The 72,089-nt window shown below is 25.9% G+C and overlaps 4 protein-coding genes across 4 annotated transcripts; 1 reads left to right on the top strand and 3 right to left on the bottom strand.

Moving 5' to 3' along the window:
• Positions 1-7,347: 7,347 nt before the first annotated feature.
• LOC145834538 (nuclear receptor subfamily 2 group F member 5-like) lies at positions 7,348-22,999 on the top strand. The gene is made up of 14 exons (XM_082941985.1): positions 7,348-7,442; positions 7,621-7,752; positions 11,273-11,373; positions 11,517-11,634; positions 12,603-12,782; positions 15,823-15,895; positions 17,063-17,090; positions 17,258-17,352; positions 17,640-17,733; positions 19,611-19,762; positions 20,153-20,310; positions 21,328-21,468; positions 21,537-21,627; positions 21,875-22,999. Exons 1-14 carry the CDS (start codon positions 7,409-7,411, stop codon positions 22,083-22,085), a joined length of 1,608 nt encoding a protein of 535 aa, XP_082798111.1. The 5' UTR covers positions 7,348-7,408; the 3' UTR covers positions 22,086-22,999.
• Positions 23,000-32,010: 9,011 nt separating this feature from the next.
• LOC145835088 (uncharacterized) lies at positions 32,011-33,873 on the bottom strand. The gene is made up of 5 exons (XM_082942632.1): positions 33,823-33,873; positions 33,511-33,619; positions 33,086-33,351; positions 32,574-32,837; positions 32,011-32,309 (listed from the first exon to the last, which is right to left on the bottom strand). The coding sequence occupies exons 2-5, from the start codon at positions 33,560-33,562 to the stop codon at positions 32,190-32,192; spliced, it is 702 nt and encodes a 233-aa protein (XP_082798758.1). The 5' UTR covers positions 33,563-33,619; positions 33,823-33,873; the 3' UTR covers positions 32,011-32,189.
• A 3,158-nt stretch (positions 33,874-37,031) lies between these two features.
• Positions 37,032-41,058, bottom strand: LOC145833258 (uncharacterized). Its single transcript, XM_082940451.1, has 6 exons — positions 40,834-41,058; positions 40,126-40,232; positions 39,849-40,017; positions 38,827-39,787; positions 37,597-37,813; positions 37,032-37,189 (listed from the first exon to the last, which is right to left on the bottom strand). Exons 2-6 carry the CDS (start codon positions 40,193-40,195, stop codon positions 37,032-37,034), a joined length of 1,575 nt encoding a protein of 524 aa, XP_082796577.1. The 5' UTR covers positions 40,196-40,232; positions 40,834-41,058.
• Positions 41,059-48,431: 7,373 nt separating this feature from the next.
• On the bottom strand, positions 48,432-56,398 carry LOC145834700 (uncharacterized). Its single transcript, XM_082942196.1, has 3 exons — positions 56,317-56,398; positions 53,046-53,113; positions 48,432-49,939 (listed from the first exon to the last, which is right to left on the bottom strand). Exons 1-3 carry the CDS (start codon positions 56,365-56,367, stop codon positions 48,571-48,573), a joined length of 1,488 nt encoding a protein of 495 aa, XP_082798322.1. The 5' UTR covers positions 56,368-56,398; the 3' UTR covers positions 48,432-48,570.
• Positions 56,399-72,089: the final 15,691 nt, after the last annotated feature.

Raw genomic sequence — 72,089 nt, forward strand, 5'->3', positions numbered from 1 at the left:
CTAACCATTATCTCTTATTTTAAAAATTTACTTTGTTTCTTGTTTTAAAAAGCTAAGCAATAGTTAATATCTACTAATTATATCTACAAAAGTAATAAATGTAAGTTTTTTAAACTATTTACTTCTTGTCTCTTTTCTAACTTGGGTTTTTTTTCTCAAAGTAACAACCAACAATTTTTTTACTTAAAATATCTGCTAAGCAAGTAACCGAAAAAGACTAGACACACCTGAATAGCGTACTGCTTTGCTGAAGATTTCTATCAATAAACTCCAAGAAAGTCATACAAATATTATTTACTGATTGGGAAAATGGCAGGTTAAAATTTAGTTTCATTTAACTGGTTTCTTTTCTTAATAAGTAGATAGTTTTTTATCTTTGTTGGATTTTAGCGTCTATTTAGAGTTGAAAGTAATGTCAGATTTAGTTTTTGCGGTACAGTTTATTTTCGTTGTTTAGTATACATTTAGTTTAGCAAACTTGTTTATATTGACACTAATTTCGACAAAATTAGTTTTTAGCGTGTTAAAGCATTTTTTTTATTTTGTAGCTTGTTTTAAATAATAAAAAAAAGGTAAAGTAACTTTGTTTATAAACTGAGTAATTAAAATTTATACTTATATTATAAAAAAAAAAGATGTATACCCGCCGATAAGTAAGACGTAAGTAACCAAAAAAAAAAAAAAAGTAAATGACCCGTCCCCGTGTTAATAATTTTTAAGGATAACTATTATTTAAAATTTCCCTCTTACTTTTGAAAAATACTCATATCATGTTTGAGTTAAAGTTTTTGTCAGTTTAATACATTTAGTGTAACAAAAGTAAAACAACAAAGACATTAGTTGCAAAAGAAACAGCTATTGATTTATCAACATGTTAATTTTTACTTAGTTTTTATACAATATTCTTTTAATTCAATAAGTTTTTTTAGAGTTAATTTTTAAAAACCTTAAATTTTTAAGTAGTAGTTTTCAGAAATTTACAATAAGTATATAAAAGTTTTTATGTTGTTTTATAACAACCAGTTTTACTAAACTTTTCTGATTTGGAATTAAACTACTAGTAATGTTTGATATATATTTACTTTACTTTTTTTTTTACATGCTTAGTTTTTTTTCTGCAAAAATTTTTTAAAATGCTTTTGTTAATTTTATTAGAAACTTCTTCTGGTATAGTTTTTTCAAAGTTGTATATTTTCATTCCTTATTATTATCAATTAAACAACATTATCATGATAGATGTCAGAGTTACATTTACCAGTAAACTCTATTTATTCGTTATACTCTTTATAGTAATGGTTTTATATATTTATAATACATTACAATTCATCAAATTACACTCTCAAAGAATGCAAAAAAAAAAAACTGTAAACTATAGACTAAAACTAAAATTTCACGATGCTAAAGATTTTTAAAGAAAAAGTTTCCCTAAGGTAATTAGTAAAAAACATTATCCATTGTAGTTTTAACCATTTAGTAACATAAATGCATGTCAAATCATAATCCCACAACCACTTCTCATTTTACTCACAAATCCTATGGAAAGTTTTAAAAAGTCTAACACAGACAACCTTTTTTATTCATTATTATGCAATTAGTTATTTTATTGTTGTAACCAACAATCACAAAGTGTTAAACTCTATCCAAGTGGTGTAGACTTAATAACCAAGAGGTTTTTCATACACCAGGTCCTAGGATAAATTTTTTGAAGCAAGTTATTCTGTGGTTCAATAATACAACTATTGTTAAGTTGTAGTCGTTGTGTAGAGATTTTTTTTAGTTAATATAATGATAATTTTTTTTTCTTCTTTTGGTCATAAATTTTTTATTTTTTTTTAATCCTTAGAATAATTTCATTTATTGCAAGGTACATTCCCTAAAAATTTGAGGTCAAAGCTTAAAAAATGTAGGACAAAACAGATTTTTATTGAATTTTTCAAAACTCTAAGAAAATCGATATTGAAAATTTTTAATTCCATATGTTTATATTAGAAGTTTTACAGACCTGGTTATTATAATACAGTTAAAAGTTGATTGAATTTTTCTGTTCTATTAAGAGTATCTTTAGTATATATTATAATCTTTCTAATTAGAGCTAATGTTAATTTTTGTAAAAAAAAAACACACTTGACGCCTATGCCCTTGAATTTAAAAAAACTTTAATAATAAAAAATGGTAAGGACTCTTTTTGGTAATTTCCTAGGATGATTTCGCACCAATATCAAAGCAAAAATATTTTACACTTTCTAATTTTATATTCTGATAAGACAAGTATAAAATTGAAATATAGGGAACATGATTACTCAATTTTGGACAATAAACTTTTGTTGAATAGTTTTTATCAGTTGTTTTTTTTAATTATCACTGTTACCCTTAACCCTTACTCCTGATTGGTAGCTTTTTTTTTAAATTTATTTTTCAATTTTCTTTTTTTATAATATTTTTTATTAGTTTATTATATTACTATCATTGCTACCCCTAACCCTTATTTTTGATCGGTAGTTTGTTTTGATTTTTAATTAATTTACCTTTCAGTTTTATTTTTTAAAATACTTTCTATTAGTTATTTTTATCTTTACTATCACTGTTACCCCTTACCCTCGATCGGTAGCTTTTTTAATCAAAAATTCATTTTATTTACCTTAAGGTCTCATTGATTAAGGTATAGTTTAGATTTAGAGCTTTTCAACTCTATACTTGTCTTATCAGAATGTAAAATTAGAAAGTGTAAAATATTTTTGCTTTGATATTGGTGGGAAATCATCCTAGGAAATTACCCTCTTTTCAACCTATTTCTGTCAATACACAGAAGATTGACAGGTACGAATATATTTTTTTGACTAAAAATTTAAATTAAGAGATATAATTATTTGTTTACAGCTGGGTTTTTTTCTTTCAAAGCCATATTTTTTTGTTGTTAAGTATTTTAAAAGTTTTGTAAGCAATTGATGTCAAAATAAAGGTTTGCAACAACTACACAAAATACTTTTATATAGCTATTTTTTACCATTTTTATTTTATGTGATTCCTTTGATATGTTTCTACTAGAAAATAACAAAAAATATTGAAAAGTTGAAAATGTTTCAATATATTTTTTTATGCAACTCAAGGGTGCTTTTGAAAAAGTTAAACAGTTTATTCAAGGTCATATAGCTCAAAAGTCCTGAAGTAAACTTTTGTTTGAGTCTCTTCCCCTTTTTTTTGAATGAATAATTTGAAAGGAAAAAAAATACTACAGAAAAATTTGTTTCATATATTGAATATTTTAAACACTAATTAGGTTTAAAAAATAACAGTAAAAAGTATTCTAACTTTTTGAGCTTTTGAAAAACTTTTTTATTTTCTAGTAAAAACTATTCCAGATGAACAAAATGGTAAAAAAGTATTCATAAACAGGCATTGATTATCTTCTGATGAAAAGGCAGTTTTGGTTGAAAACAAAAAGTTTTGTTAGGCAAAGTTACTTGCATGTATACTAAAAAACTTGTATGCCTATTTCTGAAGACCTAAATAAATATAAATTTTAATTTCAAGTTAGATTGTTGCTTAATACAAAAATTCAGAACTGTATTCTGAAATTAAAACTATGCATTTTAAGTAATTTTGCAAATTATTATTTGATATTTTCAATATGTTTTTTCAAATAGCTTTTGAACTGGAAAATAGAAATAACAGGTTGCATTTAAACTTACTGAATTATGAAATGCTGGAAGCAGAAAAGAAACAAAACAAGTTTTGTTATAAAAAGATCCAGTTTTATTCCTATATTTTTAACACTAGGTTTGATTTTCTAAAATAATTCTCTAAAAAGTATATCACTGTCTGACCACCCCAATTCAGCTAACTGTGCAATATTGACAATAAAAAACACAGTTCACTATGGGTAACACACCATTACACCCCTCAGAAAGAAATGATTATGGTTTCTACCAGATAAACTACAAGAAAGTCAACAAACAACTTAATAGTTTAATAAGAATAAATGGTACTTATAAGTTAGCTAAAAAATATAAATTTACACATAGTAACTTTTTATTATTTTCATAAGAATAATAAAAAGTTTATGTCTTTTTAGAAATGACTATAGAAATTGTAAATTGCTAAATTTTTACAAACTTTCTATAAAAGCTTTGAAAAACAAAATAAAATGAAAAGTAGTGAACTGATGGTATATAGTTTTTTATCATGAAAACTTAACACTAAAGTATTACTAACAGTGTGTTTTATCACTAACTTAAACAATTGTTTAGTTAATGTGTCCATTTTAAAACAAAATTAATACATACTTAGAAATTTTACTCTCATCTACTGGAATATTAACAAAAACTACCACATACTCAGGACACTCAGGATATTTTGAAATTTTAAAAATCTCAGGACAGCTCAATATATTTTAAACTTTATTTTTAAACTCAGGCTACTCAAGAAATATTTTTTTTCAATAAAGAACTTAAGATAGTTTTAAGATTTTTGAAATATCTTAGGACAGATATATATTATTTCAAATAAGTTTTAGATGGTTTTGTTTAGATATTTTTATTTATTTTGTAACGGTTAAAAAGCTAGATTTTGATTAATTTTTAGAATTTAAAATATTTTTGTACTTAATAGGAATCCACATTTTAATTTCTAACAAATTATGCATATTCAAAAAAGAATATGGTATTTGTTTAAGTTATTGACTAAATATAACATTTCAATTGTGTTTAAATTGACTATTTGTTGTACTTAGTTAATGTCTAGTACAAGCAATTTCAACAGTTTTAACAATTAGTTTTAATTGTATAAGCAAGTTGTTGTTTTTAACAATTTTTTACACCTTACTAATAAGTTTGAACTGAAAGTTAAGTATGATAAAAATTAAATAGCTATTTTTTTTGTTTTTTATTAAATTTCCTAAAAATGTCTAAAAATGTATTTTTGATCTTACACAGTTAAATGTGATGCTTTTTGGATACGTTTCTTTCAACAAATATTATTTGTGATTTTTTAGTCATTTGTTTTTTTTTTTACAAATTTTTCAAGTTAAAGCCTCCTTTAATCCCATTTAAGTACATAACTTACTACAAACATACATTTAAAAATTAAAGGTTACTTTGTTTTGTGTACCTTGCTTTAATTTAAATTTAAAGAAGAGTGCTTTTGAAAAAACACTTGAAAATAAAATAATTTTTTTTTATCATTCTTATTAGTTCAACTAGAAGAAAAACAATTGTTTTGAATGTCTTATGATTCTTTAAGGTCAAGACAGTGCACTAAACTGTAAAAGAGTTGAAAAAACAAACATATTTTGATTTAACCATATTGTTAGAAGCAGCTTAAAAGCTTTGAAATAAATTATAAGTGTACATGATCAAGTTTTAATTACCACAAAAAAACTCATGATATTTCTGGAAAATTTCAGTTAAAAACACCTCATAACAAAGTAAAAATAACCAGTTATATCAATCTTTAATATTTAACTAATGACATACCTTTTTTAATTATATATTCAGATGTATGTAAAGCATATAGTTTGTAATAAATATAAACACACACTATTTTCAAAGTTATTTTTAATGATTTTTTTTTTAATTTTTTAAAGAGCTATTTAAATAGGTTATGAGCATATATATTTAAAAGTGTACAACATGCCACTTTAGAAGAATATAAGAATAGATTTAACGTATTATAATTTTGTGCAGGAAAACTAATTGAAGTATTTATTATATGATTTTAAATAATCTTGGAAAATGTTCTACCTGTATCATATTTGTTAAAAATAAGTAACAAAAGAATCATAATTTAACATTATAAGTAGTTTTTTCAAAAATGTTATTATTTTTTTAATTTGTAACACTACTACTTATGTAACACAATCCTTGAACTATTGAATTAGTCACTGAAAAAAAAAGTTGCATGACAACTTCATTGTTTGTCTAGAGAGTCATGATAATCTTTACTACAAACTTAAAAATTCAAACTGGTAATATTAACGTAGTAGTCAATAATAAAAAAAAAAATTTGTTTAAATTGTGTTTCAACTGTGAATAAAGAATTTGTATAAACTTTTCTGTAAAATTTTCAAAAAACTTTACTTTTAGTTCTACTTTTTCAAAATTAACTCTTTGAGTTCAATAAATTCCTTATGAGAGGTTAAAAATAAATGGAAAAAAGTTAAGTTAATCTTCTTCATTATTAAAACTATGTTTTAAAAATTTATACAGTTAGTTTGTTACTGTGTTAGATAATTTTACTTAGTTTTTATTTTTTGAAAACCACGCTTATTTTTTGTTTAAGAGTTCTTAAACTATAATTGACTATAAAAGTCTGTAGCTAGATAATAGTGAAGTGCTCAATCAAGCGTGAGCGATTATAGAGTTCTTAAACATAGTATATCAAGTAATTTACTAATTGTAGTTAAAATTATTGTAAAATTAAGATTGGAAACTTATAATTCCAAAAGTTTAAAAATTAAAATCATTTGGGACGTTTTTGATAGAAAGTTACACAGTGATTAGGTAATGTATATAAACATAATTTAGTACATATAGAAAAACATAAACAAATTGAAATAGTTTTTTTTGTAAAAAGAAATACAAACACAAGTTTTTTTTACAACCTGGGCATGTTCTGTATATTCAAAACTAAGCTCACAGTAGCTTTTTAGCATTTTTAGAAATTCAAAAAAGTAGTTGAAGTATAACTAGTCAAAGTTTAAGGGTTAAATACAGGGTTGCCACTTTACCTAGAAAAACCTGGAATTTGACAATTTAGACAAAAACAAATGGAAAACCTGGAATTAAAAAAAAAACATGTAAAGTAGATTTTTTTTATTATAAAACACATTTGAAATAGCTTTGCAGTATTTTTTCAATATTTTTATACTATTTAACAGTTTTTTTTACGTTAGACTTAAGTTTAAACTAAAAGGAGACCCAAAAACAAGTACTTTAAAAAATCTGGAAGAAATTTTGAAAACCTAGAGAAAATTTGCCAAAATTCAGTGACAACCCTGTAAATAGTTTGGTCAAAGAAAGTTAAGATTAAATGATAACTAAACATTACTTTTTGCTGTATTTTATTAATTAATGAATTTATCAATAGCTAAATTTAAAAAAATCTACAATTAAAAATATTGTATGCATATAAATAGAGTATTTAAAGTCCTGTTTACCTTTTAGTTATTAAGTTTATAAATTTAATACTTGTTTCATTGATAAACATTTAAATATGCCTAATGAAGTTATTAATCTTTTATTACTCATTTTATTTTTTTATAATAGTTTGACTAAGCCATTAGTTGCCTAAACTTTACTTCAAACTGTTAGTATTAGTTTTACATAACAGTTAACCTTTTTTAATTTTTCAGTTTTACATATTTTAAAAGGCTTTGATAGTATTATCAAATTGTCATTGCAAAATTTTTTCAATGGAGTTTTTAAGTTCTGAAAGTAATAATGGAGGTTAGTGCTTGTTTTGTTACTTAAAAGATCATTTAATACACAACAAAAAATTTACCAGCTTAAAAAGTGTTTTTTTTTTAATGTTTACTTTTCAAGGAATTTACAACATAATTTCAAAAACATATTTTTATCAAGTAAGGAGTTTAGTGTACTATAAATGATAGTTATGTTGTTTCAGCCCCAATTAACAAAAGACAAAGGATGTCTCCTGAAAAAGTTGAGTGTACAACTTCAAGAAATGTAGTTGTTATAGATCAACAATCAGCATCTGAAAGTGAAAATGACAAGCAAATCAACAACAACAACAATGGTTTATTTATTTGGAATTTTTAGACTAGATTTTTTTCTTGATCAACAAAATGTCTCAACATTTTATTGTTAAGTTGTAACAGTTTAACAATCAATCAACATCATAAAATAAAGCAAATACTTAGGTTTTGAAATTTTTATTGCAAGTATAATCATTTTTAAATTGTACTATAAAACAGAAAAAAACTTGTTATTAAATCTAAATAAATGTTTAAACACCATACTAAGTAATGTGTTTAATGTGAAAAATCTTTTTAAAAGCTCAAGGCTAAGGGAGCTTTAAATTTTTTGTTTAAAAGTTATTTAAATTTGAGAATTAAACATAAAACATTTTTGCCTATAAGAAAATAAAAGCTCTTAATTTTTTTTTACTTTTTGGTAATTATCAAAATAGTTTACTTAAAAATTCATATTTATACAAATGCATAGTTGCCAACTTGCATTCAAATAGGTGCCTACTGCAACTTTGTTTTAGAATGATATTTTCTTTTTAATGAGGCTTTTTGAAACCTAGTATAAATATTATTTAAGTTTTTGAACTTTAACTGTGATGTTTGACGCAGATTTGCACACTCTAACTAACTCAGGTCAGTTTGAAATTTGAAAAAATCAAAACTAACTTGACCAATTTGAGCATTTTTGATTCTTCTGAAAAAAAAACAGACTAATTTAGAGTAAATTTTAAAGTTTACAAGTTTAATCTTGCACTAATTTTTGTTGAAACTTTAATGAAGTTGGGTTGACTCCGTTATAAATTTTTTTTTTGAATAGCTTATTTCATTCTTAAATCTTATATTATTTTGTTGATTTTAAATTATAATAGATAACATTTTTAGCCTTGCTGCTAGCTTTATTTCGGTTTAACTTTTTTTTTTCAAGTAATGCAACTAAGAATATGTTAATAAAATTGGTTACAAATATAGCTTACTGAAATATAATTTAAAAAATATTAAAATAAGTCAATTAAGAAATAATTTATTCCACACTTAATTTGCAATATATAATTGTGCTGTAAAGTTGAGTATTTTGGTTTGATAGATTAGTTTAAAGGTTTGATAAACTAAGTGTAAAATTTAATACTGCTGTTCAAAAATATAAAATCAACATGCCTACTTCTAATTCTAAAAATGATTTTTTAAATCTCAACTTTTTAAAACTTTAAAGGTTTTAAGCCTTTAAAAAGGTATATTTTAAAGCATTTTGTAAATACAAGTGTTTAAGTATACATTACAGTCATGCTTTTTGTGGTTTTAGAATAAAACAAAGTAATATAGAATTTGAGCCTAAAAAAATTGCACTGAAATTCAGAATAAAGTTTTTCAAATATAGATTTGGCTAGTTTTTTTTGTTTAAAAGTAATAAACCAAGTTGAAAAAAGTATATTTTATATAACTACTAAATTTCGAAAACTTAATTTTTTGTAAATGTTGACAGAGGTTTTCCTGGACATAAAATAAACCTTTTATGGCTTTTGTTTTGTATGATAAAAATCAAGTTAATTTAGATCATTTTTAGACTAAAACGTTTTTGTAATGTTAGTTTTCTAGTTTTGAAAAATAAATAGGATTATTAATTTATTTAAAACAGAATAAATAGTAAGTCTGTTTTTGTAGCATTAGTTTTTTTGACAATTATTCATTTCAGTTTACCTTTCTACAATTATAAAATACTTATTGCCCGAACTGAAGCAAACCAGTTAGATTAAGAACAGGGTTCGTGCGCGTCAGGCTAAGTCAGGCTAAATCAGGCTAAATCAGTTTTTTTGAAAAAAGTTGAAAAACGTCAGGCTAAATCAGTTTTTGTGTTTAAAAATTTGAGAATCTCAGTTTTTGTCAGTTCAAATGTATGAAATTTTTTTAATTAAGATCAAATTGAGATGTGAATTTATTTCTAAATAAAGATTTAGTTATTAAAGACAAAATCAGTCAGTATTTGTAAAAATAAGCGCTTAAAACCTTTTGTTGAATCTCTAAAATAATTTTAAGAATCTTCATTATTTTGTTTTTAGTAGATTATATATGTCGTAATTATAAAAATTCATAAAAAAGTACAGTTTAAACATTACAGTTTAGTTCAACAACTTGACTGTTTGTTTGAATTTGTTTACATGAGCTTTGTTTTTCAGAGCTTATTTGGTTAAACTGTTTTAATTTCTAATATAAAGGCTTTATACCAAATACTTTATAGATTAATACTCTTAGCAGTTTGTTCATATATTTTATTATCTGTTTATTCAAAGTTATTAGAGATATTCACAAGACTAAAAAATTACTTGTGTAATATCATGGTTATTTTAATTAGTTATTTTAAAAATTAAGATGCTTTAATGATAACATAAAGTTTTTGAGAGATGTGTTTAATTACATTTTGTTTTTCTTTTACAGACTTATTCACATTTCTGTTTTAATTAATAAAAGCTTTTGGTCCAGTCATGTAACTTATAATTGACGAATTCAAGTACTAATTGACACGAACCTTGTATATGGGTGATAAGTGGTGGATGTAACTAAGCCCCAAAATTTAATAAAGGTATGAATTCATTGAAGCAGAAATTATAATGACCATTTAAAAATATTCAAGTTGCTGGGTGAGGGATTGATAGATGTTGAAAAATAATTCATTTATATTTTTATTTTCTTCAAAAGTAGTTTTGTGAATACTTTTATTGTGTTAATTTGCTATTTAAGACCCCCCGATACCCAAAATGCCTTCTGAAAGTGATTTTTTCTACTTTGAAAAAATGTCAGGCTAAATAGGTCTCTGTCAGGCTAAATGAAAAGGAATTTCGCGCACGAACCCTGTAAGAACCAGTTAGAACTTTAATACTAGGTGCATGAAAATAAATAATAATTGGAATAAAATAATATTATAATAAGCAAATGTTTAATAAAAATCAAAGAACTTTTAAGTAATTTTTTGTGACATAAGTATTGGTAAAAAAAGTTTGGATTATATTTAAACTTAAGTGATATATACACTGGATTTTAGTACTTTGAAAGAAATAGTTTTTGATAATTTAACAAAAAATATTTTTATGCGAAGTTTAAAATAGTTTGGTAAATTTTCTTTAAATAAGTTATAATTTTTAAAGAAACACAGATAAAGAAGATTTTAAATGACTGCTGATTTAGGGAATAAATATTTTCCCACACTTCTCCTAGTATTTATTATGTTCTAGAAAAATTGAATTTAAGATTAATATAATTGGGACTAAACATGTTTTGTTTATTCAATATTAAATGTTATTTAAATAATAAAATATTTTAAATATTTTTTTTACAAAAAATGTACAACTAATTGTTTTATAGCTATAACAATTTGAAAATTTAAACATATGCTAAACTAATTACATATACCAACCATATTTACTTAAATAAGTTGCTCTAGGCTAAATAGGATGTAATAAAAAGTTAGCATTTATACTAAACCAAAAGATCTCCAGCAAAATTAGTTTATTATGGCTAAAATTAGATCTTAGTAAAGCGATGTGATAAACAGCTAAACCATCCTCTGCAATTTAGATACCGTTGATGAAGTAAACAAAAGAAAAACAGCACAGATGATATCTTTAAGAACTCTTTTAAGTACAACCTTTCCGCAGGGTATCAACAACAAAAGTGCGGTAAGCTGTCAATAGTTTCTTGATAGTGAACAGTAAGCTTAATTTGTATGTTTCAAAAAGTTATTTTGAAACATTTTATTTAACCTGATTAAATGTTTTTTTATTTACTATAATTTTTTAAATCTTTTTACAAACTCATGCAGACATTGAACGGGGGAAATTCATCAACTTTCCAGTTTAACATCTCGCCCCCTCTTGATAAAAGCAACAATTTGAAAGTTGATGAGGAGTTGTGCGTCGTGTGCGGCGATAAATCGAGTGGTGTGTTTTCATTAACTGTTTTCCAATTACCTTCTTTTGTCTGGACATTTTAGTTTGAAACTATAATGTTTATTGCTGCCTTCAATTTAATTTTGTTATATGTAATTTTTAATCAAAACTAAAAACACTAGAAATTAGTATTATGTAGGTTTTAACAAAAGCTTTAAATAAAAATAATACTGAGTCATAAAATAGATCAAAGCAATACAACGAATTTTTGTTATCCGAAGCAATGTGAATTTCAATTAAAACTATCGCTAATAATACTTTATTGTTACTATTTTTTAGAGGATCATATCAAAAAAGTATTTTGTAAACTTTAAAGACCTCAAAAACTTTTTTAAATTACTAAGTTTGATCCCTTAGAATCTCAACAATTGCTTTGAATTTTTACAAGTTTTAAAAGGCATCTACTGATTACAAGTAATTTTTAAGTCTAGAAAACAAGATTTGTTGAAAAAAACTAAATATTAACCATTTTAAAACTATTTACAGTACTAACAGGGTGGCCACTAAACCTGAAATCCTGGGATTTGAGAAATTTTGGAAAAAAACAGGAAAAAACCTAGAAATTTTGAACAAAATCACTAAAAAACCTGGAAAATTTGGAATTTTAAACAATTTTTATATGTTAAGTAGTAAAATTTTGAATTAATACGAAAAATATATTATAAAGATTAAAAAAATTGTCATCATTAACATTTTTTTACTTCTAAAAACATTTATAGTAGCTTTAAGTTATCTTTTTTAATGTTGTTATACTACGTTTATACACACAGTTTTTAACCTTAAACTAAAAATAGACCCAAAAACTTGTACTTTTGAAATCCGGGAAGATATTCAGAAAAGCTTAAAAAAATTTTCAAAACCAGTAACCAAGTACGAATTACAAAGTTAAGGTCTTCAAAACGAGATCACGTGAAAAAAAAGAACCAATTTTATTTTCTGTTTTTTTTTTCGCCACGCAGGCAGGCACTACGGAGCGCGCACGTGCGAGGGCTGCAAGGGATTCTTCAAGCGCAGCATCAGGAAGGGCATGAGGTACGAATGCAGGAGGGAGGGCAGCTGCAGGGTGGACAAGACTTGCAGGAACAGGTGCCAGCACTGCAGGCTGAACAAGTGCCTCTACATGGGCATGAACAAGGACTGTGAGTTTCAGTTTGTTGCACGTTTGTATTGTTGTTTGCTGCTTTCCGCTTCTATAAAAAAATCGGAAAAAAGAACTGCTTTTGTTGGAGCAATGAAATAACCAAAAGTCAAGTTTTTTGAAATATTGATACCGTTTTTCATGGAAATTGATATTATTTTCATCTGAAAGCTTAAAGTTATATTATCCGACGTCAAAAAAAAAGTACTTTAAATTTTAAGAAATGTTCTCTGCATTACTACGAATGACATTTAGGAAGCAGATTTAAGAAAATATAAGACCAAAATTTGTAATAACAATTTTTTTTTAAATATTTAGGTAGAAATTTGAAATCAGTTTTCTTCAAAATGTTCATAATTTATAAACTACTTACCAAATGAAGTTCAAAAACGACTGCTCAAAATCTGTGAGAAAAAATTAATCTCAAGTGTACTCTTTGACTTTTATTGCTTATACCTCAAAAGTTACTGGAGTTTTGAAAAACGGTGAAAGCAACTAATGGCTGAGTTATTAATGTACAAAAAAAAAAACTAACGTTTAGATATTGATTCAGCCATCTACGGTTTAAGTACAAACTTTAAAACTTTTAGTGGATTTTTTTGCATATATGTTTTTATAGCTGCACTTTAGTTTAAACATGGTTGTTGAAATAAATGTTGAGTATACAAAAAGAATTAAGACTTTATTTACTTTATAATTTATCATTGTTTTACCTAAACTTAGACAGATAAAAATTACCATAACAAAAACAAAAAAACTATGTTTTTTGTCAACTTTTTTACAGCTGAATAGTTTTAATTATTTTTACTAATTATAAGGAAAGTGTTTTTGAATTGCAGTAATGTACACAAAAGTGCATTAAATACCAAATTTAATTGTTAAGTTAATTTTTAAAATACAAATTCAATAGAAATCATTATCATTAATTTAGAACATAAAATAAAAATTTTATGTTTTTTAGTTTAAGGTAGTTCTTAGTTTCTTAAGTTTTATCGATTTTTTTTTCCTTAAAATAATAGAAATATTTAATTGTTACATTAAATTTATTAGCTAAATTTTTAAAAAAGTGTTCCTAAAGTTCTATGAACGCCTTTTTTCGTTTCTAGTTCATAATACACAAATTATATATTTAAAATATTCGACATAAATGTCTATAAATGTTCTGCCCACACGTTAGTTTTTGCATCTTCGTTATAAGTGCTTTACAGGTTTTTTAGTTACTTTGCATGTAAAATAAGGCTGTATTAGATTGAATTGTAAATTTCACGTAGATTTACTGTCAGTAGTGTTTTTTTATTATGATGTATTTCAATGAAGAGGCTTTAAAAGATACTTAACGGTTCGATTGTAAACAGTGTACGATATAAATTTAAGACTGAGCTGAAAAAGAATTCTCTATATGTAAAATGATAAATCAGTTACAGTAGTGAGCTACTTTAATCCAATGTTTTGTTCTGCTTTCAAAACTTAATCGTAGGTTGGCTAAATTTTATTTCAAAGTTTTATTTTTATAGCATCCTGTAGGTTGTTTAAAAATTAAGTATGATTTGAATATTGCTGTTAGTTTGATTCGTATTTTGCTCAATCAATGTACAAAAGAACTATTGTGTTAGTTTTTTAAAAGTTTCTTTTTGATGAAACAGTTAGCTAGGTAATAAAAACTAGCCATTTGTTGTTTGTTTAAAATTTAAGGTGTAATAATTTTTCATCGGTTTTTGTAAAATTTCTCAAGTTTAGTATGATACAAACAGTTTTTATAAATATTTAACAAATTCATTTTAAAACATATTAATTAATTGGCAATAATCAAATGTATAAGGTAAGTTAACTTTACCGGTTTTAAATGTACAAATGTTTTGATAAAATAAGGATAAGAAAAAATCTTGATTAATCATTATGCAAAACTAAATTTAATGCATGTTAAATAGAATTAGAAAAAGTTATGTTCACACTTAATTAAACCTAAGTAGGGCAAAGGTTTAACACTCTGATAAAATCTATTTGTAAAAACTAAATGTTAAACCAAAGCAAGCAAAGTTTAGCATTATTCTTATTATAAACTTTACTCACAGTAAGCTCAATTGCGTATGTAGACTGTAAATTGTAGTTGAGCTTTAAGGTTAAAAGTCAAAGTCTTTTTGTTTTAATATTTTTTACTTTAATCTTATAAGTGTTTTTAAAACAAATATATAAAGTTTTATATCAGATTTTACTTTAAAAATCATAATTTGTAAGAACATTTTTTTATATAGTAATTAATAAAGGATCTAGTAAACCCAATAAAACACTTACAGCGTTAAAATAGTTTTTTATTGTACTTAAACACATTAATTAGAACGACTAACCTAACAATTAGCTCTATGTCAATGTAAACATATAAGCAAACTTTTATTTATAGAAAAATGTGGTTTACTTTACCGTTTAATTTAACTTACTATGTATTTTATATTCAAAAATTGAAGTTATATTCGGGGAAAAAAAAACCCTCATAAGTAAAGTCATTATTTTTCAAACATTTCAAACAGTGACCTAAGCGTTTGAAGCTGTTCGAAATGCCGAAAAACCATTTTGTTTTGTTAACGCGTTTCGCCTTTAACTTCGCACGGCGCAATCACAGCGACCTTATCAAGAGTGCACAAACAAAACAAAAAACTGCTGAGCTGATGTTCTGAAAAACAGCTACTTCGCTGCAGCACGCGAGCGGCCTCGGCGCAAAGTTCACACGCACACGGCAGCGTTTCAAAGGTCACCAGGCTTGTTTACGACGAGATGCTCGTGTTTGCGCGATTTGTGTGTTAGGTGAATTTTTGACGACCTCTCTCTTCTGTTTGAACTCTTTTTTTTCGTTTGACCTTTGCCACGTAAATGATGTAACCTTTCGCACACACGAGCCGGATAATTAAAATGTGTTGAGATTTGAAAAAATGTTTGAAATATTAATGTTTAGCATTTTTATTTTTTTATGAATGTTAAATGCCATTTTTAAAATATAATTAAAACATGTTACACAGAGTTTTAAATTGTTATTAATTTGTTTTTAGCCGTTCAGTGCGAAAGAGCCCCCATTGGAAGGATTTCTGCTTCTACCAACGGGAACAGTTTTGATAGTTTGAAGTGAGTTGTTGTTGTTTTGCACAAAACAGGTTTAGCAAGATCACTGTAATTTACGTTCGTTTTATGCATCTGGTTATAAAGCAACTATGTTATAAAATTTCTCGTCAATGTGTTTGCTTTATAGTTGTTGATTTAGATATAAAATTAAACAAAATTTAAATATAAAAAAAAGCTTAATGCCAAAGTGTTATTAAGCGTTCTATTTTTTTTGTAACACAGAAAGTGACTACAATTTAAAAATGTTGTTTAGATTTGTACTTAAAATCACATTTTAAGACAGTTCAAAATTATTTCTCAAACTAAAGTTTGTGATAAACTCTAAATTTTGTTTGGCTAAAAAGGTTTTGTAAGCTTTCTTCATTTTATAAGATAAAACTACATTTAGTCAAACTTAAATAACAGTTAAAGGTTAAGTGTTTTGTAATTTATGATATTTAAACATACTTTGACATTTTCCGCTACAACTGTTTCAAAACAAGTTTTTTTTTTTACTTTTCAAAAATGTTATTCAATATTTTTTTGTAATTAAATCATTTAACTGTAAATTTTGTTCAACTATAAAGACCTTTTTTATTAAGTAAATGCATGTTTAAAAGAATAACAATTAAATTTCAAATCAAATTGTAAATCTTTAAGTGATAAATAAACACCTCAAATTGAAATATGTGTTGATTGAGTGATTGGAAATTTAGAATTTTTTTTTGACATTTGCACAACACTAAGTTGATTTTTTAAATCAAAAGCTGTTAATTGTTTATTTTATTACACATTACGTTTCTGTTAATATTGCTTAATATTTAAATGTAACAACCTCAAGACTAATGGTTAAAGTACTTATCTATAATTGTTTTACTAATATTCAACAAATTATTTTTATGCTAATATAAAGTTTTAAGTAATGGTTTTTTATTGAAGTAAAATGTTTTGAATTTAAATAATTTTAACCACAAACATTTAAATTTACTAAAGCCTGTAAGTTTTTATTTTTGTTTTATTTATTGATTTTAATCCTCGTTTTTCAAATATACATTTTAATCGTTGCAATCATTTTTAAGTGTTTATTGCACGCTTTTATACGTTTTTTCAATTAAAAAATGTTTTGATAAAGTTGTTATCAACAAACTCACTTGTTTTAAATGTAAAAAAATAATTTTCCTAATTTTACAGGTCAACTGGTCCGTTCACTTCTAATGAGGTAAACTTTTAAGCTTCTTTTTGCTAAAAATACTCTGCTAAGTAAATTTTAATTTTTGTATATACATATACATTTTAATTAAAAGTTAAAATTAAAGTTATTTGGAACGAGTCCAAGCAGCAATAAAAAATCACAACAAACTTACCTTGAATTAAATACTTTCACAGAAACATTTCAGAGTGCCGACCAGCTGGCAGGAAGTTCACCATGGCAACGCTTTCAAGGGCACCCCTGACGAAACTGAAAAGTTGAAGCTGGAAAAGTTGGTTTTGTGCTTTAATGAAAAAAAAAGTTATATGGACATCAAAAAAAACTAACGAACTCTTAAAGAAGTTATACATTTTTTTTATTATATTTGTCCAAGAAATAAGTCTTAATATACAAACATATAATAAGGTTCGCACGATAAGTTGCATGGTTTTCAGCATGATTGGAAAAAAAAAGTTACATCAACATTAAAAACACTAACGAAGTCATTGAATGATTTTATTCTTTTTGCTGTTAATTTTCATTCAATAAAAGATACCTAGCAAAATGTTAACATCAAAGGTCGTTGGAGAAGCTGCACACAACTTACAAGCAAATCAGTTCAACCACCCACCACACTTTCATCAACATCAATCAGCTCACCATGAAGATCAAGGTGAGATTAGTTTTGCCGCTCACGCCCCAGTAATTTTTTAGTGTTTTTTTTTCGTGATTAATGAGTCCTTAATTTGATTTCGCAATAGGTTTCAATATAAAGTTATTAAAAGTTTAAACATTTATTGTGTTAACAATTAATACCAAAAATAGTTTTATACTAAACAAAAGAAAATCAAATACTTTTTTTTTGACATATTTATTTAACTATTTTAAGGAAAACATAATTGAAACGGCACAAGGTAAAAAATAAACTCATAAAATTAAAAAAAATATCATTTAATTTATGTCTACTAAATACAGTAAATCTTGTCAACAAAATACAATTTAAATTAACACATAATGACTCTAAATGAAGTATGCAACTGTATAATCAAACTTTTTTATTACTTAGTTTTGGTTTGTGCAAATAGATAGCCTTGCTATGTATATGTTATCACTGATATATATGAATATCCTTATTATTTAAAAATTTTGCTGTAGTTTTAAGTTAAGTATTAAGTTTATTAAAATATTAAACGCCGTTATAAATTTAATTTGTGTAACTAATTTTATTGTATTTAGTTTTATGAATTTAAAACTTTTTACATACTTGTTAGTGTTGGCTTATTACTTTAATAAAAATTATAAGTACTCGTTCTTATTTTGTATATTATCTTAATGTAACCCTACTCTTAACATATTTTATATATGTTTGTGTACACAGTTATAAAACTTATACGTAACTTCTCTTTGTGTCTTCTATTCTTTAAATTACCTATGTTTTTCAGGCTCCGTAGAAACCTGGTCATTAAGTAAATATATAGAAACATCGTTTAATTCAATAAACTAAGTATTTTGAAAAGTAGATATTATAGTTTTTAGTTTTAGAAAACCTAATTTACTTTAATAATTTTCGTAGCTTTCGTAATGTTTTTTGTAACCTTTTCTTAAAATAAAATTCATGCATATTAGAACTAGTAGAATTTTTTAGTCTACACATTTTTTTAAATGTTTTAACACCACATGTTTTATTAAGTTAATACTAAAAAACAAATAGTATCAGTTCTAAAATATACTAACCAGCTATTGCAAAAGTTATTATACTCTAAGGATAATTAAAAACAAGTTAAAAATTTAGGAAACTAGTTCAAGTTGGTTTTAAATAAAAAAACCTTAATTTAGCTTATGTTATTGTTGAAAAGTTTTAGTAAAACTAATCTAGTTTTTGTTTGGAATATCAAATTAATTGTAATTTAGCTTACTTTTGAACATTTTTATCGATACAATCATCTTTAGTGGTTTCAGTAAAAGTTGTTTTTAGTTTGTTAACAGTTTGAATTGTAAAGTAATTGTTATTGTTAATTATTAATTTAGTAATTTAATTTCATGCTGTTAGATATGTTCGGGAATCAATTTGCCTGAATCTCAGGATACTTTTAAATACTTGTTGATAGTAATTTTACTAAGTTTTAATTATTTTCTGGCTTAAATGATACACTTGGCTAAAAAAAAAGTCGCAAGTAGCATGTTTTAACTGTTTTGCAAACGTATAGCGGGCAAACATGCATACTCTATATAGTATGCAAACAAATATACCAGTCCTTAACTTATAATTACATAAATTGTTAATTTAATAACACGATTAAATTGATAAATGCTGTAGAACATTGTTACATTTATAACAAATTCAAGTTGATTCATAGTTACTCAATATTGTTGTTTTTAAGTTTTTTTAATTAATGACAAACATCGAAACAGGCCATATGTTTTTAAACATGCTTAGGCAATAACATTTTCTTATATTTGAACAATATTAAAACAACGGATTCAGACTGATAAAGTGTTTTTGACAAATTGTCTTAAGTTCACCAGTACTATGAATTATATTATCCACAGAAGCCGGTGATGTCGAACGCCGTGCTGCTGTCGTACAAGGAACACTGGGACTACTGCCTGGAAGACGACAACTTCATCGTTCAGTTCTCAACCAACCTCATCACGGAAAACTTCAGGTGGTCCACTTCCATACCCGCGTTCAAAACCTTGCTGTTGGTTTTTATTTGTTTTTCACTTGTGAGGTGCAAAGTCTTTGGTTGTAATGCGTTTAAAGATAGTCAGTATTTTGCAATAATTTTTTTTTTCGAAAGTTTGAATTTCTTAAGTTAAAGTGCCATGAAGTTTGTTTTTTGCTTGTAAACATGATCACACCATTTTTTAAACAACTTTTGGCTGACTTCTTTAAATTGAACTATTGCTTTTTTTAGCCAGTCTGTTTTGGATTTTGTTATAAAAGTTTTATTTATATACTATTGTTTAGTCTACTTGACTTTTATTGACTTCACTAAAGCCCTTACACTGCACTTTGTACCAACGAGGAGATCAAATTACTTAAAAGTTTACGAACAGCTAGATTTACGGTTCCAATTAATTTTTTCCAGCAACAAACGCCACGGAAGGAGCTTGTGCTCCGCCTTGTTACGTCACAACTGGCACCTGCTGTTCGTCCTGTCCTTCCTGCAGTGCCAGGACACGTTCGAGCTGGACAAGCTGCTGCAGCAGGCCGCCAGCAAGTACATTTGCAATTTGCAAGCCACTGGTGAGTTGTGTTTATCAAATAAGTAGAACCAATAGATTGTTGGTTGTATTATGTTAAGTGATCAGCAATGATCCTTTGGTTTTATTTTTACTTAAATTAAAAAAAAAAGTTTAAGTCTGCAAGTTTTTTGTTTAAATTTTTTTTCAGATTGTAAATTACGAAATTTTGAGGAAACTTTTTTTTAATAATTCTTTCTTGTTAAACCTAAAGAATAATAATTTGTTTTTTATGTTAATTTTTCCTTTAACTTGTTAGATTGTAAATAAATAAATCTTTAAATACATTTTTTCAATCATAATTTAGTGTTAAGTTTTATTCTCTTAAATATAGCTGATTGTTTTACACTTAAACGCACAATTTTCAACTTAATTGTATCATGATTTTTGTCATGCAAGATAAAACCTTTGATCTCCAGTTGAAGCTTTGATTTTAGCAATATTTAGTATAGTTTGTTTGTAATTATTAAAATGATAAAGTTTCCTTAAAAACAGTTTGTTAATGTTTACAATCGTTTTATAGGTTCGTTTTTTTACAGTAAGTTGTATAAATTTGGAATCATAGATAGTTCTTGAATTTTGTTATAATGTTTATTTAAAATACATTAAACTAAAAAAAAGCTGAAAATAAATTTTTAGTACAGTATTGTTTTAGCAGAAAAAAATTTTGTTTTTACATAAATTTTTTAAAATAAATAAATTTTAAAATATAAATGCCAGCTAAAAAAGCAAAGTATTTAAAAACACATTTCTACGACTTTCGAGGATTATTATTTTCTTTGAATGTTTGTTGACATTTTTTTTATATAAATGTAACTTTTGTTCCCTGTCTCAAAAAAAATGTTATAAGAATCCGTATTTTGTTGCTTGTATAAGCTTGTATTATTAACATTATGCTTTTTTATTTGGTTTTTATTATTAGAACTACAGTTTCTATTAAAAATAGGGTCTTCTTTCATATAAAATGTTTGATCAATACACTTTTGTGATCAAGTTAATTAAGATTGAATTATTTTCACAGACGTGCTCACTTCAAAAGAAATAGAAAGCTTCACCTCGCAACTGATGTTGATAAAAAACCTGATAGAAGGCTGCGAGAGCACGGCCATTGCTTCCAACAAAATATTTTCCTACCTGAGAGCAATCGTTTTGTTTTCTTCCGGTAACTTGTTTAGCGCGCTTTCATTTAGTTTGAAAATAATATTGAATTTTACAAAACTTGCTTTACAGACTTTTTGGAAAGCGATCACAGGTCAAAAGTAAAAGTGATACAAGACGTGATCATCAAAGAGTTAACTGATCATCTGCATGATTGGGAGAAGTTAGATTTTTTTAAATAAACTTGATACTTACTAATGGAAGTTTTATTGAGCTGATTAAATTATTTACAATTAAATTTTAAACAAAAAAAAAATTGTTATTTTTGAAAATTTTATTTAACTGGTGAACTCTTATTTGTGCTGACTAATTTGGTTCAGCCACAAATTGGTTGTAATTTATTTTACTTCAGCCTACTTCCAAGTGTTTCTTTACTTTATTCATCAAAATGTTCATGAATTTTCAAACAGGTTAACTTTTTGCCTCAACCTCATGTCGTCACTGAGCAAACTCTGCTCGCAATCCGTCACCAACATATTTCTCTGTGACGTCATAACCCAGGAGCTGACCATCGACCACTTCATCTCCGCCTACACCAACCGCGAGCCCAGCAAGAACTATGACGTCACAAACGAGTTTGAAGGCGCTGATGTCGCCACTTCGAAAATGTTGAACTCTTAATGAAATTTTAATAATTTTTTGATTGTATGCAAACAAAAAAATTGTTTTAAAAACAATTAAAACTTTGTTGTGTGAATGAAATTATGTTCAGACTCTTTGCTTTTAATTGAACGAGCTATAAAAAAATAATGAATTTAGTAAATGTTTTTTATCGGATAAATTTTTGCGAGTGTTTTGACGACTTTCAGTTATAATGTGCCACTTAGTTTAAATCTTTTTTGAATCATGCATTCTTTGGTGTTTTTCTATTGCTAATAGCTTTAACTGAAACCATGTTGGTATGTTTGAAAAGCTATTCTTAGTTAAAATTCTAAAGAGTTATGGTATTTGATATTTGTTTGTTTTTTTATTTTTTTATATCGCTCCTATACTAGACCGTTAATTATGAACTTTACTTTGAATATGAAATAATAATATATGCAACTTATTTATTATACTATTGCTTACAATGATGTTGGTTTAAAACCTGTTTGTCAAGCTCTAAATGCTATTGAAAGTTTCGAATCGTGTCATTATCTTATTGTGCTGTAATCAAATGATTGAAACTTCAGTTCATACGTGCTTTTAAATTAAGAAAAAATAATAATAATTTACAAACTTTTTTGATGCATTGTTTAATAAAAGTTATTTTTCTAAAGTTTTTAACACAAGACATTGTGAGTAGAATTGCATTATTAGGAATTATACATTTTTTGTGTTTGTTTTACTTTTTTGAACGTCACCTTAAAATATCATATGCAAGTAGATATGCCTTATAGACTTATTGATAACGTAAAAAATATCTAAATGTACTTGAACAAATTTTTACTTTGATAAGCTTTTACAAAAGCTATTAATTGAGAATAACTACATAAATAGTTTTAAAAATATAGTTTTTATCTTTCCTTAAATCTAAAATTGTTTTAAAGAAATGTTTTGTATTATCTATATATTTTTAAAAACAACATTGCATTTATCTAAAGAATATTTTTGGTCGATCATTAATTTTAACTGATCACTTAAAGTTTTTTTTTTCTATAAAGTATTGTTGCTTATCAGATAATAAATATAATCTTTATTTTCAAATCCGCAGTTTTTTAAGGTCAAAGAACAAAGTATTATATACTTTTTTTATTATTTGATTTTTTAGAATTATTTTTAATAAACAGTATATCATATAAAAAACATCAGATCAAAAAAGAGACCTTAACAATTTATTAAACTTCTTCATCTTATTTGATAGACTTGCATTGATTTATAACAAGTTCTAGTTTTTATTACCCTCACTCATTGATGTTTTTCATTATAAGTAGCATTATTGTTTTTAAAATCAAGTAACATTTCATTCATGGTAATACTGATGTTATTTGTAAAAATTCATAAAGTAATTAATTTATGCTAATTGATTTCTAAACCTTGTTAGAAAGAGCAGCTTGCAAGTTTCACAGAAAGCTTTTTAAGAAGCTTTATATTTGAAATTGTGTGCTTTGAGGTATAAAACAACCAAAGCAAATACTAGTGTTGTTTTAATCGCTATAAGTAGTCTGTAATAATGTTTACATATATTTATTACAAAGCATATGGAAGTACACAATAAGAACATATATTTAGATCTAAATAGTTATATTTATCATAAGTTTACAGTTCAAGTTTAAAAAAAAAATAAGACCCCTTCGAAACATTAGTTTATAAGACTATTGGAAATTATTTCATGTTAGAGCATTCGTGATCTTCAAACTACTAATCACTAATGATAACCACTTGTGTATGTATTTCATAAAGTACCGCACAAATAAGACTTTCTTTTGATTAGAACTTGAGTCTTTTTAGGTAAGTTATTTGTAAACAAACCGTGTTCAATTTATTTTTCATTAGAACAGTAGCGGTAGACAACGTACGAAACACTGGTTATTATTTGTTTTTATAAACTGAAATAAATATTTTAATATATTTATGCTATAAACTTGGTTTTAGGCAAATTTAGGTGCTAATTTCATGGCAATATTGGTGGTTTGAAAAATAAAGAAGTAGTTTTTAGGACTACTTCACAGAAAGTCAAATAGTCCGGTCCGCTTTGTACAAAGACTGACCCTTTGACTGTTAGACTAGTTTTAAATTCTATTACAACATCTCTAAGTATCGAAATTACCTTTAAAAAAAAATTTAAAGAAAAACACAAGAGTAAAACTAGTTTAACATAAAAAGTTATTTTATTTAAAAAAAAGAATTATAAATTGTAATGAAATACCAATTTTACTTGCTGTTACATTTAGTTGAACATCGAATAATGTTAAGCAGAACGTAAATCTGACGAAGAACAAATAATCCTTTTGTGTACTTGCTCATAATCTAATAGTGACTTACAAAAATTATTTATCAATACTAGAGACTATTTTAGTCTACTTAGTATAAATCAAACAGTACAGTTTGAGCAAACTTATCTATTCTAAAAACTAACCACAATAATATAATAACTATTACTTATTGTTAAGTTTATAAATCACCAGTATTTATGATTTATAATCTTAATTATAAATACTGATTAAATCTAACTCAAAAGATTTAAGACAATTAAATAATAGTCAAAATAACAACTTTTGTTTTGCAATAAACTAAAAAAAAGATTAAAGGAACTAATAAATATTCATATCTTACTCAAAAGATTAAAACAATTAAATTTTTCTGAATACGACTCTATATATAAACAACATTAAAATAATATTACAGCTCTTAGTGATACAACTCTATCAATAGGTATTTAGCAATCAAATTTTAAAAAATTGCCAGAAATCAAGTTTATATTTTAACAAATTTTTTTTTTAAACACAAAAAAAGTTCAAAACAAGTTGTCCTAGAACCTGGTATACGAACAAACCTTTTCGGTTATTGAGTCGAGTCTACACTCTACACCGCTTGGATACCTATTAACGTCTTGTCCATATTTAGTTGAACAATTTAAACTACAGGGAAACTGTAACTAATTTTGTTTGTTTAAATATATTTTGAGTTAATAGTATATTGTTTATTAAACGACAAAAATAAACGCTCAAAATATTTTGTTCTAAGACCTGGTGCACGAAGAACCTTTCGCTTATCGTGCCGCATGGATTCCTTTTAATGTCTTGTCCAGGACATTAATTATTTATTAATCAGTCCAAAAAAGTTTTCAGTTTATCAAATATTTTTTGTTAAAGAAAGATATGTTATTTCAGTTTACTGTTTGTTACTTAGTATCAAAAGTATTATAGTTCTAGAAAATTACATAAGTTTTTTATTTATATGTTAAGTTAAAGGAAATAAAGTTTGAAAACAGATTATAATCAATTTTTTTATTAATGTACATACGTCTAGTTTACTATTTTACATTAAGATAACAATCTATATTTTAAAAACTAATGGTTTTACAGAAACTTGTAAATTCCACGTAGTGTATTTTTAGAACAAAAGTGGTAAATACTAAAACCTAATAGAATTACTGCGAAGTAATCGTAATTCATGTATTCCGGCCGTAATCAATTTATTAGGAGCAAAAAGCGTCAGATATTCTTGTTGTATCAAAAGGTTTAAAATGAAAAAAAAAACCTTAGTAAATTTCAAACAAAAAGTTTTAAAAAAGACACAAGCTCTAAAAAACCATAAAGCACAGACACAAATTCACAATTTAGGTTTTTTAACAAAAGTAATCGATCTACTCTATAGTTTATTGAATGGTTAAAAAAAAACGCTCAAAATATTTGGTCTTAGGATCTGGTGCACGAAGAACCTTTTGGTTATCGAGACGCATGCCATGAGTACCTTTTAAGATCTTGTCGAGGACATGAATTCCCAAAGCTGTCTTTGTCGCTATAGTAAAATAAACCTTTTTTAATCTATAATATCAAAATAATAAGTTCTATGTTTAACATTTGTTCCTAAACTTAAAATTACAAGACTTTCAAAATACTTTTATTTTTGAATTTTAATTGTTTTTTTAGAGATAGGGCTATTAAAAATGTTTTTAGTAGTTCGTTATGAAGTAAAAGGAAAATTTGTGTAATCAGAAAAACGTCACTATCACTATTGCATCTATGATGCTTTTTTTTCTGCCGGCCAAGTAGATAAGTAAAATTTATCTAATTTAACTTGCCCTTACACAATTGACTGTTTACTAGAAATGTTTTATTTAGACTAAAACAACTGGTTTCGCATTATTGGGCAAAACTGTATCGATAAAAAACTAATAATTGCAAGATGCTCTGAAGCTTGAGTTATCAATAAAAAAAAAAGGTTTATCAAAATTAGATGTGAAGTATACAAACAGAGCAACTTTCCAATTACTGCCACTAAAGTCAACCCACAACTAGTTGCAGCTGGTTATAAAAACGTGTTTAAAAATATTTCTATGAATGAGGATAAACTTTATCATGTAAGACTTCAATGTTTCCTCCAGAGATGTAAAAACTTTTTAATTTATAGAGCTAGTACTTTTAAATAAATATTTTTTCTAGACTTTTCTTTGGCTGTTAGAGTTTTATTTTAATTTTAAGATGTTTTAATGTAATGGAATGTTTATTAGTTACATCATTTCAAAGTTGAGACTATAGTTAGTCAAAAAAATAAAAAACTCAAAAAGTAATTATAACAAGTTATAAAACTTAAAAAAAAATTAAGTTATAACAATAAGTAAAAATATTGTTATAATTATAACAAGTTATGAAAACTACAGTTCTATTAAACTTTAATTATAATTTTAAATGCTTTCAAAAGCTTTTGTCTGTATAATTATGTACCTGAGTTTTATAGTACAACAGAAAGTTATTAGTACTCTTATAAATATAAAATTTTCTTTTTTCAAAATCTAGAATACCAGAATGTTTATTACACTTATAATAGTACGTAATCTTTATACTTACAATGACTGATAAATGAAACTTTGAAGTTTTCTTTAGGAACTCACAATTTGAATTTAAACTTAACTCAATCTCTTCATTTATGATTAAGTTTTAATACTTTTTTCTTAAAAATAAAACTATCTTATTTTAATTATTATTTTTTAACTATTCTAGCAGTATGTATATTAAAATTAGTTTCAAAATTTCAAGGTATTTTTCAAGTACTACAAGCGTAACTTTTTTTACTGGTTTAAAGTTTACAAAACATTTTTTAGAACTTACTTAAATTCAAAAAAAAAAGCATTTTAAAGTTTATCTGGTACAAAGGATATCATGCTTTATTTGAAAAGAAATCCGTGGGCAATGACCCGGTAACCGAAATATTTTTTCGTACACCAGGAGCTCATATTAAGCCTTTTGAGCGTTTTTTTATTACCTTTCAATAAATAATGTAATTAACATTACCGCTTACTTCTTTGGTATCTTTGAGCTTGTGTGAGATTAATAAACAGTTAGTAAACTAAGGGATTTGGACAAAATGGTTTATAATGAGTCATTTGCAACCGACAAAAATAACAGTATAAGTACTAGTTTTTTTTTTTACTGAAAGAATCATGTGCTTTAAAAAAAAATCTTAAATATCTTTACTAAAGATGTTGTTTGTTAAGCACAATATAACTTTTTATGTTATAAATTTCAAGTCTTCCTTTCTTCATTCAGTAATTTATAACTAGTATCTATTCAACAGTTAAAAAAGATTACTCGAATTTACATTTTTTTCGCACAAACTAATTTAAAATGGTATTTACTTGTTCATCAAAAATTAACTACAATGCAAAACTTTATAAAGTAACTAAAAATTTAATTGTATAAAAACCAGCCAGTATTCAACGACATAACGATTTGAGACAATTGCATGTTTATATTTGATAGTCTGTTCTATAATAATAAAGTAATTAATTTTATACTCTTTTTATAGTAAAAAAATACTAGTTTTTAACTTATATAAAATCCTTTAAAATTATTAAAACAAATGATTTAACAGATTAATTTTATTACCTGAAATTATGAATTTTGATAGCAAGGAAGTAGTCAAATTTTTAAAACACTTTCCAGACTACAAGAATGATTTTCAAGATTTGTTTAAGACAGAACATGAAAAAATGAACAATGAAACAAAAAGATCCAAAGCAATATACACAAGAAAAGTAGAATCTTTGAAAAATAATCTTGAAGAATTATTTGAGTATAAGCCTATAAACTTACAAAAAATTAATACATTAGGTTACAAATATAATCTTGAACTATTGCCGAAAAATAACACAGATTATAAGTTTATTGAAGAGTCTTTAAAAACTGAAAATACTTGCTCTGAAAATAAAGCTACAAGTCATTTGAACACTGATGGTACTTCTAAAACTTTAAAGGTTTATAGAGTTGTACCTACGGATAACACTTCTGATGAATCAGAACCTTCTGATTGCTCAAGTTTACTTGTCCTCCACGGCACAAAAAGAGAAAGCGTTAGTGGAATTCTAAAGGAAGGTTTTAAGCCCTCTAAGAAAGGGCATCAAGGCCCAGGCGTTTATCACACTAATATATGTGAATACGCATCATTTTTTGGTAAGTGTTATGGAAGAAGTGAAAATAAATTTAAAACATTTACATACTTGTTTGTAAATAAAATAAAGCAAACAAAAATAGAAAGGGCTTCAAAGACAGAAAATACTTTCGAGCATTATTTGAACAGTGAGCCTTTTGTAGATATTTTAGGTCGTAACAACCAGTTGTGCACTTTAGAATTGGACGAAAAAAAGTATGACAGCAAAAATAACTTCATTCTTCACGGTACATTTCAAAAAGCTTATAATAGTCAAGAAAAGAAGACAGTTGTAGCTCACCATACGCTAGTTACGCCTACTTACTTGATAGAAATTGAAGAAGGCATACACAACTTATGTTTAATGAAGGAATTATGTTACAAAGATAGATACGGTTTTCACCTTACTCAATTTGTTGAAGAAGCAGAATCTTTTAAAGATTTTAAGCAAGTTTTAAAGAGTTCAACAAGTAAAGAAAACTTCTCATTAGAAACATTAGAAAATGAAATCTTTAAAGAAATGACAGTAAACCATCATGCAGAACTGAAAATAATTAAATCAAAGTTTGATTTTAAAATGAAGTTAATAATGCAACAACTTACCTTTAACGTAGACAATATTTTCAAAATGAATATCAACAACGAAAGAACCAAGTTTAAACTTGAATATTTGAACCAAAAACATAATGACTACAAGTTTATTTCAAATTCAGTTAAATCTTTCAAGTTAGAACGCTTGGAGTTCTACAGAGAATCTAAGAACAACCCGAAAACTCTACAAATATTCAGAGTTAACTCTGTTAACAAAGGCGAAGAGCTCAGGTTGAAAGGTCATCCGCTTTTATTAAACGGAGTAAAATCAAACAAAGTTGCCGACGTTCTAACACACGGCTACCCCGACAAACGCGATACTCCAAAGTGCGAGGAGGAAAGCTGCGGAGGAAAGTATGCCAGAGCCGGCAGGTGCTCTTGCTACGCCACTAACTTGTTGGAGCACGAAATTTCCAACGGACTCAGTCATTGCAAAACTGAAAACGCCGTTGAAAGGCTGTCGTTTGTTTTTGCGTGCAGCAATGAATTGTTTCCAGTCAACCAGAACGTTTTAGAAGCGGACAGTCGAGGCAGTTATATTTACGACAAAGATTTTGGGAATCAGTCTTCGTTTTGCCGAAGATCTACAGAGCGTATGGTCCCGGCTTATTTGATAGTCTTTAAAATTGACGATTGTTAGTTTTGAGACAAAACTAGGTTTGTTTTTTTTCCGTAAGTAGTATTGTAGATCAGTTTTTCTTAAAATACATAATTTACAATGCAAATAAAATTTTTGATCATTCTACATTCTAATGTTAACTTGAATATTTTATAAATTCGCTTATAAGTTGATAGATACATTTTATACGCAAAAATTCTTAATTTTAAAAAGTAAAGTTTTAGTTATGATAAGAGTAAGCAGATCTTTTTCACTTATGATTTACTGATAGCTTACCACTGATGTCAATAATATTTGTTGTTATTACTTAAAAAAAACTTTAAAACATGTTCAGTTAATCTAAAATTTAAGTTTTGTTTATTACGATACTTTTAGCGAGTGTAAGATTATAAAAGTATGTTTTTATATGAAAATAATAGACCAGTAGGTGAGAATCATATGTCTCCTTGAAGCAGTTTAAAACTAAAATATTTACTTATGTATTAGTCTAAAAACTTAGAGCTGACATCTTAAATTGGTATACTCTATAAAAGTTTTAACTGTCGTTTAAAGACGGTGTTTTAAACTAATTAAGCATAAAAAGCTTATAAAAGTTATAAAGGTTTTGTAGTTGTGGTACTACCATGTTAGATGTTTAGTAACTCCGTCGTAGTAGTGTGTTTCAAGTAAATTTATCATTTTGATTTTGTAACATTAAAACTTTATAAGTAAAAAAACGTAGCAAACAGGGTTTGTGCCATTTGTCAATAATAGTCTTAAAGCTCTCAACTTAAAAGTTAGCACTTATTAAGTATTCAGTGTTCTGTTGGTGTAGAAACCATATCACTATGGCAACCTTGGCTGGCGAAGTTAGTGGTACATACTACTTGCAATAGAAATAAGTATGATTCTAAACAATATATTTAAGTTATTTATGTTTTTGCACAAAAAATAAGTGCATACCACTAAGTTTTTTTATTCAGAATGAAAAATTAAACATATTTCATCAACCTACACAAAAGTATTTTATTTTTTCAAACAAATCAATTGAAACAACATTGCAAATATTTTTTTTTGTTAAATTTAAAAAATAAAACGCTATAAAGTTTATAGGTTTAAATAAAAAGTCTTTAGTAGCAAAATTAAAAAAGAACTATCATTGGAAGGAAACCTTTTAACGAGTAAATGACGATGAATTTTAATTGATTTGTCTATCTCAGGATAATTTATTTTTTACCCAGTACTTTATCCCGCCATTAAAATAGTTAATAAAGTTGTTTTATAGTTATTTGGTTTACCTGAGTCATCAGTATACGAAAACTACTTCTATTAACAAAACGTTTTGTGTTTAATATTTATAATAAAGTAAAGTATGTAATCACTTTTTACTAGTAATTTCATTTTTAAGAATTATTAAAAAAAATTTTTTAAGTTTTCAATGATTTAAAGATGCTCTTGTTAGAATAAAAAAGCAAAAATTATAAATAGTAAAAACTTTCAATTCTAACTTTATTGTTGTTTAATTTATATTATATACAATAAATAAAAGGCACGTAATTAAATAAAAAATGTTAATAAACATGTATCAAGTAAGAGTTGTTTAATTTTTCAGTTTAAAATAGTTTTAGTAGTATGTACTAGAATTTTTTGGTAAAAATTGATGAAAAAAAAACTTACGAAAGAATAAATTATAAAAACATGATCTAAAAATATGAATTCAAAGTGAAATGTTCTATGTTTAACTATAAGTATTCTAATTTAAGCATATAGTGTTTAATTTTAGTTTAGACATTTAATGATTAACTAAACAAACAATGTTTAGTCTTTAAGTATAAAGTATAAAGTTAAAATAATAAAAGTTCTAAAAAAATGTTAAGTCTAAAAACAATAAACAAATGTTTTAAGTCCATAATAAGATTAAATATAAACAAAACTCACAATTTCAATCAATATTTTAAAGCTGTTGTTTCTAACCAAGTTAAAGCTTAGATTTGTTTATAAGTTTAGTTTTAAGATAAACAAGAAAAAAAAAAACAATTTTACAATTAGCAAAACTCTTCACAATCCAGAAAAAAACAAGCTTAAATGCTACAGAAGTATTTTATCTAACTTTATGCTTAAAAAAATTTAGATTATCACGCTATTACTAAACTGTACAAAACAGCAAGCAGCTAAAAAATTGAAGCTATTTAAGAAAATAAAGTGTTTGTATGGTTTATTTTCTTACAACCAAAAGTCAAGTAAAATATAAGAACAAGTGATAGCTCATAAAATATTTTAATAAAAACAGGTTACTTTATCTTTAACGTTTTATACAGTATTATATTGAAAAACTGTCAAGTAAATAAGTTTTAAATCGTTTTAACTTGTAGTTAAAATGAAAACTACTTTTTTGTAAACAGTTAAATAAAATGTATGTTTAAGAATTTAATTTACGCTACAAACAGGTAGGTAAGCGACTTTAGTCAAACAAGCATGTAGTTGATGTCATGTTTTTTAAACGTATCCAGCAGCCCGGCTCCTTTTTTGATTACATCGCCGTTCTCATCGTAAAGTAGCTTGCATATTGATGTGTGAATTGTAACCTGTTAGAACATTTTACTACTGATTAGACTGGGTAGAAATGCAAAACAATGTTTAGTGCTTTTGTATTAGTTTTATTTTATTAATAACCCTACAGTAATCGATGAATATACCTTTGTAATTTTAACACGGTTGTTTCAAACACTGTTTCCCAGAATAACTGTTTAGTTACTTATAAACTATACATCTAATTTTCATAGACAAAGTTATATAAAACAAAAAATTCAAAAACCAAAGCATTTTCATAAAACTTTAATAGTCTTTACCTCCGAAACACTTGAACTCCGCACTACTTCTTTGAACTCAGAAGACTCTAAGTAAGAAAACGGTACGGGTTGCTTTAACTCGAAATTGTTGAAGTGGGAGAATGGTATTTCTTGTGCAGTTTCAGAAGACTTTAGATGAGATGAATTTTGGTCCAATAAAAGATCGTAGCAATATAAAATAAGTTTAACTTTGCAGTTTTCTATCGATTCAACTGTTCTTCTGATATCATCAAACTTTATATTTAAAACATTAATAACCTTTATCTGAAAAATAAAATAAATTATGTCACTGAGATTTATTTGTTGTAACTAATGCTATGCTTTCTTTAAAATAATTCTGTTAAAAACTCATTTTAGAACTTGGTATTTAGTTTTTTAACTACGTAAAATATTTGAGTTCTATATTTTTCCTATGTTTTTTCGTAAGTACCAAAGGTTTTGCTAAAACTGTTTCTTTAAATTACTGCATAGATATTGCTACAAAACAGTTAAACTGAAAAAGAAAAACATACTTGTAAACATTGTAATTTGACAATTTGAAAAAACAGACTTTTAAATTCTTCATATTCCTCAATGCACACAAAATGCACCACTAAGTTGTACAACTCAACTTTTTGTTTGCACAAAAACAGCAAATTTTTCGCTTCATCTACGCTTTCAACTTCAATTGAAGTCCTTTCACCAGCCAAAGTCATTTCAGTAATTTCAACAGAAGAACTTGTCAGAGCATCTCCGGTGCAATTTTTCATCAGGTAATTCAAAAACGTTTGTCCATTTGCTGTTTTAGTAAATTTAACTTAAAGAAATTGTCTGCTCCTTCGTCTCAATTATTTATTTATTACTGAACGATTTTAAAGTTGTGAAATAACAACCTTAAGCTAAATCTAGAAAAACAATTGTGCTTTGCTGTTCAGTTTAAAAAAAACGGAAAATTTACATTTTGTTCTAAAACTGATGAGCCTAGGTTTGTTTTCTTCTCTACCGTACATTTTGGGACTTGTTACATAATCACGTTCACCATTATGATATATGATTACCAATTTTACCTGTTGGGTTGAAATAGAAAAAATTAATGCCCACTGTAAAAAAGCATTTATTTTTAGCGGTGAAAAATTTATAAATAATGATTAAATACGAAAATTAACATTAGTTTTATTTTTAACATGTTTAAATGAAAAAACAATTATTTTTTAACTCCTTTAACTGTACGTTAATTACATTGAAAAAACATCACACTAATCAGACTTACTGATTTTAAACTCTGTTCTAACTCTTTTACAACTTTATTTTGGAAGTTATGCTTTTCTGCACTACTTAAGCCTTCAGGAAGTAAAATATTAAACGTTTCCGAGACATTTTTAAAGAAAACTTGAACCTCATCGAATAAATTGCTATCAGGTTGAGAGTTTGTTACATTAAGGTTTGGGAAATTAAGCTGTTTAAAACTTGGAAAAGTTTATTAAGTTATAAGTTTAAACTTTTTAAGCATTTAAACATACCATAAGTTGCTTTTATGTTTGTATTAATTTAAGTAACTTATTTTTATGATTGTCAATACTATTTAACTTTTATATCTTTTTAAAATTATTTTCTGAATGTATTGAAGGTTTTTCTTTTTAATAAAACATTTTAGTACTCAGTTGTAAATAATTAAACAACTTTTTGTAGGAGAAAAATGTAATTTTGTAAATTTAATTTTTTTTTAAGTTTTTAAATAACTCGCTCGCTAAAGTAAAATTAAAGCTAATTTACTATAAATTACTTAGCAATTAAAATAGATAAAGAAAAGTAAACTAACACAGCCTAAAGTGTTCAAAAATCTGTCTGAATCTTTATTTAAAAAAGTTTCTTTGTCTTCAATTTTAAAACTACCGAGTAAATCTGAAATGTTACTGACGAATGATTGAAATTCATTTACAAAATCGCAGTCAAGATGAGTTTTGCTTATATTTAACTTCATGTAATTGATCTGTTATGCATTTATAAGTGTCAAAAAACAAGCTAGATGAGTTTATTTCAAAACTTAAAATCTAAAGTTGATCGTGTTTAAGAAGTTTAGTTGCTATTACAGTTCTAAAGTTTATAAATTTATTGTTTTTTTTAGAACTTTCAACTTGTTAACTGAAATTTAATTTTATTTGAATTATAACCTTACTTTAGATAAAAAAACATTTTATATAAAACAGTTTTAAATCAAAAACACAGATATCAAAGTAAAATTTATTTGATTAAAAAATAAGTGTAGTTTTTAGGCTTAATTTAACTAATAAAATTCTTAAACTGTTAGATAACGGAGATTATAAGTAATATACAAACTCATTCTACAACAGTTTAACTGAATTAAAATTTTTGTTTAGTAAATAGTTTTGAAACGAAATAATATTAGTTACTATTCAGTAAAGTTTAAGAACAGTTTTAAAGTTTTTAAATCAATTCGTACCTTTAACTTTTTCTGGTTTATTATTTTAAACTAGAATTAGTTTGTACAGTAATAACCTTTTTTTTTGTAAATATTAAGCTGAAAAATGCTATTGTTAAAAAAAAGATTTAGCATATATATATATATATATATATATATAAATTTTTATATATGTATATTATATATATTTATATACTTTTTATATATATTACATTATAATTTATTAAGAAAATTCGACTTAAAAAACCAGAAATTACGTTTCATGATAATAAATAAAAATGATTTTTTTTCATCAGCTATAGGTTTGAAATGAATTGCACTTTGATAAACATTAATACAAAAGTTGTACAAAAATACAAAAAACAATGTGACGTAATTATAAAATTTTATAAGAATCAAACAAAAAAAAAACACATCGTGACGTTTCAACTAAAATTGAAACGTCACAATGTGTTTATTTTGTTTGATTCTTTAAAAATCTTACTTTTTTCTTTATTTCGTTCTGAGGAGATGTATAAAGCATCGAAACTAAGTAAACGATTTGAAAACTAGTTGTTTTTTTTATATTATAAACATAATCTCTGCATTCGCATTGAGAACTTTGACTTTTGTCAATTAAAAAACATTTTTTCAAATATATATATATATTTATATATACATGTAGAACTCAGAAGTTAACAGCGTATCTGTTTTGTACTACATTTAAACAATAAAATTTTAAGTATCAATTAGAACTACTCGAAAACAAAGATGATTTTAGAACCTCTTAATAAAAATAACTCAAAAAATGATATATTACCTTTAAATTAGAAAGCTTTTTTAGAACTTCAGAAATATTTTTTCCGTCGTTAAGATAAACACTAAGACAGTCAACTTTTTTCAAATTATTTTGCACAAACCATGTGAACTTGTTAAGAAAATTATAACCGAATAGGTCACAAATTTCTACTTCTTTCAAAACATTAGTTATATTCAGTTCAATTTCAATAGGTTTAAGTTCGAATGCATCTTCTACAAACTGCATGACAAAAGCGAACTCTGTCAAAGTTTGTTTAATAAAATAAACTTCCACTTGGAATTCAAAGACTTAGATTTCATTAAATGAACCATCTTGTATATCTTATCTTTGGTCCAAGAGTAAAAATCAGAGGTCCCAATTTGCATTCAAGGAGAAAAATAACAATATTATCTATTTACAAACTTTTATTATTTAAGCTTTGTTTAACTAAATAAATATCAATAGTTATTAGTTGAGTGAAACATCGTCTTATAAATGAATCTGTGAATCAAATAACTTCTAAATTGAGCAGCTTAATAGACTAATTTATGATTAAACTTTTATTACGAGTAATTTACAGACATTAAGTTCGTTTTTAGGATTAATCGTTATACGATTGTTACATTTAATTTATTTCATTTAAAAGTTAAAAAATTAATTAAGTTAACTATTAATTAATATCAAAATATTTTTTTTTGCTTTAATAAAATCATTAACGCACTTAAAAAACCTAAAAAACTTTACCTAAAATTTTAATAATTCGTTTTTAAAACGTTTAGTAAACTACATATAATTTAAATTAAACTCATAAAAATATTTTACAAATAATAAACAAACATTTTTAAATCTCGAAATTTTAAGACAAACTTAAACGGATTTAATGATTATTAATATAGTCAAAATAATAATATACCAAAAACTAAATTTAGCTTTTCTGTTTTAATTTATCATCTCTACTCTATTCTTAACTTAGTACAGTATAAGTTGATACTTATGAACTTATTTAAGACACTAATTTTGTTAGAAAAATTGCGATGAATTATTTTTAAACCTTATCAACTAATATTAGATACGATTTTAATTTGACTGAAATGGAAAATTAATAGGTATTAGATTCTAATAAATAGTTTTCATATATGCTTTTTCTTATATCTTATACTTTGTTTTTAAGCTTTTACTACTTTTTAGTCCTAAATCTAGTTTAAACGTCTTAAAAGCATTACATAAATTGGTTTTATTATAAACGTATAGCTTTAACTCATTAAAGAAGTTTCAAGTCAAACAATTTATAAAACTTACTAGGCCCTTTATTTTCCGTATCCAATAAAACTGAGTTTTCAATTTCTCCAAAATCTAGCAACTCTTTTTTTAATTTTTTGCACAATAAATCAACAAATGTCATCTTTTTTGCTTCAAAAGCTAAAAAGTTTATTACTTTTTGAGGAAACCTAATATATGTTTTGTTTTATGTACGCATGTCTTATAAAGTTTCCATGTTATTGGGTACAACTTTAATCGGTATTTATAAATAGAACACTCTGCTATTCATAATTGTACTGAATCATAATTGTATCTTACTTGCATGATACTAAGTAGTTTTTTTGTACATGACTTACTTATTACACAAATTGTTATCTATTTAATTAATTCATAATATTTAAATTAATAACTAAGCAAGGCTTAGTAAATAAAAAATACGTTTAATAAGTATTTGATTGCGTTTATACTTGTTTTAAAAAGCTAAAAAAAAAAACTTTGTATAAACATTTAATAAATTTATTAATTAGAAATTTATTAAGAGCCATAATAAAAAACACGTAACAAACTGGTTTCGTTCATAGTACTTGGTAGTTTCTTTTTGTAGCCACTGCTGAAGTTAGTTTGGTTTGTTGAATATAGACTGAGAAAATGGCAGAGAAACCTGCGAACTTTAGCAAAGTAACTGGCAACCTCGTTGGAGGTTGAAAAGAGATGTTCTTCAAGATGTTTTTCGAACTCAGTGTGAGACATTTGATAAAAAATGTACCTTGATGCCAACAACTCCTTAGTGGTAAAACGTATTAGTATTGGTAAGTTAAAGCCTATCTTAAATTAAGTTAGATATATCAAAAACAGATACAACTGAAATAACAGTATAGCTGTTCATAATCTATAAGTTATTGTTTATATTTTTTAACTTATACTAAATAAAGACAGTTTTTTAGTATGATAAACTTTGAAAACTATACATTTTTATTTAAAATAGCATACTAAACATTTTTCAAAAGTAATATATACATATATATTGATAGCTTTTTAAAAGTTTCGGTCAGTAGTGCTCAACAAGCTTAAGCTCAATTATTATTTAATTATATAGTAATCAACAATTCTATACAGCTGTTTTCTACATGAGATATTTCTTTCTTAGATATTTCTCGGTAGATCTATAGTTTATTAATTATGTTTTGCAGAAACTTGAAACTAAAAATTTTTAAATAATTTGACGTAGTAACAATGAAGTTTTTAATGCAGTAACTTAAGTTTGAAAACTACGCTGATTTTAGTTTTGTTATTGGTTTAAGAATCTGTGCATTTTGAAAAATTTTAGTAATTGCAATTTTAATTTTTCAAAGTGTGAAAAGGAAAAGTTGTATTAGAAAAACGTTTTAAACTTTCTTTCGCTTTTCTGCTTTAATGTTTTAGTCTTGTCTGATTTATATATATATATATATATATATATAGATTTATATTTATTATGATAAAATATAATAAGTTAATAATTTAAAGCTTAAAATACAATAGCAAAAAGAAAATCAATATAATTTTGCTAGATAAATAAAGTTAAATGCCGAAAAACAAAGAACTAATCATAATTAAAAATATTACTTAGCTCTTAATTTATTATTAAATAACACTTAAAAAAAAAATAAAACTGATTATTTTTTAAGGAAACTTCTTTATGATTTATATCTTAATTTTACAGTACTTTAAAATGAGTATAAACGTTTTGGTTAACTTTTGATGAAAATACAAGTTAAAGTAGAATTTCTAGTTTTAACAAACGAAATGAGTCTTACTTGGCCAAGTTGATGAGAAATTCGAACAAACTTCTTTCGGTTGAAAGAATAAAACGCTTTGTTGTTAATCTTTGCTTCAATAGGAATTAACTCTTCCAGGTCATCAAAGTTTAAATCATCACTTAAGTCGTCTTCTTCAATAACAAACTTTCTTTGACAGATCAACCTGAAGCAGATTCTTTCCAGTTCTATCATTTTGTGATCAATTGCTTTTTCATGCCCGTACGACTTAGTGTGGAAAATTTTATTAAACACCATATTGTACAGATGCGCAGAAGTTAAGTTCTCAAAACCAAAGTCCACCCCCGTTTCGACGATTTGAAACAACAAAAACGCGTTGATCGGGCTGGCAACCAGTTTCAAAAGTCTTTTTTCCTTTATGAGCTCGAAACATCTTGTTGCTCTGTCTCTGTCTGCTCCTCCCTGAACGTAGAGATGAAGAGCCGACTCCACGTCTTTGTAAGTGCGGAATCCCTGCAAGGAGAAACTGTCATCTGCAGCGAAGTCACCGTCAAGCGAACAGAGCGCGTACGTTCTGGAAGTCAGAACGACTTTGCATTCGTTCAAGACTTTACGCGCCAAAACAGCGCTTATCCACTGTTTCGAAGTCTGTTTTCTGTTCAAAGAAGCCTTGAATCTGGTTGTGAGTTTTAAACACGACAGTTGGTCGAAGCCGTCCAGTATCAGGACGACTTTGCTTTGATTTTCCAACAACCACTTGCTGAGCTCATCTACGGTCGACTCGTCACTCAAAAAACTGCAGCAGCCGTAATCTAACAAAAACTGTGAGAAGTTCGAAACTTCGTCCAGCTCGACGAGACTCAAGTCAATGACAAAACAGGCGATGCCGGCTTCAGAGTACTTTTTTGCAATTATTCTAGCTAAGAAGCTCTTCCCTGAGCCTCCCTCACCCGATATGCTTATGTAACTCCTTCTGATGTTCGAGCTTGATTCGTCAATTCTAAAAATGCGTTAATCTATAATAAAACTGCATTGCAATGATTATTTATGTTGTTACTCACCCTAACAGCTCTTTTAGGCTGATAAGTTTGTTATGTCGGTCTTTTATCGTGGGGATTGTACTGTACGATGATTCAAAAACGTCCCAAGTTTCACCGAAGGGAAGTTTGAAGATTGAGATGTTGTTCATAGCCGATTGCTTGACCTTGCCGATGTCAAATTCGTTTGCATCTAAAACATATTTGTGCTTTCGATGAACTTTTTAATGTTTCTGTACGAATATATTAAACTTAAGCTTGTAATGTTTTAGTATAATGTTTTTATTAAATTGAAACTAACCCTTTTTGCTATCGCCGTAATAGTTATTAATTGTTGGTCTGTTTACAAAAGAGCTGCCACCAATGTGCATTGAACCCTGATTGTAACTGCCTTGGACAACTAAGTTTCTGTACATTGATTAATACGTGCTTACAATTTTTAAACTGTTCTTAACCTTAAGTTAACTAAGTTAAGAATGAAAACTTACTTTATACAAAACATAAGACCAATAACAAAATTTAAATATTTGAGCAAAAGTATAATGTTGGACGTAGATAAGTTTATTAAAACGAGTATGTAGTAAATTTTTGGAACTTTTTAAAATTAGCACTAGCCTACACTGCAATGCCCTTAAATATAAACCCAAACGGATGCTTGACTTTAAAAGTACTTCATAGCGTTTGATTAAATTGAAACAACGTGAGCATGTTTCTCTGATGCATTTTAAGAACAAAACTGATCGCAGAAGCGGCTATCAAGGGTTTGCATTGCAGTCAATTGCTAATTAAAGTTTAATAAAGAAAAGAGAAATAACTTGAAATAAAAGTTTTACAATTATTAAGCTCTTATAAACGTGTTTATCATTTTCTGGAAAATACAGAACCATTTTTTACTTTGTGCTTAAAAATGTAGAAAGCTTGCTTTTCTTTTTTTTCTGATTTTAAATATGGGAAATGTAAAATTTAAAAAGCTTTGAACAGTTTGTATTCACAATTTAGCATAACTTACCGGTTTGATACATCATGAAAAAAGTTTTCGAAAGTTACATTATTCAAGCTCGATGCCTCTCTGTTTAACAAGTCTGTCTCAGATGCTGTATCTTCTGAACTCAATGGCAGAGCACTTGACTGCGAGAACGAACACAAAAGTTTTGACCTTTTGCCGTTTGGCGTCAACGGGTTTGATAGACACGAACTTTCTGATGTTAAAGGTTGCTCGTAAAAATCTGAAAGTGTATCTTTTGATGTCGACGGTGTATCTTTGGATTTCGAAACTTCATTTGCTGATGTCGAATATAAAACTTTAGAAAATGATTGAGGTTTTTTAGCAGATGTTGTTATGCCTTCAAAATGTGATAGGAAATCGTCGGTTGCTGATGGCAATGTGTCTTTAGTAAATGACTGCATATCTTTACAAAATGAAAACATGTCTTCATAGACTGAAGGAACGTTTTTCGAAGTTGAAGGCATGTTTTCAGATGTTGATTGAACATATTCAGAAACCAAAGTTAATAAATCTTTAGAAAATAGTGTAGAGTTTTTTAAAGTTGAAGGTAAATCGTTTGGTATTGAAGGTATACCATCTAAAGTTGAAGGTATATCATTTGAAATCGAAATCAATTCTTCAGCAGCTGGAGGATCATTGTTAGAAGTTAAGGATGTTGTGTTAGGTGAAAGTTTTATCTTTTTTGCATTTGATCGCGATGAATCTTCACAAGACTTTAAAATTTTTGGTCTTTTCTTTTCAGTATTTTGAGGCTGACTCATCTTTAAAGTTTATAGTAGCTTGTTGCCTAAGAATTATATTTTTAAATTTGTTTTCCTACTAATATCAATAGACAGCAAAGTCCTAATATGTAATACTGACCATTATTTTACAATTATTTATTTTAATAACTATACAATTATTTTATCTTCTTTAATTTTACTTTTTAGTCGTGTTGAATTATAGTAAAATTTTTAGTTTTTAAAAATATTAAAAGATACAACTATTCTTAGTTTAACTAAAGGAGCAAGTGCTTATTTTGTACTCACATAATAACTTAAAATATTTATCTAAAAAAATTATTGTAAAAGTGCTAAACTTATTGACTTACAAAAAATAATTTTACTCATTCAAAAATTGATTGAAAAACTGAAAAATTATACTTAAAAGTTGTGTTCATTATTAAAATTTCATTGAAAAATTAAAGCAAAATAACGTATAGTGTTTCAGCATTAACAAGGAAACTCTTTCGTTTACGTTTTACTTTTGTTTCAAAAATCTAGTTTCTAATTTTAACTAACTAATTTAAACTTTCTTAAACTGTTTTATTAATCTATCGAAAGACTTTATGTAAAAGTTTTTTTTTGAAATACCTTACTAACTAAAGAATTTCTTATTTGGTTTCTATAAAAATAAATATTCTTTACAAATTTATCATAAATATAGAATTAACAAACTTTGAATTATATTTTTAGAAATAATATTTTTGTTTTAAAACTTTAGTTTGATATAGTTTAAATAAAAAAATAGTTTTATTTTATTTTTGAAAAATCATTTACTTTTGAATAAGTACTGAAATTTAGTCATTGCAAAGTTATTCTAAGTTCCATTTACAATATTTTTAATTAAATAAATAATATTTTATCAAAATATTTTAAAGGATATTTATAAAACCTTAATACTTGTTGGAAAAAATATATGAAACCAAAAAAAAAAAAGAAATTTTATTAAGATTTTTTTGCCTTTTAAATTAAGAAGTTTTGATTTTAAATTTAGCAACTAACATAAAAAACAACTAAAATTGTTAATTTAAAAAAGTTGACTGAAAAAACAAAAGTTTTGAAACAAATGTAATTTAGAAGCCAAATGTTATAACAATGTATTTAAAAATATATGAATTAACTGTAGTAAATAGTTTACAAATATATTTTTTTCATGTATTAAGTAAATAATATCAATTAAAACACCTTGAATAAGGTATCAAAGTTTTATATTATTTTTGTTCAAAAATTTTCTACAAACTATAGTAATTGTTATTACGTGGAAGTAGCGTATAACTCCTTAATTAACTTTATCAGCAATTATCTTTATTAAGTTACATTTAACTAACTAATCTTAAGTGAATTTTTTTTTATTGTAATCAAAATTTATTTCTAACTAACTACTTTATTATAAAATAGAACTTAGTTTATACAGTTTCTGAATCATATGTATTTATAAAGCAAAAATTTCTAATAAATAACACAAAACTATGTAGAAATCTTACTTTTTGAGTTCAATCAAAAAACTCACGTTACAATCAATCGAAACAAAACTTTAAACAATGGTTAATAAAATTGTTAAGCATAGCTCACTAAAATTCAAAACAAAAAATTGTGCGCTGTTTTACTATCTTATCTTCAAAACTCTTTAAAGTACACTTTTAACTTCCTCGATATTTTCTACGTCACAAGCATTAACACGTGATTTATGTGAAGAAAAATTTAAGTAGCGATTTCAATCTGTACCTCACTTAAGTTTGCTTTGTTTTCTTATGTTTTGATTTATGTTAAAAAACTTGCTATTTAATAATTTAAGTTTTAGTTGAATTCCTTTGATCTATTTCATATTAACAACTTGTACGTGTAGTTCATTCATATAATACCGTTATCAAATAATGAGGAATTCGAGAAATATTATCGATTCTTAAAATATTAAGTTTTAAAACTAAAGTAATGTTTTAGAACAATATAAAAATATTACCAGTTCTTAAATTAAGAATTTTATTGTTTTTAACTTTAAATAAACACTTTTTCTGTTTCGGAAAATAAATATAGTAAAAAGATTAAGTTTGAATTTCAAAGATGTTTGTCAAATTTAATTTAATAAATTAGTTTAAACTATATACTGTATAAAAAACCATACTTTTTTTCAAATATATATTCTATTTTCAAAAACACATTAAAGTTAACTTAAATATTTAAATTGATTATTATAGACTAATAAATAAAAAGTTGAAATATTTTAAAACTTAGCTTTACTTATGTAAATAGAAGTTTACTTTTATAAAATGTTTCTGATATGCAACAACTTATTATATTTCATTATTAATAATTAGACGTTTTAGCATGTGAATTTTTTTCTATCGTTTATTAAACAAAGCAATAAATAAGAGAACGACTGCACATATTGTAAAAAAATATTCGAAATACAAACAATAAATTATAAAAATGGTTTAAAAAACCAAACAAAAACGTAGTAAAACGCATGTCAAATCATTTTTCGAAACAGGAAGCAATAGTAACTTCTAATTGAATAGGAGTGCTTGTTTGCTATTTCTACTATTTAAAAAAAGATTAAAACTAAAATAAGTTTAGATAGTTATTTCTAAATGGAATTGTAATGAATACGTGCATTATTCATTATTCAAAGTTAAGCTCAGAGAATATTTTGAGTTAGATACGCTTCATTGCACTAGCCAATGAGAATCATATGACGAAATGTTTAAAACTAAATACTGATGCAACAAAACATCAGAACTTGACAGGCAGTTTATATGTAAGCAGTTAGTCAGTTAGTTTTGGTGTGCGGCTTAAAGCAACAACAGATATCTTGAACTTTTAGTGAATGCTTATTGTAAGTATTGTTTCGTTTTAAAAATGAATATTTCAACTGGTATTTAATTGTTTAAATATTTAAGCCAGATTAATAGTTTAATAGTTTATTACATCTTTTACAGTATCTTGTTTACTAAAAGTTTTATTTAATTTTTAGTTTATTGTTTTTTTGTATTTTGAAATAGATTTAAATAGCTTCCAGTTCTTAAAGTGTTTATCATATTAATTTATATTTTTGATATTTTGTTTGTGTTGTTTTGTGGTTCTACTTTATATAAAATATTCATCACTCCAAACTGTATTGTCTGATTTATATAAAGTAGTCTTAGATAGATTTTAGTATTTATTATATAGTAATTAAATAAGGTAGGATTTAATTATGATGGGTAGTACTAATAAGTTAAGTGTACCACAATCCAATGCTACAGAATTTTTAAAATACCTTTCAATTATTTGTACATTAGAAGAAAATAAATTAATAAGTCATTAAGTTTAAAATATCCTTTCTAACAAGACCAGTCAAAACATTCAAAGCTGTATAGAATCTAAATAGGTACATGCTTAAAGTATTTATAAAGTATTATTAAAGTTTTTATTAACTAGATACTATAAAAATTTTAGTACGGTGAACAAAATCAATTATAACTAAAAAATTAAAAGTACTAACTAAAAAACAGTAAAAGTACTAAAGTGTTGAAACATTTAAAAGAAGTTTTTTTTTTACATATATATGACTTTGGGCAATTAACTTGTAATTTTTTTTTTATAGGTAATCTTATATAATGTATTTATCTTATTTTATATGTCCCTACATACTAAAGTATATAAAAAGTCCTGAATAATTAAGCGCTTTCTTAAAAACTCATTTCTAACTTAACTAATATGTCTTATTAAACAAACCTAAATACATTGGCTTAAAAACACACCTACAAAAAAATACGATCTTTATAATATTAAAAACTTAAAATAACTGCATAAATCAGAAAAAAAATCTTAAAAATAAATTTTCTGAAAAGATTTGCAATTGGAAACATATTTTAAAGCTTTCAGCAATAAAAAAGAATTGTTTGCAGGCATAACGTAGTTAAACAAATACTGTTTTATCATTTGGTGGCCTAGCCCTAGCGATAGTTAACGGTAAAACTTTTAAAATTTTGTATCAACGTGTTTATGTGCCTAATTATAGACTTTATGTTTCGTCTGAAAACGAGTATAAGCGTTTTGTTGATATTTTAAATTAAATTGGTTTTATTCAAACTATGAAAAAAAAACGTTGCCTAAAAACTAGAAGCTTCAACGCTATTTTTTTAAATAATGCTGACTTTTTTTTGTAAACTATCAATTGTGTTTCAAAGTTATTTACAGTAATAATAAACTAGTAAATTATAAAAACTGATAGCTTTAAAAGTTAATAAAAAAACTAATTAATGTAAAAAAAAACAAAATAAAAACTTTAACAACATATCTTTAAAACTACAGTCACCTCTCGCGAATCTACGCACCCATTTTCTTTTAATTACACATTTTAGATTTCTTAAAAAATACCAAAAATAATAATTAAAAAGTTTTTAATTGTGTAAATTTATTGTATATGTTTAGTTAACAATATATTTAGTTTCTTATATATTTCAAGACAATTTGAAGTATGTATGTTGATTATTATAACAGGATATTTCGAATTTTTAATAAAATTGAGATTTTTTATTTTTATTTTATGCCTACCATAAGGAACATATTGAACTCTCTGACTTAGCTATTTATATTTTGGGTGCCTTAATAGCCCTTTATACCTTTAAATCAAACAAGGTACTATGTCCAGCTCCATTGCAATACTTATAGCATAAAGTTGAATTTCAACCCAATAAATGTCTTACTTTTAGCTAGTTTGTTCCCTGTCTACCTAAAACAAAATTTTTCTTGCATGTGAACTTTTTCTCTATCACCATGCAAGACAAGTTAAATCTCAGGTGGGAAAGGAACAAAGTAGAAAAAAAAAACTTTGTACACACAACAACAACTTTTATTAAAATTTTCCATATACATGTAAAATTTTAATGAAAGCTATTTTTTTTCAAAAAAAAAAGGCGAGAAAGTTCTTTAATTATAATTAAATGTATAAGTAAAAACAGCCAACATAGTAGGTATATTTGCTACCTCCCGTTCAGTTACGTTTTATCGGTTAGTTACGCACTTTTGCTGTGGACTCAATGTGCGTAGATTCGCGAAAGGCAGCTGTAATTTGAGTTTTTATATCTTGTGCCATTCGAATTATCTACGTTACATACTTAATTTTCAATGATAGATTTATATTGTAGACTCTCGCCTGAGTGTTCTACAAAGTAGGCGACATTAGTTTTGCGTATCTTTTTATGCAGTATAATGACATAAGACTTTTTTAAGTAAATATTTATAAATACTGTTATACTAACATTCTTATTCTTATTTAATATTTTACAATACAAAATACTTAACATATCAAGTATAAATAGAAAAAATGTGGTCTGAAGTGATTGTATTCAGTGATTAAATGACATTTTAAACATAATTAGACAATTATTTAAAGAAGTTTTGTGACAAGTTTTCTGCAGTTAAGCTTATCAGTCAGCAGTTGGAATGTTTTCATGTTGAAAATGTTGTATCGGTAAGCAAGAATGAAATCTCCTGTTGAGTCAAAGACCGTGCATGTTCCAACTGATACAAAAATTTTAGCTGTTGAATTGGAGTTACAAAAACGAGCTGAAAAAGTTGATGACTGTGACAATTGGGGCACTGTTACTAAAATTTCCAGTGATTCTTAATATTCAAGTGATTATGATCGTTATGACAACTGTTATTAAAATATTTTTCTTCAGTTATTTTTGGTGTGTTCATACTATGAAGCTTTTTTTTTATCAAGTGTGAGTTATTTAGTTCTTTTTTGAGCCTTCGTTTCTTTTATTTATATCGAAAGCAATAAATACTTAAATTTACAGTGTAACTTTTTGACGAAACTAAAGTATTTTAGTTGAAATATTCAAATCGCTTTTAAGTAAGATTTAATTTACACTATGAACATATTTTCGTAGCTAATCTTCATCGTTCACAATTTCTACACGATCAAATTTGAGAACTGCTTACCAACAATAAGTAACATGGATAGTAAAAATAAATAAATTTGGGTACGAATTGTGAGTATAACAACATAAATGTAGTTTTCCAAGTTGAAAATTTGGTGATGGTAAATATAACATGTGCTTTTAACTGTAACTTTTTACTAATTTTCAACATATACATATTTGTGGAAACTTAATGATTTACGAGGCAGCGCTAATCACTCTCGAAAAAAGTTTAGAAGCAAAATATTTCTAGATTATAGATTAACATATACTAAGAATAACTAGGGCTACTTAGATATAGAGTAACTACATAAAAATATTTGGTTAGATATTACATTTCGGTCGAAACTAATCTGAGAGAGGCTAAAAAATAGCAAATTTAAGCTTTTATAAACTTTGACTAAACGCATTTTGAATAACAATCAAGAGTTTTTTTTTTATGTTACAACTTAGTTGAATATAACAAATGTAATCGTGTACACCAGAAGACAAGTCAAGCGAAATAGACTATCTGCAGAACTATTTTTACCTACTTTTGTTACGAATTTTACGTACTATTGACTAAACAGGGTAAATTGTATATAAACTCTGAATTTTTTTTAATCCTTATATAAAAGCTTCAAAGAAGGCTGGCTTCAGCAGATAGAGGCTATTAAAGTATGTATTACAGTGGCTTAAACATTATATGGTTAAACAAAGGTTTTTATTTTATAATCTAGGTCTGAAATTTATAATATAACTTTTATCCTTCAAATATTACAATAAATGAGTTTTGTTTTATTTTTTCAATAAGAAAGTGTACAAGTACCAAAGAAATGCAAAAGATATGATTTTTATACAAGTAATTTTTCTAGAAAATTATCTAATATTTTTTAAAAACAACTTGTTCAAGAAATATTCTAACACGTTAAGTATGAAATATAGTACGAAAAATACGTACAAAAATAGTGTAAGAAAATAAACTAAATTTACCGTAGAAAAATAAGGTAAATACGTATTAACAAACTATTTACAACAAGCAACATGATATACTTCCTTTTCGAATGGGAATCGAAATTCTATCACCAAACTTAACTAGTAGCAATTGCATACTTCTCGACTTCCATGTGCTTTCTGGAGAACATCTGGAAAAACTTTCTCCTCCGACTTCTCTCCCCGGGAGTCACCAAGTAGTCTTTCAGCCAGACGAACTTCCAACGAGGGTCCTTGCTCGGGTCGAGCAGCTTGGCAAATTGACACAGCTCGCCGTGCTTGTCACGGGCGCACTGGTACGAAACGTCAGCGCCAATCGACTTTTTCATGTTGCTGAACAAGCTCCCGCCGTGAACAGGCTCCACATCAGGATCGCAATCCACGATCCAATCTCGCGGGTTTCCGTCCGCCGCTTCGTTCGTCTTGTCTAGGACAGCTTTGTGGCCAGGCATCGCAGTGAAAACTAGTTCCGGTGTCCTCGTGCTGTAAAACCCGTCTGCGTTTTGAGGTCGTGGTCGCCAACTTGCTGGTTCTTGTGGCGATTCAGTTTGATCACGCTTCGCACTTTGGTCTTTGCCGCTTTTCTCACTATCAACGCTTTTCACACTTTCAATGTTTTTCTTTGTTTGGCATTTAATCTCAGCAGCAGATGTTTCTTCGATGGAACTTGTTGCAGATTTTTCCTGAGTTGTAACTTTTTTACTCTTAGGAAACTTTTTGTTTTTAAATAAACTATTTCCTTTACACGAATTTTTTTCTTTGCTGCTTGTTTTAGCTCTGCATTTTTTAATAGATGATTTTTTCATTGCAACACACATTTTTTGCTTGGCAGCAATTATTTTTTTAACAACACTAGTTTTTTTTTCAAAAACAGGAGACACTTTACTTGCATCGCTTGTGTTGCCATCCACCGACGAACCACCATCGTTTTTTGCAACTTTGTCTTCATTTACTTTGGCAGCTTTGGATGCACGTTTTGGTTTTTTAGCATCCGTATCCCCAGAACTTTTTCTCTTTCTACCACCACATCCCTTAAGCTTTCCCTGTTTTCTAGCCGACGTTTTTTCGGACGCGGCTTTTTTCTTCACCTTTTCCCTGTCAACGTCCTTGCAGCCGGGCATCAGCCCCGTCATCTGCCCCTTGCTGATGTACAGCAGGTCCCACACCGAGGCGGACAACCTCGTTCCGTTCTGCAGCTTCGCGCCCCTCTCCAACGTCTTCGCCCTCTCCGCGTCCTTCTTCTGCCTCATCTTCTCCATCTTGGGCGCGTCCTTCTCCCACCACGAGTCCCTGTCCTTCACCCTGCAGTTCATCTGGACGTCGTTCTTGCCCGTCCTGTAGTTGAAGTGGTCCCACTTGACGTTCGGGTAAAAGTACATGAGCTGCTTCATGCTGCGGATCTGCCGCAGCTCCGGGTAGGGGGAGTAGTACTCGACGTCGGTCTGGCCCGCGCTGGCTCCGCTCTGCCTGCAAAAACACATGCTTTGTTGATGTTGGTGTAATTATTTATAAACAATCTATAGTTCTGTACAGTTTAATTTTCAGTGTTTTGGTGATTTTTTTAGTGAACACTTCAACTTCAAAGTTGTTTAAAATAAGTATATTATATTAAATATATTAACAAACACTATTAAAAAAAAATTAACTGTTTTTTAATAAATTTAAAAGATTAAAAAACAAATATTCATCCCCCTAAATTTTTTAAGTATATCTTCGAATTTCCTAATTATTTTTTCACCACATTTTAAATAGTCTAGCCAAAAAATATCTAAAAAAAAAAATGAATTTAAAAGTTTTAAAAACAATTAAAAAATATCAGGGTTTTCATTTATTTGGAACTTAGAATACTAGCCTGAGTAACTAAAAACTATCCTAAATAATTAAAAAAAATAAACATTTATTTCTGATGCAATTTACCTGTATCTTAGGCTCCCATATAGATACAAGCAATTGTGCTTTAATTTTTTTAATAATTTTATTAAAGGGCATGAGGCCATAATTTGAAACTTACACTAGATATTCTGAAGTTATTGATGAAACACAAAAAAAAAAGTCAGAAGCGAAATCTTGGCGGAGGGGCCATTGCATTTTTTATTTCTTTAAAGGGAAGCCTTAGGGAAAAAAGTTTAACAAACCATGACCTAATCTTAATTTAATTTCCTAAATTTAAAAATATATATAACTTAGTAAAAATAAAAGATGCTAGAAAATTCTATCAACTATTTAAACATACCACAATTAATAAATAGAACATAAGATAGGTAACAAAATACTGACAACTGAATCAACTAAATCTCATCTGAGTTTTAAAAAACTAGCCTTAGTTATTCAAAAAATCTATTAACTACTATAAATTGTTTTAAGCAGCCTAAAGAGGTTGATTGAAAATTTTTGTTTTCTTTTTACTGTCTGTTCACACTCACTTATAATTTTTTTTTGCTTGAATTTTTTTTTCTCATACAGGTCCAAATATGTACTTGTATGATTTAAGGTGCTTATTTTTTCGGCCACTTTTGATTTTAAGGCAAGAAAAATTTTTGTGTTTTAGAATAGTCCTAAAAACACCTTGTGCAAAATTTTATATAAATTGAATAAACTTTCACCTTGGCAAAAACCAATTTTCTAAAAACCACCCCAATACATAACATATTTATCCAAAAAGACTTTGGAGCTTTAAGCTGAAAATTTTTATACATGTGGCTTATTATCACACAAACACATTAAGAACAATTTAAAACAAGTTAAAGAACATTTTATAGTGGCATTTCTTAATTTTATGTAATTTCTATCACTTTTTGATAGTTTTCTAGAACTTTTAGATTTTTATTCCAAAAACAAGAAAAACTACCATAAAACTTTCTTTACATCGTTTTAAATTGTTCTAAATGTGTTTGTGTGATAATAAGCCACATGTATAAAAATTTTCAGTTTAAAGCTCCAAAGTTGTATTTTTCAGATAAATACATTTCGCATTGAATGGTTGTTAGAGAATTAGTTTCTGCAAGGTGAAAGTTTATTCAATTTATATAAAATTTTGCACAAGGCGTTTTTATAATATTTTCATAACACATTTTTTTTCCAGCCCGAAAATCAATAGTGGCCCAAAAAATAAGCACCCTATTGTACATAGACATTATCTTATTCTATAAAAATTTCCTTTAAAATGTTTTACACATTTTAGATAAAACAAAGTTATATATTTAGTTTTATATTCTAGTGTTAATACAAATTAAGATTATTACTTTGAAAAACTCAAGTAAAACAACACAAATAAAGGTATTTTATAAAACTTCTTTATTTATTAGCTATTTTTTAAAGAATTATTTATTTATTTTATTTACTTATTTTATTTAAAGACGGCAAAACATACTAAAAATAAACAAAATACAGAAGTGAACTAAATACTTAATGCCAACAATATACACAAATTTAAGTTATTTGAAAGTAATATTAGCATAAAAAATATTATTCAATTCTGGTTTTTATCTTGTATAATTTTATCTATATGTATAAAAACTTAATTGTAAATGTGTTTACAGTAAATCATACAAGTTTAAGCCAATTTGGGGGTAAGCCATGTTTTTTACAAGTTGATCTTATTTTATAGAGTTGTTTCTAAGCTTCACGATGCTTTTGATTATTTTTTTTTTAATTTGAATTATTTTTTGAGATATAACAAGTCAAAGTCGGGCCGCATAATAGGTTCTCTATGGAAAGGGAAAAATAAAACAGCAAAAAAAGACTATTTTGTTTAAATTCTATCTCCTACATTTTTCAAGCAATCTTCTTCAAACTTTTACAATCTAATCTTTATACAATAACAAAAAAACGTTACTTTGGACTTTAAAATTTTGTAAAAAGTTTTTTTTTTTGAAAAAAAAGACTTTTTTTTATTTAAATCTTTTACATAAAATTTAAAATTTTTCCAACTATTAAAATTCATAAGTAAAGTTTTTTCTTTTAATATAAGGAATATTTCCTTAAAATTTGTAGAATATTGCTTGAAAAATTAAAAATGAGATAGATTTTTAGTGACTTTTAAAATTTCCGAGAAAATTTATGACAAAAAGTTTTGCTTCATACGTTTGTATCGAAAACTTTTTACAAAAAATAAAATATCTAAAAAGTTAAATTACATTTTTGAATTCTATAAAAACTGGCTTGTAGTTTGTACTTGAAGCTTTTATATAACAGCAAAAGTTAATTTTTGTAAAAAAAAGTGTTTAACCCCCTATGGCCTTAAACTAATTATTGTTTACATTGTTTTAATTTATTTCAAAAATAAACAGCTAAAAATTCGAGAAGTTTTTATTTCCCAAAAATTTCAAACCAGTCTTAGTTATTAGCTTGGGGCAACCCTGTAACACTTATTTAAATTATTTTCTAGCCTACAAAAAGGCCAATTACCATTTATAAGCCCATTGTGCAACTAATAAAATAAAATAGCAAAAAAGCAACAAGAATAAAATTAAAGCCAATATATTTAAAAATATATAATACCTTGTACAATGATAAGGCTTTAATTATCAAATTTACATTTACATACTTATTTATCAATAAAACACAATTTAACCTGAAAATTTCAATACGCTTAAATCCTGGCAAATATTCTACATCATAAAACCAAATTGGGTTCTTTCTCTGAAAAAATAGTTGTTTTGATTCATTAATAATATTTCTACAAAAAGTTATATAACAAAGTCTTGGATTTTTAATCGGTTGAATATTAAACTAATTAAAAACATAAGTGGAAGTTTAAATCACTATTTTTTTTTATAAACAACTTCGCTACCAGTTATTTTTTGTAGTTTTTTAAACAGTTATGATATAACTTAAATACAGAGTAAACTGCAGCGCTACTTTCTTGAATGGATTAGAAATGCACAGTATAACATTGACACTTAGAAAAACTTTAAAAATCATTAAGATTTGTAACACTACATAAAAAACATATGTATTGATTTTTTTATGAAAAACGCAAGCAAATTACTACTAGTCAGTTAATCAGCACAACTATTCAAATTCTTAATTTTTTTAAGGGTCAAAATAAAAAAATTTACATATTTTTGAAAAAAAAACGTGTATCTAAGTCTAATTAATACCTACATAAACTTTTTTTTTTTTGGAAATTTATTAATATTTAATGAGATATGGCTTCAGTAAATTTTATGGTTTAATCATTTTTATCAACTTTTAAGACAATTTATTTATTTTTTTTGCAAAACAAGAAAACTGTTTGAAGGCACTAATTAGACCTGCATACCAGTGGAGTGTATTTTTATATTAAGGGATGCGGAAAATTATAATTATTAATAATTATTAACAAATTGGTTTCAATTAGTTTATTTTTAAACTCTTAATTTGATTAATTTAGTAAGAAAGAAGTACTATTACAATTACAAAAAATTACTACAATTACAAAAAAAACGTATGTAAAAAAAATTCAAAATATAATAAATCTAATAATTTAAAATTTAATAATTAGCTTTATATTTTTAGGTAGAATCTACTCCAATGTTTTACCTTACGCAACCATCCTGCTACATACGCGGTTTTTATTAAAAACAACTTTATATTAATTTTTGTGTTGTGGCTCTTAATTTTTTTATTTATTTATGAGTTGGAATTTTAATTGTCATGTAATCACTAATCAATATGCTTTTATTAGTCTTATTTAAATAAATATAGACCAATAAAATTTCCATTTAATAATTTTATAACTTCTATAGGAACGAAAGATAATCATATGTATTCAATAACTTACAATACACATTCAATACAACTTTGAAAAAGTACTAAAACTGTGAATTTGCTTACAGTGCAACGTTTTTTTCAATTCTGACAATTAAAATTTAGACAATTAAAAATAAGTTAATTTTTGCTGTTTTGATTTATCTGTTTTAATTTTCATTTTTTAGGTTTTTTAAATAAAAAAATATTTAAATATAGTTAAAAGAAGTTTCAAAATTATTTAAAAATATTCTTCTTTGTATATACTTGTTTAAAAACAAAACACTTTATATCATCATAATTTTATTAGGTAAAGCTACACGTAAGCACTTTTTTTTTAAATAAAACTTTTTTGAGACATTAGCCTGAAAATTTTTTAAATTTAGTTTGTCGAAATTTAAGTTGTTGTAATTTGAATATCTATGTAATCAGATACAAAAAAAAAATATAAGTATTTATATATTTAATAATTATAAACACTAGACTACAAATACAACTTGTCAAAGTCCTAAAAATGAGAATTGCTTTTGCTTAATGATTAACTTGAGTGTCAATCAGGGAACTTTTATTATAAATTAAACGTCATTATTTTTTTGTAAACTTTTTGATAATAAAAAATGACTGTGGCTCTATTCAATTAATTGGTTCTTAGCAAAAAATGCCTTATTCATATTGATCAAGAGTTAATTATAAATAAGTCTTAAATTAACATTTATTTAACTTAAATCATAAAAGTTTCTGTATTTTATTTGTTCAATAATAAAAAACTACTTCAGTTAGAAAATATTCTAAAAAAATCAGATATTCAATTAGTCATAATTATAAATAAAAATGATTTACCAATCAAAACTTTCAACTATTTAAAGTATAATAAGAAAAATGTACAGTTTTTTTGGGTGCACCACAATTCAAATTCGGACAATTTATTTTCCAACAATTCAAATTCTTGGAAAAAAAGTTTCAAAAGGCCACAACTCAAAAAGTTATGTATATTTGAATATAATATATATATATATATATATATATGTAGGTCTTATTAATACCTATAAGCCATTTTTTATATAATAAAAAATTTTAAATATTTTATAAGATAATTAAAAATGACTTTAAATAATTGAACTTTAAAACTTATTTTAGACATATCTAAAACTGTACTTGAAATTTTTCAAAAAATAAAAAATAGCTTATAGGTATAAATAAGACCTAAAAACATATTTTTTATTTTATTCAAAAATACATTGCTTTTTGATCTGTGTCCTTCCGAAAATTTTTCAAAGAATTTGAACTGTCGGAATTTTAATTGTCCGAATTTGAATTGTCACGTAACCAGATTTTTATCTTTACAAAACAATTATAGTTGTAATATGGTTCTTTAACTAATAGTTCTTTAATAAAATATAAAATAGTATTTTAATTTTAGTGTGATTTTGATAAAATTATATATCAGATATTTAATTTGTAATAAATACTACAAAGGTCTTGGGTCCAACAGTTTTGTAATTAACTTTTATTACTTGCACTAAAAATATAAAACTAAATTTTATGTAAAATATACAAAAAATTTAAACATAATGAAGAAAAGTTGTTCCGAATTTCAAATTATTACTGTTTCTGATTACCTTAAAGTTAAAATTTTACCTCTAAGATTTTATGAACAATATTATAAAAACATGCTTTCTTGTCCTTTTAAGTACAAATGTTAACTAAAAGTATTGATAAAAAAGTTGTTTTAATATATAAAAATATTGAAAAGACTGTTATACATTTTAAATGTGCTTTATTTTCTATTATTTGTTTTTCTACCAATGTATTTTAAGAAATTGTAAGCAGATTGTTTTTAGTATGTTCTGCATTGCTGCAAAAAACAAATTTGAACAGAGGTTTTATAATTTGAGTTTATGTAAATGAATGTGTTTCGTAACAGCAATGCTTTATACAGTTATGGTGTCAAGCTTGTATCTTGACAAATAAAGTTAAAAAATAACACAGCTGCTACATCAACATTGCCGAAATTATTAAAGTTCTGTTTAGAAATAAGAACCAATTTTTACTCAATGATAACATTTGAATTATAAATTGTTTAAGTTTGAAAAAATATATAAAAAAGTGCTTACTGATCTGATTTCCATGTCTTCATTAAGTTCGTCATCTGAGTTGTTAGACATTATACTTTGAAGAACTTTAATAGCTTTAAATAAATATTTGAAGTTTTATTTTATTAGGTTACTTGTAAATTTAACATGAAAACAATCTTTAAATGTATCAAGGCCATATCAGGACTAATTATTTTACAAAAATTAATTTTGTCATTTGAAAAGCTTAATATACTAAAAGTATTTTTATTAAAAAAAATTCAATAAAATTTTGACATGTGTATAAGAGATTTCAGAATTGCCAACTCTTTAAACAAAAAAGTCAATCTAGGATGACCAAAAACTATCCTCAGCTACTTTAATTCTGTTAATTTTTATCTTAGCTTTCATTAAGTTTTTACAACTAAAAAAATAATCAATAATGTCAGTGAGCTTATTAGAAGGCAAACAAGAATAAAATCTACATTTTAATTCAACAGTATTCTTAGATTGTTACTAAGTTAAAATATTTAAGATGTGGAAATTTTAATTATCTTGAAAAAAATGCCTAAAAACATGTCTAGTAACATTATTATACTTAAAGCTGTCATATAAGAGCCTATGTTTTTTGTAAAGAATTGCATTTACTTTTAAAGCCATACGGTTGAGATTTTTTGTACATGTTGATGTTCTTATATGAAAGCTTGAAGTAATACTACAAACCAGAACTTAAAAAATGTTTAGCTTTTGAGGTATTTGATTTTTTGTAAAAAAGTTTCCCAAAAATAAACAAATAGACCATAATTCTTTTTTGGTAAACTTTCTCGGAAATTTAAAAAGTCACCAAAGATTTATTTTCTTCCTTATTTTGTAAAATAAAGACCTCAAAGTTTCAAGAAACATCCCTTGACATGAATAGTTTTAAAGAACGTGGATGTATGGTTTAAAAACTAAAAAACTTATAAAATAGGACAAAAATATTTTATGTAATTTAAAAACCGTAACACCAAAGTCATTTAAACTATAAAAGGAACATTTCCTGAAAGTTTGAGGTCTCTAGCTCAAAAAATGAAGCAGAAGATAGATATTTAGTGTTTTTCAAATTTCCAAGAAAATTGACCCCAAAAATATTTGTGGTTGGTTGATACGTTTGTAGCGAAAACTTTTTATAAAAACTACAATATCTCGAAAATTTAAACAGATTTTTTTTTCTTCTACAAAAACTGGCTTGTAGTTTGTATGATATTTTTAAAAAGATTTAATGTTACTTTTAGAGAGAAAAATGTTGGACCCTCCTAAGGCCTTAACTAGGATGATGTTGCACTGATATCAGACTTGAAACATAACATATGCATTTAAATCAGGCTTTCTAAACTAAACCATGAATTTAGAATGTGCGTTAAAAATACATAAAAAGGTGCATAAGGTACGCAATAAAATTTTATATACTAAAACGTTTAAAATATTGCAAGCATACTTTATTTTCATAAATGTTGTATTTAGAAATGTTATTAAATACTTTAAGGTAGGGGTTGGCGTGTTTGGGCAAACGTTTTTTAAATTTAAATGTAATCCAGCCCGCCGACAAAATTTATCTGGCCCGCAAGTGAATGATCCGGCCCGCTAAGCATTTTCAAAATTAATATGAAATCCTACAAGCCAATGTAAATATTACAAAATTTGACAACACCTTTTATATTTTACATTTTTTAATATTTTAACAAAATAAATTGTAAGACTTTAACCTGAAAACATTTTTTTTAAATGGCTTTTAATTTTTGTAGTAATAAAAACACTATTTTGTTATATAACCTTGTTCTGTTTCAAGTCAGTTGAATTAATTCTTTCTCAAATTATCCAAAAAAATTGTTTGCTGAACTAACTTTGATGATCTTACCTATCATAATGGTTTTCATAAAAAATAACATGTAAAAAATTTATGTTTTTCCCAGATGTGTAGTGAAATGTTCTTATAAATGTTTAAAAAAGTAGTAGACACCTACTTTAAGTAAAACTGCTCAACTGTACATTTTAGTAGAATATTCCAAGTTGAGACTACAGTTTGCACTCTTTTCTGCTATTGATTTTTAATTGAGGAATTTTTGATTAATTAAATGGTTAAGTTTAATGATGATCAATTGATGACAATATCTCATTAACTTTAAGTATGATTTGTTTAGGAAATTTATTTGTGCATGTTTGTAATAGCAGTTTACAATCTAACAAAATTTTGAATGAATCTTTACAAGTTTTTTAAATTAAAAGATAGTAGTTTAGTATTGTAATGTTAGTTAACTTCTGAAAAATATTATTAATGTAGCCTTGAGCCAAGGATTACCAAAATTAGATAATTTTGAATAGTTTAAAACTTTCAATGTTTTAGTTTGAAATATTAGGCTCGAGTAACTTTTAGTAAGTAAATTATTGTTTTTATAAAACTAACTAGTATTAATTTGGTCCAGAGTTGTAATAAATATAGAATTATGAGTACTTAATAAAAATTAACTTAAAATTTTGTACTTGAGAATCTTAGTAATTAATAAACTGTTTAAAATTTAAAAAAACCTGATCAATTAGCATCTATCCGAATCCAAGTATATGAAATTAGTTCTATTTGGATACAAAATATTGTCTAAAATTAGTATTAAGCCGGTTCCGGATAACATTTTCGAATAAAGATTCGAATCTAAAAAAGGATCCAACTAAATCCAGTTGATTACTTACTCAAAATGCTCCGGCCCGCTGAGGACTAATTTTTTTTGGACCCAGCTTGTCAATTATTTACGTTGCCCACCGCTACTTTAGGGCATAGGGGGGTCCAACATTTTTTTTTACTAAAAATTACATTCATGTTATATGAAAACTTAAAAAAGTACAAACATCAAGCCAGTTAGTTTTTATAGAATTAAAAAATCTTATTTAACTTTTGAGATATTGTAATTTTTATAAAAAGTTTTTGATACAAACATATGGACAGCAAATTTTTTGGGATTGATTTTTCAGAAACTAAAAAACTCACTAAAAATCTATATTCTCCTTCATTTTTTGAGTTAAAGACCTCAAACTTTTAAGAAACGTTGCTTTTATAGTTTAGAAGACTTTGAATGTTAGAATTTTAAAAATATTAAAAATTAAAATTTTTAGATAAAAAAAATAGGTGTTTTTTTATAATTTATTTTTTTTTTAATTAAGAAAATTCCTACAACCAATCTTTTTAAAATTTATAAAACACATGTTCTGTAAAAACTTGAAGAAGATTACTTAAAAAATGAAAGGGGGAGATAGATTTTTAGTGAAATGGTCTTATTTTGCATTTTTAGTTTGTGCTGCCTTCTGTTACAAACCTATAGAGGTCACCAACCTTGATCAATCATATCTAAAAATTTTCACTTATATCTCAAAAATTATGTTGAATTTTTTCAAGCAATTAAAAATGTCTGGTAACTCAGATAAAACTTTATTAAATAAGATCAACTCGTAAAAATCAAGGTGGATCCCCCTACGCCTATAACTATCTGCAGATCAAGACATAGACAAGTGTTTTAGAGCAAAGATAGAATACTCAAACTTCTGCTGACCTTTTAAATACGCTTGACATTTTATCTATATGCAAAACTCTATTGTGGTATAAATAAAGATATTGCATTATATAAGTTTGTTTTTATTTTAATCAAACGCTGCATAAGAAAAATTTGTAACTTTGATAAATTAAGCAACATATACCTTATAACTTACATTAAATTTACTTATCTATCACTTAAGTAAATGAACTAAAACAGCTATAATAATCAAACTTTGTTATCAAACTGTATTATTAATGAATAAAAAAGTTTTATTGTTTCTAAAATTAGAAACATCTAAAATCTAAGTTTTCAAGTTTTTTAGATATTTCTATTGTGTTTTCAATTGTGTTTTTCAAGTTTTCATCTTTTGCTACCAATTTAATTTGTACATCTTTCAGTTTTTCTGTATAATAGAATTTTTAATTACAGTATAAACTAGCATTAAACATATATAAGACAATTAAATATCAGAGTAATGTTTTTTTATGATTTCAATTTCATTTAATAGAAAACATCAAGGGTAAGGATTACAACATTTTATAAAAACTAGATACGTGCTTTAAGATGCATCTCTTGCCCCTAAAAAATAAAAATTTTGGAATTTCGCTTAGTCAATTTTTTTAACGTTGGGAAATCACATAAATAGACAGCACAAAAGAAATTAGCTTCATAGCTTAAGTCTGCTGAAGCAAGTTAAATTTGAAATTTTTGCTTTATATTGGTATATTTATAAAGCAGAAAAAGATTATTTCACTAAAAACTTATTTTCTCCTACGTTCATGAGATAATTACCTTAAATGGTTAGAAAATGTTCCTTGCCATATTTAGAAAATTATGTTAAAACAAAATTTAAAAAAAAAATTTAATTATGCAAAAATACCAAAAAAATCAGTTGTTATTTTCTTAATTATTTCATTATTTTAAAATTTGTTTATAAAGAATTTTCTAAATATGGCAAGGAACATTTCTTAACCATTTCAGGTAATTATCTCAAAAAACATAGGAGAAATAAAAGTTTAAAGTGAAACAGTCTTTTTATCCTTTTTAAATATACCATTATAAAGCAAAACTTTTAAAAAGTTTGCTTCAGCAGGCTTAAAGCTGGAAAGCTATTTTTTATGTGCTGTCTATTTATATGATTTCCTAACGTCAAAAAATAAATTTTATTACGCAAAATTTCAAAGGTCAGGCAATGGATGCACCCTAATGTAGATGAAATGTTGAAAAGGTCAGCAGAAGTTAGAGTATTCTATCTTTGCTCTAAAGAGCTTGTATTCATTTCAATCTGTAAGTAGTTATAGTTATTTAGTATTTAATAAATTTCCTAAAAACACCACTACGTAAAAAAATAAGTGTGCATGCATTATTTCAAACCCTCGTAGTAAATAAAATTTAATTGCATACCTTACACAGGTGCTACTTCTTAAAGAGAACCTTAAAATATAATAGATAAATGTGTTTTTAAAAATTTAGGTGGTTGCATGATTTATATCAAAAGAAAATTCTAAAATTAAGGTTTAGATTAGATTATAGCCTAGATTAAATGAATCGGAATTAATTTCAGTTAGATATTGGTGCAACATCATCTAGTTAATTACCAATAATTTTATTGTCAAGTACATTTTAAAAAAGTCATAAAATTCAGGTGGGTTGCATATATACACAAAGGTAAAATTTTGCATGAGATTAAGGGTCACTTTTGTACAGATTAATTTTTCTCTATTTTTACTGTCACCTCTCCCCCTAACCCTTGGTCTGTAGAGTTTCTTCTGCTGTGAAATACTGTCACTTGTGAAAAATTGGCAACTCAATAAAAATTGACCCTTAGTACAAAAGTTATTTCAAAGAAAAAAGTTTTAGTATTGAAGTGACTATTGATTCAAAGTTTACAATTGTGCATTTTCCTGTCAAAAATCCAGCTGCACAAAACGGGTTATTTTGATTATTGAAGTTTAGCATTTTGTAAAACAGCAAAATAAGAATGAAGTTTTTTTTGAAAAATGCCAAAAAGCTAATGTTATATACTGCTCTTTGCTACTCTTACTATTAGTTCGAGAAGTAAGTTAGTTTTAAAATACCAGAGTTTTTAACATCTAAAAACAAGAAATAAATATGTATGAAAATAAATGAATATATTTTACAATAAATAATTTTGGCTTCTATTCAAGAGCTTAATTTTTAGATAGTTAATATAAGCATGTAATGTATGACTAAAAGACCGAAAGGTCTTTTTTACACTAGTTTCTTTAACTAATTTTTTACATATTTATTTTTTGTTTTCAAAAAACTTTTGATTTTGTTAAAGTAAAAATAGTAAATTAGAATTTGAATAACTTTTCAACAAAAAGCCATTTTCGTACAAAATTTTCCGGGTCCGATTGTAGATATTACGGAACTCCCCTCTTTTTTGCTGACTCAGCAAATATGTAAACTTAAAACTGTCAACAAAATGGTCTTAGTAACAACAAAATAAAATAAACAAAAATAAAAAACAAGCAGTATTAACTAGTTATCCTAGTAATAACAGGGTAATATAATGAAAAATTTAAATATATACACTAATCAAACAAATATAAATGTGAAATTGACCCTCATACTACTTATCTTCTATACAAGATTATACATTTATGTTTTTAAGCTATGATTAATTAGAAAACTTTATCATAGCTTTGTTTATTTTCAGATTTTGTTTAGAATTTAAAAATGGCCAACAACTTCATAAAATTTATTATTAAAATTAAAGAAAAATTTTCAAAAGGTATTTCAGATAATGATTTTGAAAAATTAAAGTTAAAAAATAATGAATCTTTTCTTTTTATAAAAAAAATAGTTAAAAATCTTGAAAATTTACTTGATTTAGATTTTACTAAAAATTATTCATTTTTCCCTCACCAGGACAGTTTAAGACAAATTCACCTGTGATTTTATTTAAGAGTTTTTTATTTCTTATATTTATTTGTTAAAAATAAAAACAAATGTTGATTTTTGTTAGTATTTTAGAATTTAAAAATAATTTTGTAGAGTTTTTAATAATTTTAGTTAGATATTTGTTGATTTAAAATTGCAACGGCTGATTGCGAGTTCACATTGGTGGCAGTGACCACACAAATGAACTGTTGATATATTTTTTTGTTTCAGCGTCGGCAGATACTTGCTTGGAAATTTAATCTTCATGATTTTCCCACACTTTGTGGTTTTAATGTTGAGTTTATAACCTTGTGAGTGTTTGCCAAATCACGTGTCACCAAGGGATTTTTATTTCAAGTAAATAGATATTTTTTGGTTAGTATAATGTTAATTTTAAAGGGGAAGGTAGAATTACAGGTGATGAAAACTCACTTCAAAATACGTTTATCGTTGTAGAAGGAAAAATGAGACTGATGTTTTTCTACCAAAATTCTATTTTGACTTTTAGTTTTGGGCTTAATGATTTTTCCACACTTGGTGGATTTTAATTTTGAAATTTTAACTAAGGATTATTTACAGAATAACGTTCCCACATGGGATTTTTAGTCAATTTTTTTTTGGATAGGTTTAATAAGGGTAACATTAAAAAATTATGATGCAGTCTTATTTTTTGAATTAATTTATATTAATATAAAAGACACCATGACCAGTGATATTTTTCAAAAAAAGAAATAACATTAATAATAGACATGCACCATATTTTATACTTCAATGTTTTATAGATTTATACAAATTAATTGTAGTATAAAACAAATGGACATGACTAAAACACCAGAGCAAGTCATGGAATACAGAGTACAGACAGCATTTGCCATCACAATTTGGCAGGGAGCCTATAGAAGCAAATCTTTGACCATCTCTAATGGTCTCTCCTCCTTGTAGCAACGAAACAACTAAAATACAAAAGACTAAAGAAGGATGATGAGCCTTGGAACTTGCCCAATCAATACCTGTTAACTGCAGATGCTTGACACATACAGAGGATCAAAAATAACTATATTCATTGACAATGATACAAAAAATATTCAATATGTTTTATTTATTTCAATTTATATTTATCTATTAATATAATGATAAACAATGAACTTCACCGCACGATCAACAACAACAGCATCCGAGACAATCCTACGACCGGTTTATTCCTTATTAGGACTCATCAGGCAGGAATAGTCGCGAGAAACCGCTGTTGTGATCTAACCAAGCGGGCTTAAGTACGAAGTACTGAAGCGACCGTTTGTGGGTAAAATCCAAAAAATTGTCGCAGGCAAATCTTCACAGCCCAACGTCTTAGACATTGTCAGCTTAATGTGAGATTTTGCTCTCCACGCTCGTTTTATCAGTTTTAGCCATTATTTATTTTGGCCATCGTCAGTTGAGATGTTTTGTGCCGTTTATGATAAACAATGAACTTCACCGCACGATCAACAACAACAGCATCCGAGACAATCCTACGACCGTTTAATATAATGATATAATAAGTAATTTTATAAAAAAGTGTAAGACAATTATGAATGATAGATAAGTTTTTGTTTTCATTTTGTTTGTCATTTAAAAGTTTAAGAATTATAATTTTGTTTATTTATGTTTATTTTGAAAAATTTACTGAGTTGTAGTTCATCAAATATTTTTTAAAGTTTTTCTGTTGGAAATATGTTCATTAAACTGTTTAATAAAAAAATATAGGTATTTTTCTGAACAAATGAACAGTGAGATTACATAACAAAAATATTTCATTCATTTTGTAAGTAAAATTTAGTTTTAACATAATTTTACTCAAAACAATTGTCTTGATTAATTTTTTCTTAATCAGAAATTTATATTTATTTGAAAAGACTATGCATGTTAATTATTTTCTAGAAATTTTTCTCATATACTTGATTAATTACTTATAATGTTTAATAATTTTTTTTTGTCTTCATTTTTAAACATGTAAAGCATGCTTTTCTTATTTTCATAGAGTAGTCTAAAATTTTTTTTAATATAAAATAATATTGGTTATAATATGCAAAATTCAACTATAAACTACAGCGCATATTTATTTAACTAAAAAGAAGATTTTCTTTATTTTTTTAATATGGATTACTTTTTTTTTAAATTTATTATGTTTGTGACTTTTGTTATATTTTTTCTTGAATCGGAGTACTCCATTTTTTCCTTAATTTAAAGCTTTATAAGGTATGGTATTAACTCCATTAGAAATTATTGAGTTCACTAACTTTGATCGCTCATAATTCAAAAGTTACCTTGAATTTTCTTAAGCCTTTAAAAATTTCTGGTAGCTAAGTTGAAACTCTTAAAATTTGATAAACCATAATTGGGGCCCCACCCCTACTGTTTTAATTTATAAAATATGGTTCATATTTTTAAATGGTCACTTTTCAACCTTGTTACATTTTTATGTTAAACAAAACCGAGTTGTATAACAGACTCATAGAATTAAAAAATATTATCAAATATTTTATAAATTTTCCAATAAACTAATTTAAGGGCATAGGGGGACTAAAAATTTTTTCAAATTTTGTCTTTTTTTGTTTATAATCAGATAATATACTTGTTACACTTTACCGCTTGTTAGATTAAAAGTTGCTTTAGAGATATAAGGGACCAAAGTTAGATTCAGAGTAGTTGTTTTTAAACTTTAAACAACTTGTTTTAAACAGCTTTTATTTTTTTTTTCTTAAAAAAACTAAATATTTTTTTTCAAATAATTTCTGTCATAAAATTTTTAATGCCATTTTGTTGTAAATAAAGAAAGTTAAAAGTTTAAATCATAAGCTAAAATCACTGATATAACTTTAAACTAGTAATAGGTTGACTTATTTTATGACTATTAGTGTTTTTTGTCATAGTATTATTGTTATTTGTTAATTTTTACTATTTTTTTTTTCAAAAAGAAAAAAATTATTTACTATTTTAGTGCTTTTTGTGGTTGTTTAAATTATTATTTTGGTATAGTTAAACTCATATATTTAGAAATTTATTCAAGTTTGTAGAAAAAGATAGTTTTAATTAAAATTATATATTTATTTATACTTTTTTTTAGTTTAAGCAATTTTTTTTTTATGGAAACAGTTTTCTTTTACTTTTTTTTAATATTGCAGCTTTATTTATTTTATTTTTTTTAAGTGTTATAGCTTTATTTTACTGTTACTTATTTTTTGATAAGTTAAAATAAGTTGGTAGTAGAGTCTCATTTTTCATAGAGCACTTCGTTTTAGAGTTTAAATTTTTTATTTTATTTTTAGTTCCTTATAATTTTTATTAAGTTTGGGTATGCAACTCGATGACCGAAATGTATTTTTGCTATCCAGGTCATTAAACCAAAAACATTTTTGATCAAATTTTAACCAAGTTTGTTCTGAAATACATTTCATGATATTTTAAATTGTATTGCTTTTAAAATGAAGGACGAGATAGGTTTTCAATGAATTTGTTTGAATTCCGAGAAAATTGCCCTTAGAAATTTTAAATTCTATATGGTTGTATCCGAATTATTTTACAAAAATTGTTATATCTCAAAAGTAAATAGTTATTTATTGTAGAAACTTTCTTATAGTATATAACTTAAGCTTTGAAATTTAAGGCTTATTTATTTATTTAAAACTTTTTCATATTCACGAAAAACTAGCTTTTGAAATAAGGGATACAAAATCTAACCTTTTACAATGTAAATCATTCGATAACCATTGATCTTGGTGTCAAAATTCCAAAAGAAAACCGGTTAGGACTATTTAAAAATTAAATGCTTTTCTTTCTATCAAGCTGCAAGCTATAAATTAAAAATTTTAATCATAAAAGTAACCTCTCGCATCTTTACGCACTCGTTTAGTTACGCATTTTAGAATTCTAAAACATTCAAGATACAAATATTCAATTTTTTTTTATATTGCACAAATTAGGTTTATTTTATATTTTTTATTTGAGTTATAATTTTAAATGCTAACTCATCTCTCTATATCTTTAGACTCTGTAAACTTATGTTCCTTGACTAACTGACATACATTTAGTTATAACTCAGTTTATCAGAAAATTTGTTAACAATAAGAGATTAAATTATAGTTCTGAAAGAAATACGACTGTGTTAAATGATGAAAGTATAATAATAATGAGAGTTTAAATCACAAACAAATAATACATCCTTCTTGCCCTATATGTGAATAAACATCTAAAACAGAAATTTAATGAAATTTCCTAACAAAAAGTAACAGTGATACTTAATAAATTAAGAGCTTACATTTAACACAAATCTCGTTTCTTAGTTGTAAATAAATGCTTGATTATAAATTTAATTTGCTGAGTAAAATAGAGTATAAATGTTAAATATCAAATAAGTCACATATAACCAAAGATAAAGATAAAATCTACTGATTATTAAAACTAGTAAAATTTTCTACAGGTATTATTATTTTAATAAATTTAAAACTTTTTTTTTTATTATATGTATAGTTATATTTTTTGTTTTCATATTTATAAATAGAGAAAACAAATTGTTAAAAGTGGGAAAATTCCCAGCCTGCTTTTAACTAGAAGCAATATCAAAAAACAGCCATTATATTAAGTATATGTAGTACCTCTCGTTTCTTTACGACCTCTCGTGTCTTTACGCGTTTTTTCTGTGAACACAATGTGCGTAAATAAGCGAGAGGTTACTGTATACAACTATTATGGCCAAAATGAATTTTAAACTTTTCTTTTTATTAATGTATTGAAATTAACTTTATATAAAGTTGTTTATGTAAAAAATATAAAGTATAGTGTAAAAAGTATAAATGTTAAGTATAGTTAAAAATTTTACAAATTTTACAAATTCTATAAAAAATACTAAAAATTTGTAGTTTTAAGATAATTTATATGTTAAATAGTTAGCCTAGCTTGTATCTTATATGCTTAAGTTGGCTAGGCTATTTATTTCATAAACTATACAGTTTTAATTATAGAAAATAAATAAAACAATAATAAAAGAGCTTTTAGTAAATTTTAGACTGTATTTTAAATTTTCAGATTTTTGTTTAATTTACTACAAACTTAATTTGATTAGCTTTATGAATAAAAATAAAGTTAATCATAAATCTTAAGTTCTTGCTATAAAAAAGTTCTTTTTGATGAAAATCTATTTTATAACGTAAAAACGTCTTTAAAATTTTGTACTATAACCGAAATTTTAATTTCTAAACGTCAGTTTATTTCTTTAATAAAAATGTTAAGTCTATATCATAACATTTACCTTAAAATAATATCGTTAATTTAAAAGTTGTTTGTAAATTCCAATTTTACTTTAAAACTAAAAAATAATTTTTACTCGTCCTTATTAACTGATTAAACAATTAATATTCAGTTTTGTTTAGTTATATTTTTATTGTTATAAAATTTAAATTAAACTTATTTAAAAAATTTAACTATATAAACTTTTAAAAACATTTTCAAAAAATTAACAAAACTTTTATTATAAACATTATTTCACTTAATTTCATTTACTGCAACTTTTAGAGATTATAACTAGAATTAGTCATTAAAATCTGGATGCATTGGTATTAATTCCAAAATTTTGATAAAAATCCTCGATTGTATAACTTTTGATAAAAAAAGAAAAGATCATTGCTTAAAATAAAAATATTAACTTAAATCAATTTTCTTATTAACTTTTGCATATCAGATTAATATGGACCTTAATACTACTCGTGCTAAATATTATTTTTTTGTAACAATAAAATTTACGATTAGAAAAGTATTTAAGCTGCATGTAGTGGGTTGATTTGTTATTAACTGCATATAATAATTTAAATGTGACTTTAGTTGATTAGATAGATAGCATTAAGAAGTCATAGTTAAAATTTTGCACATCAGAAAATTTAAGCTGAATTTAAAATTCTTATTAACAACCCTCAATCACAACGGAATTACTTATTAAATTCCCGCTTTAAATTTTGGTAAGTTAGCAATTTGAAAAAAATATAAACAACCTGCTCAAACAGAGTTTTGCTTTTTTTTTTTTTGGTTAAAAGTAAGACAGTGAAACGTCATTTAAGATGTTGAATTGTTTTTTCGTAATTCACAACTTGATCATATTTCAATATATGTTTTTTTAGTAGCAGTCTGCGTACGGTTAATAGCTTTCCAGCTACGAAAGAATGTTCATCTAAAATTAACTTCAGCGATTTGAATATTTCAGTCGAAAGTCACAGTGTCAAAAACATTAAACTGTAAAAATAAGTAGCATAACAATATTTTAAGGACAAAAGACATAGTTATGTATTACAACATATTTATTGCTTTCGATATAGAAAACAAACATTTTGCTAAAGGAAACGAAGTCTCAAAAACTAACGTATTGAACGAAAAATAAATAATAAAAAGCATCAAAATATGGTCACTCCGAAAATAACTGAAGACAAACATTCTAATAAAAGTGGTCACAGTGATCATAATCATTTGAAAACTCGGAGTCACTGGAAATTTCAACAACAGTGCCCCAACTGTCACTTTCTTCACATTCAGCTTTCTCAGCCAACTTTTGCAACTCCAACTCATCAGAAAAACGTTTTGTTTCAGTCAGTTTTGGAACGTTTCCAATCTTTGACTTAGCAACAGACACATCATTCTCACCTACTGGTTCTACATGAATATAATCCAACTGTTGACTTATGAGCTTAACTGCAGAATCATCAAGCACCTCTGTGGAGTTAGACGGGACTTGGCTTATATTGAGGTCGTTAGAGGGGTTCAACTCAGAAGTATTTTTGATGAAATTATCAGCCAAAACAACTTCATCTACGTTCAAAGCTTCCTCACCATTCGACTCATCTGCACTCTTATCCACGATTTCACTCTTTAAGCTATCAGATAAGGCATTGACATCTTTAGTAAAAGACTCTGAAAAAGAACGCACATATTTTTCTTCAACTGACCAAGCAGATTTATAATTTTGAAAGTCAATCGAAGGCGAAAGCTCATCTTTTGATGCTGGAGCAGGTACATTACCAGAGTTTTGTACAACTGGAAGATTACTATCTTTTTCGATAACTTTGACATCATGGTCTAGCTTAAGAGATGACTTTGTTTCATTGTCAAGCATATCAGGATTATTTGAAATCTTAGCAAGCTCTTCACTATTTACGACAACTTCGGAGTCCTGATAGTAATACTTCTTAGCTATTTCTTTTCTAACCATCAGCAGCTTCTCAATAACGCAGCCCATCGACTTATAATTACTGCTTTGAACAAAACTGTACCACCTCAGAAATGCTTCATTCAACTTCTCAGGGTTGTCAAGAGATGAGGCTTTGGCCCTCAACTTATACTTGACATCATTGTCCATGAATGAGTATTTGTCGCAGAGATTATCACTCAGATAAATAAGACCGTCAATAGCTGCTTCTAAGGTTGGAAAGTTTCTGAAGAAAGATTTAAACTCTTTTTTCACACTTTTGTTAGCATATCCAAGGCAGTAGTAGGATTCATCGTCAGTAAGTTTTGACATTGTAAAATGGAGGTTTAGCAAAAATCTATCGAAATTTAAATAGTTGCCATTTAAATGTAAGTTTAGGATTTATTATTTTTATTAGATATAGAAACACAGAAGTAAGGATTATAATATGCAATGTTGAATTCAACTGTTAGATTGTTATGATCATAATGAATTATTAGTAGCCCTGCATATATAAACAAATCTATAAACTCTATTTAAGTTTTGATTCAATTATTTTAAGTATCTCTAAGTATTATACAATATAGTGAAGTTAACTGTATGTATTAAATATAGTCTATTAACTAATAGCTCTTACGACAAAACTAATCAAATTTACTTATCATGTACAGAATATCAAAAGCTGCTATATAGTTATCCTACCAAAAATTACATTTTTGCTTCCAAGTTATTTGGTTATTTATAATTAAATATATTCTATAGTATTTTCTATAAGCAATTATAAAAAAAAACTAGTTCTACACAATAATTCAATATAATGAGTGGTAAGTGATTTATATAGTTATAGTTAATGCAATGACATAAAAAAGTATGTTAAGCTAAAAGCAGTACTTTGAACAAGTGCATGAATAATTTCAATTAATACTATATTGGGTTATGTTTCGATTCCTTGTTTTACAGCAGTTCATAGCTAGCTGCTAAGTTCATAAAAGTTACTTTAAGTTTTTTTAGCTTACATAAATCATTAAGTTTTATAACGATTAGTTTTAACATTTATAAAGTCATTTAACAATTATTGTTGTCAAAAAAAAGTTTTTTGTTTTCTTTATTTTTGTGTTTCAGATACGAAAAACTAATAACTTTTATTTGTTTTGTATAAGCTTATCACAGTGTGATAAACTAAACCAAACTTTTTATTTAAACTTTGAACAAAACATAACGATGGTATATATAACAGTAATTAAAAATTACAAAAAAATACGCACTGTTTAAATAATAAAAAATGTAAAGTCATAAATCCTGTACAAACTATCTTTCTTATCGTTTGTTTGTATTACTGAATCAAAGTATAATTAAAATCTAAAAACTAAACAAATTTAAAAGGTACTTTTTCAAGTAAAGTAAGTTAATTTTCATACATTAATGAGATTCTACAAGCTCAGATAAGCTTTTGATTTTTAAAACCTTAAAAATATGCTGTATATATTGCTTATCCAATAATTACAATGATGAAATAGAAAAATAAATAAAGAATAGTTTCATTTCATTAAATTAGTTTTTATTTTTTAATTTTGATTAAAATTAAAAAACTGTTGGTTTTTTGTATTAACGAAAACTTGCTTCGGTAACAACAATTGTTTGACAATATAGAAATATTTTATAATATGTAAGTAAAAGTTTATTTACAAAACTTCTGTGGACAACATTGTACTATTTTTGATTGTTAAAAAAGAACAACAAGTAGAAGTAAGTTTATAAGATGTTGGTTTTGCATTTCAAAAAGTAACAGACACCAATATCATACACATGTACAAGGAAATAGGTATAGATATAAACCAGGCAATTAAGCTCTTTATACTAGTGCAAGCCGTTGAAAACTTCAAAAAGTTGGTTAAGCATTGTACACATTGGTTTCACTACCGAACTTTTAATACATAAAATTACAGTTTAAAAATAAATTTAGAATGCTTTTTAATGACTAATCAATGCTAAACAACAAGTCATTGTTTTAAGAGTGGTTATCTACATTTATGACATTTGTATATCATCATTATAAATATAAATATAATAAATATACAAGAAAATACTAAAAACCTATATTTAATTTATAGTGCATACAAGTTGATTTATAAAATTTGCTT

The sequence above is a fragment of the Thalia democratica genome, chromosome 4 (assembly GCF_965202585.1).
Source record: "Thalia democratica chromosome 4, ktThaDemo2.hap1.1, whole genome shotgun sequence".
Lineage (NCBI taxonomy): Eukaryota > Metazoa > Chordata > Thaliacea > Salpida > Salpidae > Thalia > Thalia democratica.

Coding starts and splice junctions, on each gene's coding strand:
- LOC145834538 (XM_082941985.1), top strand. CDS start 7,409: ATGGAGTTTTTAAGTTCTGAAAGTAATAATGGAG. Junction 17,091..17,257: donor GTCCGTTCACTTCTAATGAG/GTAAACTTTTAA, acceptor ATACTTTCACAG/AAACATTTCAGAGTGCCGAC. Junction 17,734..19,610: donor AGCTCACCATGAAGATCAAG/GTGAGATTAGTT, acceptor TATTATCCACAG/AAGCCGGTGATGTCGAACGC.
- LOC145835088 (XM_082942632.1), bottom strand. CDS start 33,562: ATGTACGGTAGAGAAGAAAACAAACCTAGGCTCATCAGTTTTAGAACA. Junction 33,352..33,510: donor CATCAGTTTTAGAACAAAAT/GTAAATTTTCCG, acceptor TTACTAAAACAG/CAAATGGACAAACGTTTTTG. Junction 32,310..32,573: donor GGAGTTCAAGTGTTTCGGAG/GTAAAGACTATT, acceptor ATGTTCTAACAG/GTTACAATTCACACATCAAT.
- LOC145833258 (XM_082940451.1), bottom strand. CDS start 40,195: ATGCACATTGGTGGCAGCTCTTTTGTAAACAGACCAACAATTAATAAC. Junction 39,788..39,848: donor AGCCTAAAAGAGCTGTTAGG/GTGAGTAACAAC, acceptor ACGCATTTTTAG/AATTGACGAATCAAGCTCGA. Junction 37,190..37,596: donor AAGTACTATGAACGAAACCA/GTTTGTTACGTG, acceptor TAAACTTTTTAG/CTTTTGAAGCAAAAAAGATG.
- LOC145834700 (XM_082942196.1), bottom strand. CDS start 56,367: ATGTCTAACAACTCAGATGACGAACTTAATGAAGACATGGAAATCAGA. Junction 53,114..56,316: donor AAGACATGGAAATCAGATCA/GTAAGCACTTTT, acceptor CTATTTTTTCAG/AGAAAGAACCCAATTTGGTT. Junction 49,940..53,045: donor AAGCGTATTGAAATTTTCAG/GTTAAATTGTGT, acceptor GTGTTTTTGCAG/GCAGAGCGGAGCCAGCGCGG.